The 66506-nt window shown below is 38.8% G+C and overlaps 4 protein-coding genes and 1 long non-coding RNA gene across 8 annotated transcripts; 4 read left to right on the top strand and 1 right to left on the bottom strand.

The window, feature by feature from the left end:
* Positions 1 to 18738: 18738 nt before the first annotated feature.
* On the top strand, positions 18739 to 25332 carry PCDHB2 (protocadherin beta 2). 2 transcript variants are annotated; one of them, XM_055285916.1, is made up of 2 exons: positions 18739 to 18753; positions 20676 to 25332. In XM_055285916.1, exons 1-2 carry the CDS (start codon positions 18739 to 18741, stop codon positions 23046 to 23048), a joined length of 2388 nt encoding a protein of 795 aa, XP_055141891.1. In that variant the 3' UTR covers positions 23049 to 25332. The 2 variants fall into 2 exon arrangements, with proteins under 2 accessions (XP_055141891.1, XP_055141890.1); XM_055285915.1 differs by lacking the exon at positions 18739 to 18753 and having other exon boundaries at positions 20511 to 25332.
* Positions 25333 to 26334: 1002 nt separating this feature from the next.
* Positions 26335 to 31754, top strand: LOC129486264 (protocadherin beta-3). Its single transcript, XM_055285918.2, has one exon. The coding sequence runs from the start codon at positions 26484 to 26486 to the stop codon at positions 28872 to 28874; it is 2391 nt and encodes a 796-aa protein (XP_055141893.1). The 5' UTR covers positions 26335 to 26483; the 3' UTR covers positions 28875 to 31754.
* An 88-nt stretch (positions 31755 to 31842) lies between these two features.
* Positions 31843 to 34964, bottom strand: LOC129486277 (uncharacterized). The gene is made up of 3 exons (XR_008658911.2): positions 34714 to 34964; positions 34208 to 34408; positions 31843 to 33104 (listed from the first exon to the last, which is right to left on the bottom strand). It is a non-coding gene; the product is annotated as an uncharacterized lncRNA (long non-coding RNA).
* Positions 34965 to 40045: 5081 nt separating this feature from the next.
* Positions 40046 to 66093, top strand: LOC129486267 (protocadherin beta-4). Of its 3 annotated transcripts, none has more exons than XM_055285923.2 (2): positions 47570 to 49532; positions 63952 to 66093. In XM_055285923.2, exons 1-2 carry the CDS (start codon positions 47610 to 47612, stop codon positions 63955 to 63957), a joined length of 1929 nt encoding a protein of 642 aa, XP_055141898.1. In that variant the 5' UTR covers positions 47570 to 47609; the 3' UTR covers positions 63958 to 66093. The 3 variants fall into 3 exon arrangements, with proteins under 3 accessions (XP_055141896.1, XP_055141898.1, XP_055141897.1); XM_055285922.2 differs by lacking the exon at positions 63952 to 66093 and adding an exon at positions 50612 to 51110 and having other exon boundaries at positions 47570 to 49560; XM_055285921.2 differs by lacking the exon at positions 63952 to 66093 and having other exon boundaries at positions 40046 to 50435.
* Positions 60620 to 63745, top strand: PCDHB5 (protocadherin beta 5). Its single transcript, XM_055285924.2, has one exon. It carries the CDS (start codon positions 61063 to 61065, stop codon positions 63448 to 63450), a length of 2388 nt encoding a protein of 795 aa, XP_055141899.1. The 5' UTR covers positions 60620 to 61062; the 3' UTR covers positions 63451 to 63745.
* Positions 66094 to 66506: the final 413 nt, after the last annotated feature.

Genomic DNA, 66506 nt, shown 5'->3' with positions numbered 1-66506 from the left:
ACTAACATACATATGGACAGAGAGCACAGCTATGGGGAAAAGACAGCATTCCCTTAAATGGGTGCTGGGACAATTAACTATCTATATAAAAAATAAAATTTGGGTCCCTAATTCATACCATACAAAAGAATCAATTTTAGGCTATTTAGAAATCTGAAAGTGGGAAACGAAATGCAAACACTTAGAAGATAATACTGGACATCTATTCATGACTTTGGGGAAGAATGTTTTAAACAGGACACAAAAGCACAAACCAAGGAAAAGGCTGATAAATTTCACTATCATAAAAGTAAAAACTAGTCATCACAGAACACCATAAAAAGAGTGAAAAGAAAAGCCTCAGTTTGGAGAATGTAATTTGTACCATGTATAAACCACAAAGTTCTAGTATTCGAAGCCTATAAATGGTATCTACAAATCAATAATAAAAAGGCACACAACCTAATAAAAAGCATCAAAAGTCTTAAAGAGGAAATCCAAGTGGTGTGATTGATAAACATACGAAAGGTCTCAAATTCTTTAGTAACAGGAAAATGCATATTTAAACCAACATGAACTACGCACCCGGATTGGCAACTATTAAAATAACAAGGGTTACAGAGCACATGAAACAAAAGCAGCTCTCATGCACTGCTAGTTTTAAGTGTAAACTGGCTGAAAACAAAAATAAAAACACAGGAACACAGTCTGGCTTCATCTCATCAAGAAGAAGAAATGCAGATATAATACTGTAATTAAACTTCTAGATGGAGCACCTCTGAAACTGAGTAGATGTCAACAAGATGAAATATATAAGGATATCTGAGCCAGGTGCAGTGGCTCACGCCTATAAACACTGTGGGATGACAAGGCAGGAGGATTGCTTGAGGCCAGGAGTTCAAAACCAGCCTGGGCGATATAGGAAGACCCTGTCAGAAAGAAAAGAAAGAGAGGGAGGGAAGGAAGGAGGGAGGGAAGGAAGGAGGGAGGGAGGGAAGGAAGGAAGGAAAGAAGGAAAGAAGGAAGGAAGGAAGGAAGGAAGGAGGGAAGGAAGGAAGGAGGGAGGCAAGGAGAAAAAGAGGGAGAAAGAGAGAAAAGAAAAAAGAGAGAAGGAGAAGAAAAGAAAAGAAAAGAAAGAAAGGAAGGAAAGAAGGGAGGGTGGGAGGGAGGGAGGGACGGAGGGAGGGAGGGAAAATCCAGGCATAGCAGTTCATGCCTGTAGTCCTAGCTACTTAGGAGTCTGAGGTGGGAGGACTGCTTGAGCCCAAGAGGTCCAGGCTGCAGTGAGCTATGATTGCATTGCTGCACTCCAGCCTGGGCAAGAGCGAGACCTGGTCTCAAAATACATATATATTTTTTTAACTCTTTGTAAAGGGGATAATAATATATTTTCAGGAGCCTTGAATACATCAACATTTTATTTTCTAAAAGACCTGGAACAAGTAAAGCAGACATTAAAATTTCATAAAGCTGAACAGTGGTCAGGCTAGTCGTTGTTATATTATTTTCTCTATGTATTTTATGTTTTTTTAAAAAACTCTACCAACAAATAATCAGTTTTACGGACATTTTCTTGACTTGACTGAAATAAACAGGTTTTTTGACATTGCCTACAGGTTTCCCAACAGCCAGATCTCTTAGTCAAAATGCTTGCCTGTTAAAAAAAAAATAGTACTTTAAAATAAAACAAATTTAAGTTGGAAACTTTTAAATTGAGTAACTTTAAGTGATTTATGCATGGAACCTTTTATGCATGGCCAACAGAGCAACCATTGTAGGAACTATGGCTTTCTGCATTAATGTGAATTGATCATAGAGTGAATCACTCCTCACTCAATTTTAATTAAATCAAAAATTACATCAAAAATGCAAAGTTTTAAAATCCACCTTATAAGCAAAATAATTTAATTTTAAAACTATAATAAACCCTAGAACTCATCTATACTATATTGGATCTAGGGAACCTTTTCAGGTATTCACTGAGAATTCCTCTCCAGGGTTAAATAAATGTACTGATGTCACCTATTAACCTCAAACTGAAATTATACTGATTGATCTGAATTTAACTGCATCTCTTTGAATACACTGATCATGAGTTATTAGGGAATTCGTCCATTTGCTAAATCTTATCATTTCAATTTAAAGTACACACTAAGTGAACTTGCTCACATTTCACTAATTTCAATGAACTCTCTGGGATTACTGGACAGGAGAAAGAAGAAATCCTACAAAGGCTAATTCATTCCTTAAATTTCACACACAGGTCTTAGGAAATAATTGTATATTTTCTTCCAAAGGCCCACATAGAAAAAAATACATAAATCCAGCAGTCTATCAATAAATCCACTGAATTCACAGTAAACTACATAAACACATTGATATCTGTTAAGTTGCAAAATGCAATTTACATCATTTAAAAGTCACCCAGGATCTGAGTTTTTTTTTTTTTTTTTTTTTTTGAGACGGAGTCTCACTCTGTCGCCCAGGCTGGAGTGCAGTGGCGCAGTCTCGGCTCACTGCAAGCTCCGCCTCCCGGGTTCATGCCATTCTCCTGCCTCAGCCTCTCCGAGTAGCTGGGACTACAGGCGCCCGCCACCACGCCCGGCTAATTTTTTGTATTTTTAGTAGAGACGGGGTTTCACCGCGGTCTCGATCTCCTGACCTCGTGAGGATCTGAGTTTTAAGTATTAAATATTACTTGTAAAACATGCCATAGTGTTAATGTGTAGGATTCACTGATCTATATGTAAATGCAATATGCTTTCAGTACAAAATTTTGTGTGAATTTGATCCTAATTGCCATAGAGATTTGATTGATCTAATTATACATAAACTTGAAAGGAATTTGAAAATTTAGTCTTGAAAATAAAATCCACAAATATACATTCCCACCTCTAAACAGTCACTAAATACATGAGGAACCATAAAGGAACTTCTAACTTCCCTCTAAAATTAACTTTCCCTGAACTTGCTATTTATATAAACAAATAGAAAAATAAAATTTAATAAAAATAGAGAAAAAATGCCTTGCAAAACATCCAAATTTGAACTCAATGAAGTACTAGGACTTCAGTGACTTTTGGTTGAAGCCTTTGCACTACCAGTGAACACCATAAAAACACATTTTCTCTAGTGCGTATACAAATTGGAGTTTCCCTTCTTCCTGACATTTCAGTTAACACTGCACTTCTTTGACCTCAAAATAGTTTCAGAGTGAAATATCCCTTGGCCTTAGGAGAATATGAGAAAAGCCTGTTCCTAAACATCAAACTTAATTAGAATTCATTGCTCCCTTAGTAGATAAGCAGACTTCTTTTTTAATCAAATGAGCTCTCAGAGAACTCAATATAAAACCTCTTAACGTATTAGTCAATTGGACTTTCATTGACCTCTCAACATTTCTAAATTGGGCTTCCATTCACTCCCCTTTTTTTCCTAGAAAAATCATAAAAAATACCACTATTGTGAATTTCAAGATGGTATTTTTACAAACACAAGAAAGCTTCATAATACTTTAAGGCCAATGGGGTGGGTCAGCCTGTAATCCCAGCAGTTTGGGAGGCCTAGGTGGGTGGATCCCTTGAGAGCAGGAGTTGGGGAACAGAGCGAGACCATGTCTCAAATTAATAAAAAAAATTTTTTGGAACAACTAAGCGGTAATAGAAAACCCCAGAATACTCAAAAGGCACACAGTCACAAATCTGTTTAATTAGATTATGCTTCATAAGCCCTGCAAAATCTTAAAAACCTCTATTTTGCTTCCAAATAAAACCTTTATTCATCTCACATAAGATATGAAGGAAAAAATTCAACTGATCTTCAATTGAATATTTGTCAATCTTAAATTGTGACTTGACAAGGTGGCTTGAATCTTTTCTCTATATATTCGCATATTCAGTATGTGTGTCTTTATACAAGGGAAAACAGCAATAGAATTTGAATAAGTAACAGAATAAAGGAACAGAAGAAGAAATTATACTGAACAAAATGTCAACATGCTTAATTAAAAGTGCTGTTTTTGTCCAAATATACCTGGATTCTCTTCTGTGAATTTACATTTAAGTAATCAATACACACCAAGTATTATGCTAGTATCTGGAGAACCTGAAACGTATTTTACTTGACCAAATCTGAACCCTGATTATGTTTAATTAGGAGAGAGAAGTGGCACTGTCAGACAATACCTCATGTTAAAAAAAAAATCAGCTCTAGAAAAAAGATGATTCTGAATTTATTTTAAGTAGGTATTTATTTTTAAATTGCTATTACAATTTCTTGCTTTGGATGTCTTTTTAATATGGTCCTTTACAAAATCTACCTAGTGAATTGCACCTATTCAGAAATATTTAATCTTTTATCTTCAGTGTTAAAGTAATAATCTTTCTTACTCTACTATACTATTTTGCACTTAGTATTCAATAAATAAACTTGAATTAACTCCCACTTGTGTTGATTCATACAGTTCAATTGTAGCTATTTGTACTTGCTTCTTTATGGAAGACCATCTATATAAACAAATATATACATACAAATATTTTTGTAAATCAAACTCGCCCTACTTCCTAAAACACCTTCTGATTGTGATATTATAGGTGTATAGTTTAGGGGAAAATTATCTTGTTTTTATCTTAATAATCCAGTTTCCCTTTGTACATCGTTACATTCACTGGTGAGTTGCCAACTAAGCACTTTTTCTGTACTCAGTCACCTGACCTTACTCTATGCTGAAAATGGAGAATCAATGCAAAGTAGAAAACTGGGAGAAGCAGAGAGAATCCAAAAGAGAATGAAAAGCTGAGGAAAGAGTAGTTTGCTCTACCTACACAAACTACTTTCCATAATTATTACTCACAAAAATAATTTTCTGTACCAGTTCAGCAAGTAGACCTTCTTCAAAGTTTTCTGTTAAAACTTTCAATTAACCTGAACCAGCCTCAGGATAATTCTTTCTAGACGCTCCAGCCTGTCTGTTCAACCTCCCCAGATTTACTCTTACTTTTTTCTCCAACCTTTGCCTATGCAGACAAACGCACCAGTTCTCAACATCTGGTTTTTTACCTTGCTGCTCCATATCACATGAAACACACGTAATACTTCCACTTCAGAAGGCAGAATTATATACTTCCAGATGTAACTAGCACAATCAGTCCACGTATAGTTACTAACCTACCCTTGCAAAGTAACCTACAGAAATAAATTAACTGGGTTGTGTAATTTCCTAACTCGCAGTATTTTAATTCCATTCAGAAAACTGCCTCAAATTACACTTTATATATGGAAGGAGGGCTCTATTTTCAAATGTATGCATTTTAAAACGATCTTTATGCTATCTGAAGTTTAATCCCTATTCATGCCTTTTTTCTTAACATGATCAAAACGCTGTGATTCCAGCAAGCCAAAGAGCATTCAGATCAGCTGATGAATTGCACTGCAAAACAGTCGCAGCTATCCCATCCCCTGAATGTGCCAGAAATAGTAAAGAAATGTTCCAGCCGGGCGCGGTGCTCGTGCCTGTAATCCCAGCACTTTGGGAGGCCAAGGCGGGCGGATCACAAGGTCAAGAGATCGAGATCATTCTGGCCAACATGGTGAAACCCCGTCTCTACTAAAAATACAAAAATTAGCTGGGCATGGTGGCGCCTGCCTGTAGGTAGTCCCAGCTACTCGGGAGGCGGAAACAGGAGAATCATTTGAACCCAGGAGGCGGGGGATGCAGTGAGCCGAGATCGCGCCACTGCACTCCAGCCTGGCGACAGAGCTCGCAAGACTCCATCTCAAAAAAAAAAAAAAGAAAAAAAAAAGAAAGAAAAGAAGAATTAGAAGAAATGTTCCAGCCTAAAGAGGGGAAAAATCCTAATAAAATCTTTACAAATCCCTTTCCCTCCTTTTCATCCTCTTTCAGTTCGACTTTGCTTACACAAGAAACAGCTGCCTTCCCTTGAGGAAGTCGGAAGCCAAGCGCATTTCAAAACAGCTTCTGTAGCCGCAATTTTTCTCAGGTTCTTACAGAATGGATTTCAAAAGTTTTAATTAATTCAATAAAAAGATCATCTAAACTTAGGTATCAATTGGTCGCTCAGTTAGTGCAGCACGCAGGAAGACAAGAAACTCCGCTGACTCCGCTAAGACCGAGACTACCGGAAGTCGCTGTGGCTAGCACTTCCGGTACCGGCCCTAAAAGCGGTCCTACCAGAAGGAAGAGGAAGTGAGGCCAGTAGACTGCTCAGGATTCCTGGAGTCACTCCTTATAGCACCGGCTTTCTCTCCTGGATGTATAATTTAGGAGATGGGAATTCTTACAGCCTCCGAAATTACGCGTCGGTTCCAACAGATGTCTAACTGTGCGGACGAGGGTGACAGCCAGTGTTTTTTTGTTTTTTTTTGTTTGTTTGGGACAGGGTCTCGCTCTGTCGTCCAGGCTGGAGTGCAGTGGCACGATCTCGGCTCCCTGCAGCCTCCGCCTCCTGGGTTCAAGCGATTCTCCTGCCTCAGCCTCCCGAGTAGCTGAGATTAAAGGCGCCCGCCACCACGGACCGGCTAATTTTTGTATTTTTAGTAGAGACGGGGTTTCACCATGTTGGTCAGGCTGGTCTCGAACTCCCGACCTCAGGTGATCCACCCGCTCCGGCCTCCCAAAATGCTGGGATTACAGGCGTGAGCCACCACGCCCGGCCTCCAGGCTTCTTGATTGCCATTAGTTGCAGCAACTCTGAAATGAGAATAAAAACCTTTATGAATTTAATACATGCTAGCACTGTATTTCTTCCTTTAATTTGAAGGTGACTCAAAAAAGCTCTTTTCCTACTAGCGTAGAAAATTCACATTGCAAGGAGCTACTTCCCTCTTCTGGCCCCAAGTACTATTTCCCCCTTTAGGAAGTTAGGAACAAATTTGGTCCTCACTGAAAATCTGGATGGGGAATGTATATATTAAGACTTCAGTGTCGGCCGGGCGCAGTGGCTCACGCCTATAATCCCAGCACTTTGGAAGGCGGAGGTGGGTGGAACATGAGGTCAGGAGTTCAAGACCAGCCTGGCCAAGATGGTGAAACCCTGCCTCTACTAAAAATACAAAAATTAGCTGGGCGCGGTGGCAGGTGCCTGTAATCCCAACTACTTGGGAAACTAAGGCAGGAGAATCGCTTGAACTCGGGGAGCGGAGGTTGCAGTGAGCTGAGATCACACCACTGCACTCTAGCCTGGGTGGCAAAGTGAGACTCTGACTCAAAAAAAAAAAAAAAAAAAAAGACTTCAGTGTTTAGAGAAATCCACTATATTGCGCATGCTGTTCTGTCTGCATGAATTGCTGTTTCGCTCCTTCTTTGCCTATCTATCCTTGGCATTTATTCAGGGAAGCCTTTTTTGACTGCTCTGACTGGATAAAAATCTATTATTATAGACTTTTATAGGCTCTCATAGAGCCACCAGATCACTTATTTGTAGTATGTAGCCAAATTTCAGTCTTTCATCCATTTGTGGGATTATTTGATTAAAGTATTTTTTCCCCATCAGATCATGCTTCCTGAGGGTAAGGATAGTGTTTGGTTTTACTTACAGTTTGTATTCCTCAGAGATGATCTCAGTTTCTTGGAGTAGACCCTCAATACAATTTTGTTAAATAAATGGATGTTAGTAAACACTGAAATTTCTACAGGGAGACCAGAGACTATGAGTATAGATTACTGCAAAACCTAAATAGGTTGAAAATGAGTTACCGAAAGTTCAAATGAGAAGAGAATGAAAGTATCTACTGAATTTGGCATTATGGAAGTGAATTAATGAACACTTTTAGTGTCAAATTGTAAAAGTTTAAGGACAGACTGAGGAATTGAGGAAGTATTGTCAGTACGTGTATAAAATCTTTTCAAGAAGCTTGAATATTTAAGAAATTCATAGAAATGAGATGGTAGCTGAAAAGAAGTGTGGGACCCTGGTAAGTCTGTTTTTGTTTCATTTCGTTTTGTTTTGTTTTTTTGAGACAGTCTCACTCTGTTGCCCAGGCTGGAGTGCAGTGGTGTGATCTCAGCTAACTGCAACCTCTGCCTCCTGGGTTCAAGCAATTCTCATGCCTCAGCCTTCCGAGTAGCCAGGATTACAGGTGCGCCACCACGCCCGGCTGATTTTTTGTATTTTTAGTAGAGACAGGGTTTCACCTTGTTGCCCAGGCAAGTTTTGAACTCTTGAGCTTAGGCAGTTTGCCCACCTAAGCCTCCCAAAGTGCTGGGATTACAGGCGTGAGCCACCATGCCCAGCTTCTGGCAAGATTTTTAAGTTGGATGGTAAGATCAAATAATTTATTGAAAAGAGAGAGTTTGAATATGTAGGAATGAAAATAATTCATATTCAACAAGGGTGAAACTGTGAGTGAAATTCTCATAACTTATGATATGCTTAAAGGTTCTAGATTTTTGCATAAATAAGAAAGTGCTGCATGTTCCACTGAGGTAAGGGAGAAAGATAATAGAGTGTAGTGTAGGAGTCATTTAGACTTATATTTGTTTGTAGGAGTAAACCAGACAATGTAGAGAAGTTCTTGCTTTCATAGTATTACACTAATAACAGTAAACATTTATGAAGTACCATGATGTTCCATGCTCTAAGCTGAGCATTTCATAAGGGCTGTTTCTCTTTTCTTTTTTTTTTTTTTTTTTTTTTTTTTGCGATGGAATCTCGCTCTGCCACCAGGCTGGAGTGCAGTGGCGTGATCTCAGCTCACTGCAATCTCGGCCTCCTGGGTTCAAGTGATTCCCCCCTGCCTCAGCCTCCTGAGTAGCTGGGACTACAGGTGCACACCACCACACCTGGCTAATTTTTTGTATTTTAGTAGAGACGGTTTCACCATGTTGGCCAGGACGGTCTGAATCTCCTGATCTCATGATCTGCCCACTTCAGCCTCCCAAAGTGCTGGGATTACAGATGTGAGCCACCGCGCCTGGCCTGCACTGTTTCATTTAATTGTCATGACTTCATGAAGGAGATAACACCATTATATCCATAATTTTTTTCAGATGAGAAAGCAGAAGTTTGGAGAGATTAAATACTTTTCCTAATTTAATGTATGTGAAGAAGCAGAGCCAGGACTTGAATATGAATCTTAACATCATAAAGTCTTTTTTTTTTTTTCTGAGACAGAGTCTTGCTCTGTTCCCCAGGCTGAAGTGCAGTGGTGCGATCTCGGCTCACTGCAACCTCCACCTCCTGGGTTCAAGCAGTTCTCCTGCCTCAGCCTCCTGGGTAGCTGGGGTTATAGGCGCATGCCACCACACTTTGCTAATTTTGTATTTTTAGTAGAGACGGGGTTTCACCATGTTGGCCAGGCTGGTCTCAAACTCCTGATCTCAGGTGATCCACCCACCTTGGCCTCCTAAAGTGCTGAGATTACAGGTGTGAGACACTGTACCCAGCCAACATCATAAAGTCTTAATCATCACTTTAAATATTTCCTTAAGATATTGCTAATTCAAGCTGCAGGATTTTCCTTTAAACTGGGGATGTGAGCCAAGTTCAAATAGAAAAAAGAGGCTTATCCCTATCCTTTTTTTTTTTTTTGAGACGGAGTCTTGCTGTGTCGGCCAGGCTGGAGTGCAGTGGCGTGATCTCAGCTCACTGCAACCTCCACCTCCTGGGTTCAAGCAGTTCTCCTTCCTCAGCCTCCCAAGTAGCTGGGACTACAAGCATGTGCCACCATACGCGGCTGTTTTGTGTTTTTAGTAGAGATGGGATTTCACCATGTGGGCCAGGCTGGTTTCGAACTCCTGACCTCAAGTGATCTGTCCGCCTTGGCCTCCCAAAGTGCTGGGATTACAGGCGTGAGCCACCACGCCCGGCCCTATCCCTAGTCTTTTAGTTGTCATCCCTTGACACTTCATACAGGGCTCTGTGATGTTGACTGACTGACTGAAAGACTGCAACCCCCCCATGGGCCATGATGTTCATTCACATCATTTGAGAAAAATCTTATTTCCTGCAAAATCAGAAATACTTCATCTGCAGTAGAAAATCATTTCAGTGGGTTTGTGTTTAAGTTGGTACCATAAAATTAAACTTAGCTCAAACCTCACCTCCTCTGAGACTCTTCCTGATACCTCACTTCTGTTCTTACTTAAATATCCCTTTTTAGTACCTGGTAGTGCCTATGCAAATCACCCTGAGTCACCTTTTTAATATTCTGCGGTGTAGGCACCAGACTTTACTCAACTTTATATCCCCAATATCTTTTACAGTGCTTGAATATAATCTATGTGTAAAAAATACCTGCGAAGAATTAATCAGTTCAATGAATTCATGGCCAAATGACTGGCTTGATTGAAATGAAAGAAATCCAATTCGGTTCCTCTCAAAGGAAATCTCACAGCTGATATTATGCTAATAAACAACCATTGTTTTTGTTCACATTAAGTAAACTAAATATTGGAGAAGTAATTAAAACTCAAGAGGTGAGAATTCTGCCACTAGATGTGAATATGTACAGATTTTGACAGTTTCTGCAGGAAAGCGCTGTACAGCCCAGGTTTTCAGTTCGGACGCCTGGTGGCACTACAGGCTAAAAAGTAGGAGGAGGAGGAGCCCTGCATTTGCCTGCAGATTCCATCTTAGAAAAGACAAAATCTGAAAGGTGCTGGGAACAGATACGAGTTGGAAAACGTCCGCTGCGAGCTCAGATTTTAGAGCTTTCTTCAAACGAATGGGGACTACACAAATGTTTGGAAGTCTTACAGGACTTCCGAATACTTCATTTACTAAAGGCAATGCACTCAGAGGATATACAGGAAATTGTGCGAGAAAAAAATCTGGCAGAAAAGGCAGGTGGTGGGTTTTCATTTTCTTCCCGGGCGTAGCGCAGGCGGCCCAGGAAAAGGAAAACGGCTTTTTTACGGTCAGGGTTTCTGGAGATGGGCGCTGGCGGCGGAAAAGGGAGCGGCGGGAGGACAGACTGGAGCAGGATAGTTTCCAAAGAGACCAAATAACATTTTAGATCGACCCACAGAAGAGCCCTTGCTCTCAAGTAGAAAATCGGACCTATGGGAGCCTTGCATTTCCAAGTATTACCTGTATAAAAAAAAATTTTTTTTTTGTCTTTAGAGAAAAATCTGTGTCTGAGATGTAACCGTTTCCACCTTTGAAAATTCTTCTGAATGTTCCAGAATGTGCACCAGGAACATGTATGAGGTTTGGGTAAATTTTCCGTCATTGGAAACTACACACTCATTTTCAATTTCCATGTTCACAATAATGTGCTGTGCAATATCGGGGTAAGTAATTTGTCCATACGTGTGAAAAAAATCTCTGGACGAACCACAACCCAAGGTAAGTTTAACTCTCCCAGAGAAGAATGGTAGATATCTGAGACCTCCTAGGTCCAAGTCATGACAATCAATGACAATCTTTGAGATTCAGGTCTCACAGCAACCGGCTGAAGATTTAGTCTGAGTAAATAATTATGAATCGGCTCTCAGAATTCTCCAGGCTCTCTGAATTCTGCAACCTCTGGAGAGCATTTTAAATGCTAGCAGAACATTTTAAATACCACTGATACCCCATGCATCATAAGCATCCACTGCAAGAGAATTACCAGGAAATTTCAGTGCCACGTGGCAAATACTCAGGCAATTAAAAGCAGAAATAGTTTCAGAAAGTGTTTCTTCATGTGAAGGGCGGTGGAAGACAATGCCATTGAATGACGATTACATAGAATTGGTCATGTTGACACTTATCTGCCTCATCCTGGAGCACTTCTGGAAAGACTTCATCTGTTTAAGAACCATAATCTCAGCACCCTGAGATAAAAAAACAACAACAACAAAAACAAAACAAAACAAAACAAAAGCCTTGATCCTTCCTACCAGAGTTCTTTTCATTGGATATTTAAAATATTCCATAATCTGACAACCTAATAATGCATGCCAGAAAAGAGAGCTACACGCAACATCACTTTATTTCCAATGAAATTAGGTTCCAGGAAGCTCAAAACAAGACAGTAGGTAGAGACAGCTATCATCCTTGGCGTTCTTCCTTTTGGATTCTGGATAAAAGGTAGAGGAATAACAGCACCGTTCTGAATGTTTTGGTTATTTTATGGCTCTAATTTCCATCGTGTTTTTTTTCTGAAGCATAGCTAATTGTTCATTAACAGTTAACAGATATTGATGGCTTAGCTATTTTTATCTTTTTATCTATCTCACAAAGGTCTATTTAGAAGCTAGTAGTGTAGTTCCTCTTTATTGTTAAGCACAGAAAAGGAACGCATTTTTTTCTGCTCATGCCTAATGTCCTTTGATCTTTCTCAAAGGTAAATTATCCCTAAAACTTTGAGTAGACTGTCCTAGCAGATATTCTGAAGCTTGACAAGGAAACTCATCCCACTTCAATCCATAAAATGATAGTCTTCATAATTTCTCAAAGAAGGTCAAGCTATTTATTTTAAAGTCATCTTTTGCTTTTCTTGATATTTCGTAAATGATGGCTGACAAGTTGTGATAGTCTACTTTTCAGCAGGACTGGTCTCCATTTACTTAGTTTAAGGAACTATTTACTTGATTACTATTATTAATATATGGTTTTAACTTTTTATTTGAAATAGTCATTTGATGATTTTGGTGATATTGATGACCACGAAATCAAATGCAGATGTACAACTACAAGAAAAAAACTGTAAAAATAAATGTCTTTTTCATTATTTAAGACATAAATCAACTGAGTTGCTGTGTAGCTTATTTATGTCAATGTTAAATTTGTGTTTGTTAATTTTTACTAAGTTTTCTTATTAAACATCAAAATGATTAATTTTTGGCAATTAATATCATAGCATATCCAGTACATTAAATGTCATGTAAAATAGACTGACAAAACAATCTTATCTTTTTTTTCTTCATGTCAGTGTTTAATACTCTCCTGTATGGTTTAGAAAAATTAAGGAAGATACAACAGAATATGCCTCAAATAAGACCTATTTGTTGATATTTAATATATTTATGATAGTTGCTGAGAAAATGAAAACAGACATTATTCAATACACTGGATAATAATTACATAAATACAAAGTGTTTGGTGTTTTCATTTGCCTTTCTCAAATACTTTTTTTCTTCCTAGAGAGTTTAGTACACTAAGGGAGGGTGGTCCTATAATGGCACTGCAGGCTCATGGTGGTTAAAGCAGATTGCAAATACAGTGCTGTATGTTTCGTATTACATTACCCTGTCTGTGAAAGTTGTATTGGATGCCTAAGATTCTGGTGGTATAAGTAATAGAAACATTAGGGTGATCAGAGTTTGTGTAGGACCATATTTGCAGGAAGGTGTTAGAAGAAGGAATAATGTAATACTTAAAGCCCAGTCTAAAACAAAGTGTGATTCTGTTTTACTAAGCATGTACCATTCAGGATACTGAACTGCAGAGTTCTGTTCCAGAGGTGCTGGAGAGTGGTTCCTTCATTGCTAATTTCGCAGAGATTCTGGGCCTTAGGATGGGGAACTTGAGAGGTATGGGGAGTGAGAGGGTAATTCATGTTTCTATAGATTTAAAAAAACTGCATTTTCAAATCAAAAGACTCAGGAGTGGGTACTAAATAGAAACTGGATCCATCTGTGAGTCTCAAAGCACCTTGGAAAAATGTAACTCATTTGAGTTACTCATCTGCCTTGAGAAAGGTAACTTGGAAAAATGAGTTACATTTTTAAAAGGTGCCTTGGACTCACAGATATAGCCATTCACTAGTGTGTATTACTGGATATAGGAATGCTGCAAAAAATCAAGGAGAGCATCTTGTAGAGACCATATAGATGGCAGAACATGTAGACAGAGCAGTATTCATAAGTATATTTTGAATCCTAATTCCCATGTCTTCTCTTCTGTTTGTTTAGAGAATGGTGGCAGGGAATATCCTGAATGAGGATGGGCAATTTTCTCAATGGAAAGAAATGGATTGAGGTTAATTTAACTATCATGATATTGGATGGTGGGTCACCACATAGATCCAAATCTGCATTGGTCTTCACCAAAGTTGTGGGCTGTCAGTGATTTTACTCAGCTGTAATATACAGTAGTTCAGTACGGTAATCCCAGAAAAAAAAGTTTTTCCTCCCTGGCTATCACTTTTCCATCAGGAATTTGGATATAAGGTATAATGGAAAACTATCTTTAAGGTTTTACCGGGCTGCTGAAGACTTAATGAAAACTTTAATAAAGCATTTACATAGGTATAAAAGTACCAAAAGCAAACCCATCACTCAAACCCATAAATTCCAAGGCTATACTAATCTGCAGTGTGGATTCTGAGATCATCAATAATGAAAGACTGTAGAAAATGTAACTTCTTGATGTAAAAGACAGTCCACTCCTAATCATCATGTCATCATTTATGAACTGGGTCCCAAGGAGCCATATCTGCTTTTAGACCATATCTGCTGTTTCCTGTGTTTCAGATCCAGACCACAGAAAAAAATAGATATTTGGGCTTCATAATACCACCCTCCCTTCACCCTAAAGCCTTTAATAGAGGTAGAATAAAGACAAGTACAATTCTGTGATCACTGCCAGAGATCTGGAGTTACTGTAAGCTGAAAGAAACAATATAACCAGGTCTTCATTTTCACCAAACTGCCTCTACACTTATCAAGTATGAAAACACAGCCCTAGAGTGTGCATTTTAGCAGCACACTGCCATAGACAGAGACTTAGAAAAACACCCAAGTAACTTATTTGCTTCTGGTTTCCCAGGATGTGCAGTACTCCATGACAGTGGACACAAAGAATCTGTTTGTAAGGCCCATAAGAGTCAAGTTCGGTATGAGAGAAACAGACACTACTACAATGAGCTAGCAGCATGGCGTTGGTGTGGTTGGTAATATTTGATGGCAATGGAAATTCTCCTTTGTGTTATATTTAATGCAGAACGGATTATGTGATGTTCAAGGTGGTGGCAGTAGAAGGAGCCTAGGTCTGGAAGGTCTTCATGTCCTATCAGTTACTCAAAGACTTGAGTCTCCATCTGTATAGCATGTTAGCCCAATACTAGGAAGTATGCACACCAGGTTTGTGAGTGATGATAATCTAGCCAATCACAGACATCAGGTTATGGTCAAGGACACTGAGATGCCACCTCTGTATTCCAGATTCAGACAACAACTGCTGCTGGTCAGCTGTTTCTTTCAGCTCTACTGGCTACATCTTGACAGACCTCAGGAGTATGGGGTCTGTCACTTAGATTCCTCACTTAGCATATACTATGGTTTTAGTATTCCTTTGTTTTCTTGTTGGCCTGCTTCTTTTCACAGTAGATGTTCAAATAATTACTCTGATATGAAAATATATATTATAATTTTCAAGTATTTCCTTATATTTCTTTAGCATATCTAAATTGATTATTTATGCTTTGTATTTTGTAGTCAGAGTTTCAGGTTTCTTCCCCTCACCCCATATTCTTTGCCCTCTCTACACCTTTGAATTTCTTCATTATTTACCAATTTTCGATATTGTATTTAGCCATATTTTCTTTTTTTTTTTTTTTTTTTTTTTGAGATGGAGTCTCGCTCTGTTGCCCAGGCTGGAGTGCAGTGGTACCATCTCGGCTCACTGCAAACTCCACCTCCCGGGTTCATGCCATTCTCCTGCCTCAGCCTCCCGAGTATCTGGGACTCCAGGCACCCGCTGCTACGCCCAGCTAATTTTTTGTATATTGTGTTAGCTAGGATGGTCTCGATCTCCTGACCTCGTGATCCACCTGCCTTGGCCTCCCAAAGTGCTGGTATTACAGGCATGAGCCACTGCGCCCAGTCCATATTTTCTTTTAAAGTAAAATTTCAATAGTGATCTTAGTGAAAATTCAATCTTCTACCAGATTACCTAAACCTGACTTAAGTTTTAGCCTATTTTAATCATAAAAAAAGTCTGAGATTTTTGGAAGAGGTCATACCTCTGTCTCTCTCATCTCTGTTTCCATCTATATCTGTCTGTCTAGCTTTATCTGCAGTCCTGGTCAAGATTTTTATTTTCAAGGGGACAGATTGTCTTAATAGACTCTGATGGTTCTCCTTAAACAAAATCGGGCAAGATTCTTGTGCAGGTATCACTTCTAAAACCCTTTCTTGCTTATTTGTACCGTGGGAAGAGAATAAACAACACCATTTCCCCTTTTTGAGTTATATTTATTTCGTTTCATTTGCTTGTTTGTTGTTGTTGTTGTTGTTTGAGACAAGGTGTCGCTCTGTCACCCAAGCTGGAGTGCCGTGGTGTGATCTCGGCTTACTGCAACCTCTGCCTCCAGGGCACAAGTGATGCTACCACCCCAGCCCCCCATGTAGCTGGGACTATGGGTGTGAGCCACCACACCTGGCTGATTTTTTTTTTTTGGTAGACATGGGGTTTTGCCACATTGCTCAGGCTGGTCTCCAACTCTTGGACTCAAGCAATCCACCCATCTTGGACTCCTAAAGTGCTGGGATTACAGGTGTGAGCCACCACAGCTAGCTGACCTTTATTTTGAAATCGTGTTTGCTTGAGCTTCATGAAATGTCTTGATAGATTATGGGGAAACTTATTTGTATCCTCAATAAGGTAAAAGTAAATTAGTTGAATATGCTCCCAATTTTCACCCTAGATTAGGGTAATAAACTATGCCAGAACACTCCCTTCTCATCCTGGAATATTTCTCTCATATTTTCTGCAGAATCTTCATGTTAGATCACTGAAAACCCCTCCTTCTTCTGCCATCTTATGGCTGAGTAAGTAAAGCCAGCTTGTGGGCAGAAGGCATCGAAAGGCTGAAGATCCCTCTCTATCGAAAGAGGGATACTAGTGGAGATAATATCTCCATATCATTTGGCATTATCTTTGATAGGAAAATGGTCATGTAAATCCCTTTGACTACCCTTTCTCTTAATTCTTGTAATTTTCATCTCATGGCAGTCAAAAGATCAAATCACCCTTTAGTCCAAAAAAGAGAGAGGCAAGCTTAATTATGACAGATACTCGAACAATGTGTTCTTATTTATTTTTTGAATGGCTGCACTTTTGTAATAAGACTGTAATGACTTGCTTTCATTTTTTAGTATGTTTTTGAAAATATTTTTCTATTTCTGTATATGAAATTATTTGTGTAACATTTTAATATGTTAGATTTTATTGAAATGAATCTTCAAAATTATGAAAGTGACTCCTAGGATAATGTCTCTGCTTGTGCAGCATATGAAAAGTAAAGCAAAACCTAAGAAATTAAACCTACTGTAATAACATAATTTTTAAATTATGCAATAGATTCCCTCATTACAATATAAATAATTACTATATGTAAACATATTTCATTCAGACTTATAAATATGCTACAAATTCTAATCTAATATATATGATTCCTTATTAAAGGAGATTAAGAAAATAAGAGCATTTGTAAAGAAGGAAGGTGTATTCTCATCAAGGTTTAAGAAAATAAATGATTTAAAATAGCATAGCGGATATAATGCCTTTAAAGCTGGAAACGCATATACAAATATAAAATATTGGTTATATAATCTTTGAAAAAGATAAACTTGCTTTTATTTCTAGATGTGTTAATAGCATTGAAATGAAAGATGGGTAAAACCTTCTGAATTGTGAGGACACATGACAACATGAGAGGTTTTAAATTTTTTTTCACAATAAAACCTAATGTGTTCTTGGTTACTGTATCCTCTGAAATATCTTAGATATTAAATTTTCTATTCTCCAGCTTGTGAGAGGAGATTATGTTATTTTCTTCATATTACCTATTTTCCTCTCCTTTATGTTATCCCAAATTAACCATAACTGCTTTAGTTCAGAAAACCTGTCCAAAGGAAATAGCCATATACCTGGTTAAATGTAAAATTTCAAGTAACCTACCAGTTATAATCTGCCTGTATGATATAACTGATCTTCACTACATCTATTTCGGACCCTAATTAGGTTTTGCAGCTTATATAAAAAGCTGCTTTTAAAGACTTGGACCTTGGGTATTATTCACCTCAATGAATTTGTTTAATGCTCAATGTCAATGAATTAAAATATTTTGAATTATTATAACATCCATATAAAATTAATCATGAAAAGCAAAAAATAATATCAACAGGTAGAGATAGGCATTTGTTTTCTAAATGTTAAGAAAGGGAACCTGTGATAATCCTTTTTTTAGCCAGTTACAGAAGATAAATGAGAGCTTTTTAAAATATTATGCTATTGTTACATTTAATAAATCATCCAGTCCAGTTTTCTGAAAATACAGGGGATGGAAGAACAGGTTAAATGATACCACGAGGAAACAATCAAATTCGGAATGTAGGACATCCTACAAAACAACTAGTCTGGACACTTCAGAAATTTAATGTCAGTAAAGATTGGGGAGTATTCTAGAGTAAATAGATCTAACACCCAAATACAATTACCAAAGTTGGTTGAAAAAGTGTCTAAGACATTCCTTATAACAAATAGTTAAAAAAGTAAGTGCATTTGTCAAAGGAACTTGAGTGAGTGTGAATTCTTATCAAAATTGAGGAAAAGATAATGGAAAGACAGTGAAATTTAATTGGGACTGGATTTTAGATAACATTGTAGAATTTTTTTTAATTTTCTTAGGTATGATAGTAGCATTATGATTATATGAGATAATATTATAATTATGTGATACCTGCTGAAATATTTAGAGGTGAAATATGATGTCTGCAAGTTACTTTCATATGAGTCAGCAGAAAAGTGGGTATGTGTACAGAATAAGATAGAACAAATATGGTAAAATATAAACAATTGTTAAGTTTGGATGAAGGTTAGAGTTGTAGTTTATGTATAGTTCTTTTAACTGTTCTATATATTTAATTTTTTTCTTCATCCCCCTAATTTTTTAACCCAATGGATCTTTTAGAGACACATCTTAATATTTATTATTATTATTATTATTTTGAGATGGAGTCTCACTTTGTCACCAGGCTTGGAGTGCAATGGCGTGAACTTGGCTCACTGCAATCTCCACCTCCCAGGTTCAAGTGATTCTCCTACCTCAGCCTCCCAAATAGCCGGGATTACAGGCACCCATCACCATGCCTGGCTAATTTTTTTTGTATTTTTAGTAGAGATGGGGTTTCACCAGGTTGGCCAGGATGGTCTTGATCTCTTGACCACATGATCTGCCTGCCTCGGCCTCCCAAAGTAAAATTATTTTTTAAAGCAGCCTTAGATTTTACAGAAAATTGAGTAAATAGTACAAACAGTTCCCCTCACATACCGATTTTCTCCCACTCAAAGTTTCCCTGTTATCAAAATCTTGCATTACTGTGGTACATTTGTTACAGTTGATGAGCCAATACTGGTAAATTATTAACTAAATTTCATAGTTTAGTGTTCATTATTTGTGTTGTATAGTTCTCTAGATTTTGACAACGGCATAATGTCATGTATCTACCATTGTAGTATCATAAAGTACCGCATGTTTAACGTCTTCATTCCCCCTCCCTCTTCTTCCTAGCTATCACTTGTCTTTTAAATGTCTCTATAATTTGGTCCTTTTCAGAGTATCATGTAATTTGAATTATACGGTATCATTGCCTTTTCAGACTGGATTCTTTCACTAAGAAATATGCATTTAAGTTTCCTTCATGTCATTCTGTGGCTTGATAACTTATTTCTTTATATTAACATTAAAAAAAAACAAAGAGACAGAAAATTTAAAAAACCTAACAACAAACAATGACATATATACCTTGTTTGGAAGCAGATTGAAGAAACCATCACTGAAAAGACATTTCTAAAGATAACTGGGGAAACTGGAATATTTACTGGCTATTTAATATTATGAAATTGCTCTTTGCCAGATGTGGTAATTGAATTGAGGTTATGTTGAAAGTTCTCCTAGGCATTAGAAAGGAAAATAATATTGATACATTTACAATAAGAAAATATCTGGCTGCTCTTGGAGAGTTTCATGAGGCTCAGACACATCAAAGTTCAGGGAAATGTGAAGTGGGAGCAGTGCGAAGAAAGAAGTATGAGTAAGGAGACTATTTCAGTGCCCATTAAAATACTCTTATTTGGATTCTGTGCTTTTCCTGGGTCTCTGTTTTTCAGTTGGGTTTGAGTGTGATGATGGTAACCTAACCACCACTGAGTTGCACACATGCCCAAACTCTGAATAAAAATAGAACTTTCTTAGTCTAAGCCTTCTTTCTGAAGCATGCTAGGACTGAGATCACTCCCTTCCAGGTTCTGAAATTTATTTTTTCCAGTTTGAAAAAAAAAAAACGCTTGGATTTGTGAGGGAAGTGAAGATTTATTTATTCTTGCCCTGGCTCTATGGGTGCAATGAAGAGCCTTTCGAAACGCCAATAAAACTTCGGTACATTGAGAGACACTACTTGAAAATACTCAATTTCGATTGCCATCAGCCTGAAAGAAAGCACTGGGATTTTCTTAGTTTAGGAGAAAATAAATACTCGGAAGAGACGCGGGGTGGCGCTGCAGCCTTAGAAGTAGCAGAACAAAGCACCCAGCCGACGTTCCTTTACCCAGATACTCAGCTAAAGAAGCAGCAAGCAGGAAGAGGAGGCTTTCTAAGGCGGTCGCTCTGGGAAATCCGGGCCCTAGGATTGTCCACTCATCCCAGTGTCAGCGAGATACGGGGAGATAGAATCAGCGACAACGTGAGCCACAGCTGGAGCAGGTTTGGTGCGAGACCAGAAGGCAATGGAGGCCGGAGAGGGGAAGGAGCGCGTTCCGAAACAAAGGCAAGTCCTGATATTCTTTGTTTTGCTGGGCATAGCTCAGGCTAGTTCCCAGCCTAGGCACTATTCAGTGGCCGAGGAAACGGAGAGTGGCTCCTTTGTGGCCAATTTGTTAAAAGACCTGGGGCTGGAGATAGGAGAACTTGCTGTGAGGGGGGCCAGGGTCGTTTCCAAAGGAAAAAAAATGCATTTGCAGTTCGATAGGCAGACCGGGGATTTGTTGTTAAATGAGAAATTGGACCGGGAGGAGCTGTGCGGCCCCGCAGAGCCCTGTGTCCTACCTTTCCAGGTGTTACTAGAAAATCCCTTGCAGTTTTTTCAGGCGGAGCTACGGATTAGGGACATAAATGATCATTCCCCAGTTTTCCTAGACAAAGAAATACTTTTGAAAATTCCAGAAAGTATCACTCCTGGAACTACTTTCTTAATAGAACGTGCCCAGGACCTGGATGTAGGAACCAACAGTCTCCAAAATTACACAATCAGTCCCAATTTTCACTTCCATCTTAATTTACAAGACAGTCTCGATGGCATATTACCACAGCTGGTGCTGAACAGAGCCCTGGATCGCGAGGAGCAGCCTGAGATCAGGTTAACTCTCACAGCGCTAGATGGCGGGACTCCACCCAGGTCCGGCACGGCGCTGGTACGGATTGAAGTTGTGGACATCAATGACAACGTCCCAGAGTTTGCAAAGCTGCGCTATGAGGTGCAGATCCCGGAGGACAGCCCCGTTGGATCCCAGGTTGCCATCGTCTCTGCCAAGGATTTAGACATTGGAACTAATGGAGAAATATCTTATGCATTTTCCCAAGCATCTGAAGACATTCGCAAAACGTTTCGATTAAGTGCAAAATCGGGAGAACTCCTTTTAAGACAGAAACTGGATTTCGAATCCATCCAGACGTACACAGTAAATATTCAGGCGACAGATGGTGGGGGCCTATCTGGAACTTGTGTGGTATTTGTCCAAGTGATGGATTTGAATGACAATCCTCCGGAACTGACTGTGTCGACACTTATCAATCAGATCCCAGAAAACTTGCAGGACACCCTCATTGCTGTATTCAGCGTTTCAGATCCTGACTCCGGAGACAACGGAAGGATGGTGTGCTCCATCCAAGATGATCTTCCTTTTTTCTTGAAACCTTCTGTTGAGAACTTTTACACTCTGGTGATAAGCACGGCCCTGGACCGGGAGACCAGATCCGAATACAACATCACCATCACCGTCACCGACTTGGGGACACCCAGGCTGAAAACCGAGCACAACATAACCGTGCTGGTCTCCGACGTCAATGACAACGCCCCCGCCTTCACCCAAACCTCCTACACCCTCTTCGTCCGCGAGAACAACAGCCCCGCCCTGCACATCGGCAGTGTCAAGGCCACAGACAGAGACTCAGGCACCAACGCCCAGGTCACCTACTCGCTGCTGCCGCCCCAGGACCTGCACCTGCCCCTCGCCTCCCTGGTCTCCATCAACGCGGACAACGGCCACCTGTTCGCTCTCCAGTCGCTGGACTACGAGGCTCTGCAGGCGTTCGAGTTCCACGTGGGCGCCACAGACCGCGGCTCCCCGGCGCTGAGCAGCGAGGCGCTGGTGCGCGTGCTGGTGCTGGACGCCAACGACAACTCGCCCTTCGTGCTGTACCCGCTGCAGAACAGCTCCGCGCCCTGCACCGAGCTGGTGCCCCGGGGGGCCGAGCCGGGCTACCTGGTGTCCAAGGTGGTGGCGGTGGACGGCGACTCGGGCCAGAACGCCTGGCTGTCGTACCAGCTGCTCAAGGCCACGGAGCCCGGGCTGTTCGGCGTGTGGGCGCACAATGGCGAGGTGCGCACCGCCAGGCTGCTGAGCGAGCGCGACGCGGCCAAGCACAGGCTGGTGGTGCTGGTCAAGGACAATGGCGAGCCTCCGCGCTCGGCCACCGCCACGCTGCACGTGCTCCTGGTGGACGGCTTCTCCCAGCCCTACCTGCCGCTCCCGGAAGCGGCCCCGGCCCAGGCCCAGGCCGACTCGCTCACCGTCTACCTGGTGGTGGCGTTGGCCTCGGTGTCGTCTCTCTTCCTCTTCTCGATGCTCCTGTTCGTGGCGGTGCGGCTGTGCAGGAGGAGCAGGGCTGCCTCGGTGGGTCGCTGCTCGGTGCCCGAGGGCCCCTTTCCAGGGCATCTGGTGGACGTGAGCGGCACCGAGACCCTATCCCAGAGCTACCAGTACGAGGTGTGTCTGACTGGAGGCTCCGAGACAAATGACTTCAAGTTCCTGAAGCCAATTATCCCCAACTTCGTTGCTCAGGGTGCAGAGAGGGTTAGCGAGGCAAATCCCAGTTTCAGGAAGAGCTTTGAATTCAGTTAAATGTTAATAAGGATCTACTGAGGCTAGTCTCATTTAATTTGTGGAAAGTCCTTTTTTACTGCTTTGCCCATTGGAGGTGTCTCCTTTTATTAGAAAGTAACCGTCTTACTCCAATTCTATGCATGTTACTGGTATTTATAAATGTATGAGTTTTTTTGCGGTATAATGAATATAAACTTTCTTTGTATTCTAATTGTTGGTTAGTTTCATTGCAATTTAATTGCATTTAAAGTGTAAAAGTAAATTTTGTATTTTCAGAAGTCTTTAAGTTAGAGCATCTTTTCCAGACCTCACAGTCCATGGTCCTAGATAATTTTGAAGTCCTACATTTGAAAATATTTGTTATCATTACATAAGTTATATTTTCCAGCCCAGAATATTTGTGTTTTTCATATCCTCTTAGGCTAGTGTAAATTCTATCCTGTGAATTCACATTGGCTAACTCTTTAAATAGGTATATTTATGAATCATATAGCAAGCACCATCCTCGTTTTTCAATATATGTACTTTTTTTTTTGAGATGGAGTTTTGCACTTGTTGCTCAGGCTGTAGTGGAGTGCAATGGCGCAATCTCGGCTCGCCGCAACCTCTGCCTCCCGGGTTCAAGCGATTCTCCTGCCTCAGCCTCCCAAGTAGCTGGGATTACAGGTATGCATCATTATGCCCGGCTAATTTTGTATTTTTAGTAGAGACAGGGTTTCTCCATATTGGTCAGGCTGGTCTTGAACTCCTGACCTTAGGTGATCTGCCCACCTCAGGCTCCCAAAGTGCTGGGATTACAGGCGTGAGCCACCGCCCCCCCAGCCCAATATATATACTTCTTTCAAGTGTTAACATATGAAAAGTATTAGTCTTTAGAGATTGTAAGAATTTTAACTGTTAGATTCTAGAAGGCATTAACATCATAAGTGCTGTAATAAATTTTTGTCAAAAGTCAATCATTAATATTCTAAAATGTAGATAAATAATACATGTCTAGCAATTTTCAAAGGCATGCTAATTCATCATGCTTTCTCTTTCAAATAGTTTTTTAAGAGCCCTCTGCTTATTCCAGTCCCCCCCTTTAAAATCTTTTTAAATTATTAATAACCTTTTAACTTTGAGCAATTCATTAAAATCCAAAAAATTTGAGGGAGTACATGTCTTTGTCCTTGACCTTTAGAAACCTCAAATATAGCTTGGTATTGCTGTTTTTAAAATTTTCTGGAGCATTTAGGATTCGCTTAGAAATAAGCCTTTAGGGAGAAAAATGTATCTAGCACCACTCTATTTTTTTGCACTGACTACTTCTATTTTTCCACCTTTCATTTCCCTAGACTTTTCAATGCCTTTTTATAAAGGTGCTTGAGTTCTGTTTCTCAACAGCTCTCTCATTAATTGCATGATTCACACAGTCACTGGAACATTATAGGTTCTTAATAAAATTTTTGAATGATTGAAAGAGAGAAAAGTATTTTACCTGTGATATATTGATATTTAAATAAACTAGAACACTTAAAGGAAAACATTTTGCTGGAATCAAATACTCTTTGATGTACAATGAATTATAATTTTGGTATTAATTGAATTGGTTACCTTTGTTCAAACATGCAGTTACCATTCTGTTGTCGCTTCCTTCAACATATTTTTCCTTTTTCTCTTAATGCTTAAATTGAGCCTCCTTTCCTGTCCACTGGCTTAAGGAATACAGATGGTTTTTAATTCTATTACTTAAATTTCCTTCCATAGTTCCCTAAATGACTCACCCAACTGTTTTCATTTCTTGCAGTTTACTTTCTGATCTATACATTAAAACAAATCTTAATTCTTAATGTTACTCAGTCTACATACTTTTATGTCATTTTTACATACATTTGAATGAGCTATCCTATTAAAATTTTAATATCAACTTTGAGGTCTTGTTTTGAGATTAGCAGTGGTGCAGAGCGCTGTGTTGGTATCAAAAGTCCCTGATCAACCAACTCATTACCTGTAGGATTTTGGATGAGTCACAAAGTTTCTCTTCTTCTACCCCAAATGATAGCAGGTATTTGAATAGCTTGCAGTTATACTCAATATAAAGACATAAAAGTGAAATTGCTGTTATTTTTAGTATCACTAGTGTTAAGAGCAAACATTCTTGATAATTGTGTAGAAGTACAAAAGAGGCCACATTGAATACATATTTGCACTCTTTTATTTCTCTACCAACAACCTTGCAATGGCTTCCTTTTGTTCTTAGAATAAAATCGAAGCACCCATTATTTGGCCTTGGTTTACCTTTCAGCCTTACTTTCCACTTACTCTTGAGACTTAAGTTTTGTATTCACTGTCCTTCATTCATTATCTCTTAATAGCTATGCTTTGCTCTCTCAGAGCCTTCACACATTCTACAGTCTTAGCCTGGCACACTTCTCCTATTTCATGTTTCAGATTAAATGATGCACCTTGGGGGAAACTTTCTTAATCACTCTCCATTAAGTTAGGTCCCCGTATTGCATACTTTGAGTGCACTCAGTACCTTTTCTATGTAGCACTTTTCACACTGTTTAAACATCTGTTTAAAGACTGTACACCCACTAGATGGAAAATTGTTATAAGATATACAGACATTGTCTTGTTACCACCACTTGCCTAACTTCTACAAACTGAACAATTATCTGTGGAAATAAACTAATACAGATCAAATGAATAATTGTAAATTTGCTCTGAAATAAGAAGAGAAAGCACTTTAAGTGTTCCTTGAGCGTGATAATGTGGAAGAAATTATGCATTTGTAGCCCTCTGGATCCACCTCTGACATGATATATTTTCTTTTTTACCACCTTGCAGGAGGTGTCTTTTCCTTGTATTTTTCTGGTATATGCAATTCGGGCTCATTTCACAAAGTTTGGGAAAAAAAACATAAATAGGATAGTGAAGCATGCTATCATCTAGAGCAAAAATCTTTTGAAGTTTGTGTGTAATTACTACAAAAGGGGAGGGGTAAACTAGTATGTGTACACTTCCGTTAAATCATGTAAATGAGGACTCTACCAGGAAGAATCGCTGCACTTAGATAAAAGCGCATTTTATTTCCTAGATTGCATTTATTTAACTTATATAACATGAGAAACTCCTCCAGTAGGGTCAACTAGGGTTGATAAGAATAATCGATAAAGCAAAATAAAAACACCTTCTCCAAGATTTTGAAACTGCAAGCGAACGCATGGTGGCGCTGTTGACTAAGAAGGCGAATTAAACCACAGGCATTGTGCATGCTCGGTGACGCACGGATCCAGTGTGGTAAACCAGGGGTTGAGAGCACAGGCAGATTTTTGAGCCAGCAAGCCTGAGCCTCTGGAAAGGCTTATTCACTAGGCCGTCTGCAAAGGTTGTGGGGCAAAAGACTATTTCCCAGCGCTGTCTGAGGTTCAGCTTGGCGACATTCCCTGGAAGAGCGTGACGGAAAGTGCAATGGAGGCGGGAGGAGAGCGATTTCTTAGACAAAGGCAAGTCCTGCTTCTCTTTGTTTTTCTGGGAGGGTCTCTGGCTGGGTCCGAGTCAAGACGCTATTCTGTGGCTGAGGAAAAAGAGAGGGGCTTTTTAATAGCCAACCTAGCAAAGGATCTAGGGCTAAGGGTAGAGGAACTGGCCGCGAGGGGGGCCCAAGTTGTGTCCAAAGGGAACAAACAGCATTTTCAGCTCAGTCATCAGACAGGTGATTTGCTCCTGAATGAGAAATTGGACCGGGAGGAGCTATGCGGCCCCACAGAACCATGCATACTGCATTTTCAGATATTACTGCAAAACCCTTTGCAGTTTGTTACAAACGACCTCCATATCATAGATGTAAATGACCATTCTCCGGTATTCTTTGAAAATGAAATGCATCTGAAAATCCTAGAAAGCACTCTGCCAGGAACAGTAATTCCTTTGGGAAATGCTGAGGACCTGGATGTGGGAAGAAACAGCCTCCAAAACTACACTATCACTCCGAATTCCCACTTCCACGTACTCACTCGCAGTCGTAGGGACGGAAGGAAGTACCCGGAACTAGTACTGGATAAAGCGCTCGATCGGGAGGAGCAGCCGGAACTCAGCTTAACGCTCACCGCGCTGGACGGCGGCGCTCCCCCTCGGTCTGGGACAGCCCAGATAAACATCCAGGTCTTAGATATAAACGATAATGCACCAGAATTTGCACAGCCGCTCTATGAGGCTGCAGTTCTAGAGAATGCCCCCGTTAACTCTGTCATTGTCACTGTCTCGGCTTCTGACTTAGATACAGGAAGTTTTGGGACAATATCATATGCATTTTTTCATGCTTCTGAAGAAATTCGCAAAACTTTTCAGCTAAATCCAATTACTGGTGATATGCAACTAGTCAAATATTTGAATTTTGAAGCAATTAATAGTTATGAAGTCGACATCGAGGCCAAGGATGGCGGAGGCCTATCCGGAAAGTCTACAGTCATAGTCCAGGTGGTTGATGTCAACGACAACCCACCGGAACTGACCTTGTCTTCAGTAAACAGCCCTATCCCTGAGAACTCGGGAGAGACTGTACTGGCTGTTTTCAGTGTTTCTGATCTAGACTCTGGAGACAACGGAAGAGTGATGTGTTCCATTGAGAACAATCTCCCCTTCGTCCTGAAACCATCTGTAGAGAATTTTTACACCTTAGTGTCAGAAGGCGCGCTGGACAGAGAGACCAGATCCGAATACAACATCACCATCACCGTCACTGACTTGGGGACACCCAGGCTGAAAACCGAGTACAACATAACCGTGCTTGTCTCCGACGTCAATGACAACGCCCCCGCCTTCACTCAAATCTCCTACACCCTGTTCGTCCGCGAGAACAACAGCCCCGCCCTGCACATCGGCAGTGTCAGGGCCACAGACAGAGACTCAGGCACCAACGCCCAGGTCACCTACTCGCTGTTGCCGCCCCAGGACCCGCACCTGCCCCTCGCCTCCCTGGTCTCCATCAACGCGGACAACGGCCACCTGTTCGCCCTCAGGTCGCTGGACTACGAGGCCCTGCAGGCATTCGAGTTCCGAGTGGGCGCCACAGACCACGGTTCCCCGGCGCTGAGCAGCGAGGCGCTGGTGCGCGTGCTGGTGCTGGACGCCAACGACAACTCGCCCTTCGTGCTGTACCCGCTGCAGAACGGCTCCGCGCCCTGCACCGAGCTGGTGCCCCGGGCGGCCGAGCCGGGCTACCTGGTGACCAAGGTGGTGGCGGTGGACAGCGACTCGGGCCAGAACGCCTGGCTGTCGTACCAGCTGCTCAAGGCCACGGAGCCCGGGCTGTTCGGCGTGTGGGCGCACAATGGCGAGGTGCGCACCGCCAGGCTGCTGAGCGAGCGCGACGCGGCCAAGCACAGGCTGGTGGTGCTGGTCAAGGACAATGGCGAGCCTCCGCGCTCGGCCACCGCCACGCTGCACGTGCTCCTGGTGGACGGCTTCTCCCAGCCCTACCTGCCTCTCCCTGAGACGGCCCCGGCCCAGGCCCAGGCCGACTCGCTCACCGTCTACCTGGTGGTGGCGTTGGCCTCGGTGTCGTCGCTCTTCCTCTTCTCGATGCTCCTGTTCGTGGCGGTGCGGCTGTGCAGGAGGAGCAGGGCGGCCTCAGTGGGTCGCTGCTCGGTGCCCGAGGGCCCCTTTCCAGGGCATCTGGTGGACGTGAGCGGCACCGGGACCCTGTCCCAGAGCTACCAATACGAGGTGTGTCTGACTGGAGGCTCCGGGACAAATGAGTTCAAGTTCCTGAAGCCAATTGTCCCCAACTTCGTTGCTCAGGGTGCAGAGAGAGTTAGCGAGGCAAATCCCAGTTTCAGGAAGAGCTTTGAATTCAGTTAAGTGTTAATAATGATCTACTGAGCCTCGTTTTAGTTAATCTGTGGAAAGTCCTTTTTTACTGCTTTGCTCATTGGGGAGGTCTCTTTTGGTCTGGTTCAAGGCAAGTAGGAAGAATAGAGCAAAATTTCAAATCCAGGGATGCTTAGGTTTCATTAACAGAACTGGAAAGTAGTTGTTTGGCTCTGAATGTTTTGTATTTCAATCAAGAATCCTTAGTCGATAGAACATTTTGTTTATATATTGATTCTACTTTTTCTGTAGTTAATCCTTGCATATTCTCCTTTCATCCTGGCTTGCCAACGCAGTCTTAATTCCGCCTTTTTTTTTCTAATGGGGAGCAAAAAGAAATTCATTATCTTTTAATAGTGATTTCAAATAGCTTATTAAAATAAGCCCTTTCAAATTTTACATTATAAGGCAATGTAGAGAGAGTTCCAAACCACCAATTTTATAATTTCCCTTGTTGAATATATTCATATAATGTGTTTTATAATATGCCCAAAGCAGCTTCGTCTATGGTTAACAAAGTTTCAGAGATAGACAGGAATGTGTTTTCTTTAATAAATAGTAATATATCATCTTTTTAAGGATATAGTACTCAAATGAAAGTAATTTAGTTCATTTTCTGTGTTGACATTTGCAATTAACATTTCAATATTTTATGTGCTTATATTGGCCAAAATATGGACACAAATATAGACTAATATGGGTAATTACCCTTTGGTTTATCTAAAGTGTGTTCGTGATGACTGAGGAAAAAAATTAAACCTATGCCATTGTAAAAACTGACTGTTCTTTTCCATTTGACACAAAAACGTTGTTTAGTAAGGCGTCTGGTGGAATGACAACTATTTGTTTCATAAATTCTGAGATGTAAGTGTTAGGAATCTGAGAGACAATTTTTAATTTCAAGAAAATACATGGGTATATGATATCTAAATGCTTCATGGTAAAAGTGGTGTCCTATCCAGTCCTATTTTATTATTAATACCTACTTGCCACTTGTATGGTGATATAGGAGAAAGATATTTTATTTTTTTCCTGTCTTGGTTCCCTCCTTCGGATTTTAACCTGACATGATTTAGGATTATATATGGTCTTTCTGGGATAGAAACTGTCCATCCATATCAGCATCCTACCTCCTACAATGTAATTAAAAGAAGATGTACAAGAATAGAAAGTTCTAAAAAGGAGCGGGCAATATCATTGTGAAACTCTAGCTACAACTAAGAATAAAATCCGGAAGCAACCAAAACATCGAATCTTATGGTTATCTTGAGTAAAATCAAAAAACTTATTTTAAGCGACAAAATATTTAGCTCCTAATTAGGGAAATGTATTAGGAAAAAATCAATTTTCTTCTTACAAGTGTTTCCTCATCCACAGAACATCCATATAACTTTCTAGGAATTAAATACTCATGACTAGAGAAAAGAGAATTTCTCAAAGATTTAAAAAATTCCCCAAAAAGCAAGAGCTTAAGATTGACATGCTTTCAAACATGTTAAAGTGTAGTTATTATCACATTTAAATAGTGTAATTTTATGTAACAGCATCAAATGCATAAATACTTTTTTTAAAACATTTTTGAGACAGGGTCTTGCTCTGTTGCCCAGGCTGGAGTGCAGTGGTACAATCATGGCTCACTGCAGTCTCAATCTCCTGGGCTCAAGGGATCTGACCACCTCAGCCTCCAGAGTAGCTGGGACCATAGGTGTGTGCCACCACACCCAGCTATTTAACAACAAAAAAAATTTATTTGTAGAAATAGGGTTTCCCCATGTGGCCCAGGCTGGTCTGGAACTCCTGTGCTCAAGGGATCCTCCTGCCTCCACTTCCCAAAGTGCTAGGATTACAGGTATGAACCATCATGCCCAGCCAAATGTGTGAATCTTTAATAGTCAGAGGAAAATTAATATAATATTTCCTTTCACTTCAAGTGCTTTATAGAGATGTTTGAATCTGGCTGTTTTGGTCAGATATTTTTCTTCTTTGCATACGTAGCTGATTTTCCATGAATATCAGGAGAAGGCATAGAATTCTGATCAAGATTTCTCTCTCTTTGATTACCTTAGTCCCAGATGGTATCAGAGCCAGGGAAGTATTCAACTGTGGAAAATATAGAGGGCAGTTCTTTTGGGGACTAATATGGTATATGATTGGAGACTAAAGTTCAAAAGGCAATATGCTGAGTCATTTAGACACTGAAGATAGAAGAACAGATACCATTTGTAATTTAGTTTTTAGATGTACTGGACTTATACATTGTTGAGAAAATGAATAGAATTTAGCAAAGCCAGAAAAGATAATCTATACTAAATTTGAAGATGGGAAACAATCACATCTTACTCTTGGTTCAAAGCTGCTTCTCTTTCAGGGCAGTTAGAAACTTTTACCCTTTTATTTGAAGACAACTTCCAAAAACATATTCATCTGGATATTTCATTAAATACAGAACAGAGAGAGTACCATATGTACAGTACTAACTAGTGTTGCCACGTTTTGGAATTCCACAAACTAAAAGCCTGGCACAAGGTAAAAGGGATGACTTTATATATTATTAATAATTTTCTAGTAATTTTTCTTCTAGGCAGGCTAATTCATTATTGTAAAATATTTACAAATCCATCTCACCAGTATTCCAATTGTCAAAAAGTAAGAGAAGGAAAAATTTTACTCTCTTCCCTCATTCTAGAATATATAAAATGACCTTACTAGACTCTAAGCAACTTGAAGGTAGAGTCTGTTTCTGGTTTATTCATAGTATTATTTCCAGCAAATAGCACAATGCCTCATTCATAGTAGATGCTCAGTTTATATGTGTTAAATAAATAAATTTTAAATTATTTGGGAAATAAAATAATGTTGTAAGGACTTACAAACTTGTTTATTTGGGCCTGATCTACACATTGAATTTTAAAAGATCTGTATTCAGAAAGGGGTGGAGTATGAAGAATAATTCCCTATAGAGCCAATTTTTTATTTAATGTCTCCCTTTGCATCTTGAGACTTGTGGAAACTTGGAGAACTGTAAAATTATGTATTAATCTCCAAGTTGGTTCCAAATTGAGCTTATTTATATCTTTGATTTCAGGGACAAAGAAGAAATTAAATATAAGACTTTTTGTACATCAAATTAACTTCCTGAAATTGGTATTTAAATTCTCTGGCCTCTAATTGGTACTTCTATTGAACTTGGGTTAGTCTTAATGATATCAAGATTAAATAAAATTTGCAAGATCCCAAAGGCTTAAAAATTTTTTTAATAGCCAATCATTCATTTATTTTCAAAACATAATTCTTGATCACGGGCACACTCCCTTCTTCTCTCTACAAATACATTAGTTCGGAAATAACTTAAATATTTCCTGGACATTCACAATCTAGTTTTTAGCACTGAAAATCAAAGGGATACAAATGAATTTTAAATTTTTATGTGGGGGGTTGTTATAAGACTAAGCTATATTCAAATATCAATCGTTAAAACTAGTGAGGCCACTCACTATACCACCATACTTTTCATAAATCTTTGATGAATAAATTCTACTTCCTTACAAAAGAAGACTCTGTTTAAAAAAAGTACCAGCTTTTCTATATATCCCCCTACTTTATTCTGGAAACGTCTTTTGCTTCTTAAAGTAATTGTTAGATTTTTTTAAGCCAGAAATCTGTTAGCCCTAATTATGAATTATTTTAATGTCAAATATGCATATGGTTAATCAATGCATATGGATAATTTCTTCATCATAGATTCAAAATTTTAAACTTATTTTCCTTCTATTCTTTAGGCATTCAACACGTTGATGAAAAGTACAATGTCAGTCTACTTCTCATTCTTTTATCCGTAAACTTCTTTACTCTTTTAGATTTTTAAATTTATTCTTGCTGTTCTGATATATATGGTAGGCCCCAACCTGAGATTCACATAACGTACTGCATGTTTTTTCTTTGAGAAATTACAATTTTGTTTTGAAAACTTTCATTTGGCAAGTTTTCACAACTATTTGCTCTTGTTTCAAAATTGCTATTTCCTTCTTTGTTGTTTGAGTCTTTTACGTTTAAGTTCTTGCCATATTGTTTCGAATTTCTATTTCTTATAGTAGATAAAACAATTCTTTTATTTGTTGAGTCTCTTTTTCATGGTGTTAATCTTCATTTGCTTGGTGATATTTTATTGAGAACTTATCTCTTATTGGAAGCTTCTTTCACAGTAGTACTTGTTTTGACAACCTTGGGGAAGGGAAGAAGAAGAGGGGTCTCAAGGTGATTTCAGCCCTGGCCTCTGCAAACCCAAGCCTTAATTTAAAAGCTTAGCTCAACTTTGCCACACCGAGGTAAAAGTTCTGGACCAAGCACTAAAAATATGTTTGAGCTGGGACCCATGCTCTTTTGGGTGATATTGTTCTGCATTTGCTCAATGAGGCAAAAATCTCAGGGAATGTCACTGCTTCTTGGTTGTCATGGTTTCTGCTAAGGCTATAGACATGGAAGCTAATGGAGAAATTTATAGACATGGAAGCTAATGGAGAAATTTAAAATGTTTCAATCTACAGAATAAACAAGTTGATTTTTAGGAAAACTGAACTGTAACTGAAGCAATTGACACAAGGGGACTATATGGGAAACATCATTGTCTTGATTCAAGTTACAACATTCATGGTAATGCTCAGAAAGATAATAACATAATCCAAGATTCCACTGAAATAGTGGTTGCTATTTTTTTTGTTAGAAAATAGCTTGGGACTCTGGTGATAATGCAAAATGGGCTTGCTCCTTCCAAGACAATCTCCTCATGAAACCATTTGTCAAAAATTAGTGTTCTAGGGCTGGGCACAGTGGCTCATGCCTTTAATCCCAGCACTTAGGGAGGCCGAGACAGGAGGATTGCTTGAGCACAGGAGCTCAACAACAGCCTGGGAAACATAATGAGACTCTGTCTCTACAAAAAATTTTAAAAATTGGCTGGGGGTGGTGGCATGCACCTGAGGTCCTAACTACTGAAGAGGATGAGGTGGGAGGATCCTTGAGCCCAGGAAGTTGAGGCTGCAGCAAGCCATGATCATACTCTAGCCTGGGTAATACAGACAGATTCTATCTCAAAAAATAAAATTATTTTGGTAACAGAGAAGTCAGGGCTCTGTACTATCTCTTACTAGGGTGGAATCTAACATGCAGAAATACAGCACAGCATAATCACACTGTTCTTCAACACTGTCAACAATTCCCTGACCCAAACCTCATGTACCTTATTAGTTCACAATAAAAAAAAAAAGTCCTACTCAGAATGCTGATAGTATCACTGCCAAAAACAGAGACTATCTAGGGACTAATACCTAAGTCACTTTCCCACAGCTGCCCAAGGACATATTCCTCAGCCCTCTCTTGGTATCCATCAGCATGGACAATGGAACCTGTGTGCTTTGATGTCCCTGGTTTTTGAGATTCTTGAAGAGTTTGAGTTCTAAATGTGTCTGGAGCTTTCTGGAGTTGAGCATCAAGATGTGGAGATCCTGGATGACACACAACTATAATAGCTAGAAAACAAAGAAAATTGATTATAAAGCAATTCTATATTGTGTACTGAGCTGTCCAGGTAGAAAAAAAGTGGTAACCCAGTGATGACTTGGGCTAGAACTCATGACTATTTTATTGGTGATTCGAGGCCTCAGAGCCCTGGATGTTAGCATGCAGGCCCACAACCTGGAAGTACAGAGTATGTGAAGCACATCTAGGCTTCTAAGAGGCAACCACAACCAGGCATAAGCTGGTGCTGTTATTAAGGACAAGTGGAAGCCACCTTTATTTGCCATGATCATCCTACACCTGGTCTAGGACCTACCCCAGTTTTCTCTTCCATTCCTTTAACCACCCATAAAAGGATTTCCATTTTCTTGATCACTGATTTGACTCAGGCTTCTTTCTCTTTCAATTCTCTCAGTTCCTGTGCTACTCAGATGTGGAGGGTGAAATGGGAAACTTCAGTGCATTGCTGCTCAAAAGAAGGCCTCTTCCTGAGCATTTTGGAAGTATCAACACCACTGGGATTTAGTTCTAGAGCTTTCAGTGTGAGACATTTCTGGAATATCAGAAACAAATATCAAATTTCTGAAGCCAATTGTCTCTAATTAATGTGAGCTATCTATGAGGAAAGACTTTTAAAAGAAATTTAATTTCTACAACAATGTGGGATTTATTTTTTAAAAATTGTATCCTCTAAATTGTATCTTTCTGAGATTTTTTTGTTTGAATTTCTTTATCTCTGAGGAAATGAATTTTTTCATCCCAAATGTTTCAATTCTGTTTAATTTAAAGTAGGTAACTGGCGGTGTTGAAGTTTCATTGTCTATGTTTGTTATTATGAAAAAGGGTATTGTATACTTTACTGCAACTTTAAAAAAGAATATATTCTGAACATCAGTGAAAATGGTAGAGAATGGACCTCCGAAAAATCTCTTCTCCAGGAAAGCAATGAGGAAACTGAGAAAAATTTTCAAAATCTAGTGTTTCAGAGTTCTGAAATTTAAACAAAGATGTGCAGCAACTTAGGGAGAATTTATTTAGGAAAAAAGGTCTGACTCTAGGTTAAAAATAGTGGTTTTTGTGGTGTTTTAACTGGCCTATTTCCATCCCCATCTCTCTAGCTTCTTAGTAGCCTTTAAAATTAACAATTTACTATCACAATGAAAATTAGCAGCTTGGCAGCCACCAGAAGGAACAGAACAGCACCACAAAGAATTGTCATTATTTGATCTGTTTGGTGGCTCCCTGGAGGACTCCACTTGCAAGGCTGTCTTTGATTGCCCTGAATCACAGCTTGTCTAGTACAAAAAGTCTGGGTGACAGAGCACAACCCTGTCTCAAAAAACAAACAAACAAACAGGGCCGGGTGCGGTGGCTCACGCCTGTAATCCCAGCACTTTGGGAGGCCAAGACGGGCGGATCACAAGGTCAGGAGATCGACACCATCCTGGCTAACATGGTGAAACCCCGTCTCTACTAAAAATACAAAAAAATTAGCCAGGCGTGGTGGCGGGTGCCTGTAGTCCCAGCTACTCGGGAGGCTGAGGCAGGAGAATGGCGTGAACCTGGGAAGTGGAGCTTTCAGTGAGCCGAGATTGCGCCACTGCACTCCAGCCTGGGTGACAGTGGGAGACTCCATCTCAAAAAAAAAAAAGAAAAGAAAAAGAAAAAAAACAGAAAGAAAAAGAAGGAAGGAAGGAAGGGAGAGAAAGAAAGAAAAAAGAAAGAAAAAAATAGATCAACTGAAATTATCCAGTCTTAGGAATAAAAATATTTTTAAAAATGAAAATGAACCTGTGGGACACCATGTGGACACCATGAAGCCTACTAAATACACATACCTGAAGTCCCAGACGGAGAGAAAGGAGACAAAATAACAGAAAGAATAGCTGAAATAGTGGCCAAAAATTTCTCAAATTTGATGAAAAATATTAACCTTCACATTCAAGGAGCCCAGCAAACTCCAACCAGGATAAAGTCAAAGAGATTCATGCCTTGATACATCATGATCAAACTGTCAAAAGCTAAAGACAAGAAGAGAACCTCAAAAACAGCAAGAGAGAAGCAACTCATCACATACCTTATCCTCAAAAATATTATCCTCAATATGACTAACACTGATTTCTTACAGAAATAATGGAGGCCAAAGGGGAGTGGGATGGCACATTCAAAGTGCTAAAAGGGACTATCTTTTTTTTTTATATATATACTTTAAGTTTAGGGTACATGTGCACAACGTGCAGGTTAGTTACATATGTATACATGGGCCATGTTGGTGGGCTGAACCCAGCAACTCGTCATTTAGTAGAGATGGGGTTTCACTGTGGTCTTGATCTCCTGACCTCGTGATCCGCCCGCCTCGGCCTCCCAAAGTGCTGGGATATACATTAGGTATATCTCCTTATGCTATCCCTCCCCGCTCCCACCACCCCACAACAGGCCCTGGTGTGTGATGTTCCCCTTCCTGTGACCATGTGTTCTCATTATTCAATTCCCACCTATGAGTGAGAACATGCGGTGTTTGGTTTTTTGTCCTTGCAATAGTTTGCTGGGAATGATGGTTTCCAGCTTCGTCATTTTTTCTTTTTTTTTTTTTTTTTTGACACGGAGTCTCGCTCTGTCTCCCAGGCTGGAGTGTGTGGCGCAATCTCGGCTCACTGCAAGCTCCGCCTCCCGGGTTCACGCCATTCTCCTGCCTCAGCCTCTCCAAGTAGCTGGGACTACAGGCGCCCGCCACCACGCCCGGCTAATTTTTTTGTATTTTTAGTAGAGATGGGGTTTCACTGTGGTCTCGATCTCCTGACCTCGTGATCCGCCTGCCTCGGCCTCCCAAAGTGCTGGGATTACAAGCGTGAGCCACCGCGCCCGGCCAGCTTCATTATTTTTTATGGCTGCATAGTATTCCATGGTGTATATGTGCCACATTTTCTTAATCCAGTCTATCATTGTTGGACATTTGGCTTGGTTCCAAGTGTTTGCTATTGTGAATAGTGCTGCAATAAACATGTGTGTGCATGTGTCTTTATAGCAGCATGATTTATAATCCCTTGGGTATATACCCAGTAATGGGATGGCTGGGTCAAATGGTATTTCTAGTTCTAGATCCCTGAGGAGTCGCCACACTGACTTCCGCAATGGTTGAACTAGTTTACAGTCCCACCAACAGTGTAAAAGTGTTCCTATTTCTCCACATCCTCTCCAGCACCTGTTGTTTCCTGACTTTTTAATGATCGCCATTCTAACTGGTATAAGATGGTATCTCATTGTGGTTTTGATTTGCATTTCTCTGATGGCCAGTGATGATGAGCATTTTTTCATGTGTCTTTTGGCTGCATAAATGTCTTCTTTTGAGAAGTGTCTGTTCATATCCTTCACCCACTTTTCGATGGGTTTTTTTTTCTTGTAAATTTGTTGGAGTACCTTGTAGATTCTGGATATTAGCCCTTTGTCAGATGAGTAGACTGCAAAAATTTTCTCCCATTCTGTATGTTGCCTGTTCACTCTGATAGTTAAGTTTCTTTTGCTGTGCAGAAGCTCTTTAGTTTAATTAGATCCCATTTGTCAATTTTGGCTTTCGTTGCCATTGCTTTTGGCGTTTTAGACATGAAGTCCTTGCCCATGCCTATGTCCTGAATGGTATTGCCTAGGTTTTCTTCTAGGGTTTTTATGGTTTTAGGTCTAACATTTAAGTCTTTAATCCATCTTGAATTAATTTTTGTATAAGGTGTAAGGAAGGGATCCAGTTTCAGCTTTCTACATATGGCTAGCCAGTTTTCCCAGCACCATTTATTAAATAGGGAATCGTTTCCCCATTTCTTGTTTTTGTCAGGTTTGTCAAAGATCAGATGGTTGTAGCTAAGTGGCATTATTTCTGAGGGCTCTGTTCTGTTCCATTGGTCTATATCTCTGTTTTGGTACCAGTACCATGCTGTTTTGGTTACTGTAGCCTTGTAGCATAGTTTGAAGTCAGGTAGCGTGATGCCTCCAGCTTTGTTCTTTTTGCTTAGGATTGACTTGGCAATGCGGGCTCTTTTTTGCTTCCATATGAACTTTAAAGTAGTTTTTTCCAATTCTGTGAAGAAACTCATTGGTAGCTTGATGGGGATGGCATTGAATCTGTAAATCACCTTGGGCAGTATGGCCATTTTCATGATATTGATTTTTCCTACTCATGAGCATGAAATGTTCTTCCATTTGTTTATATCCTCTTTTATTTCATTGAGCAGTGGTTTGTAGTTCTCCTTGAAGAGGTCCTTCACGTCCCTTGTAAGTTGGATTCCTAAGTATTTTATTCTCTTTGAAGCAATTGTGAATGGGAATTCACTCATGATTTGGCTCTCTGTTTGTCTGTTATTGGTGTATAAGAATGCTTGTGATTTTTGCACATAGATTTTGTATCCTGAGACTTTGCTGAAGTTGCCTATCAGCTTAAGGAGATTTTGGGCTGAGACGATGGGGTTTTCTAGATATACAATCATGTCATCTGCTAACAGGGACAATTTGACTTCCTCTTTTCCTAATTGAATACCCTTTATTTCCTTCTCCTGCCTGATTGCCCTGGCCAGAACTTCCAACACTATGTTGAATGGGAGTGGTGAGAAAGGGCATCCCTGTCTTGTGCCAGTTTTCAAAGGGAATGCTTCCAGTTTTTCCCATTCAGTATGATATTGGCTGTGGGTTTGTCATAGATAGCTCTTATTATTTTGAGATACGTCCCATCAATACCTAATTTATTGAGAGTTTTTAGCATGAAGGGTTGTTGAATTTTGTCAAAGGCCTTTTCTACATCTATTGAGATAATCATATGGTTTTTGTCATTGGTTCTGTTTATATGTTGGATTACATTTATTGATTTGCGTATGTTGAACCAGCCTTGCATCCCAGGGATGAAGCCCACTTGATCATGGTGGATAAGCTTTTTGATGTGCTGCTGAATTCGGTTTGCCAGTATTTTATTGAGGATTTTTGCATCGATGTTCATCAGGGATATTGGTCTAAAATTCTCTTGTTTTGTTGTGTCTCTGCCAGGCTTTGGTATCAGGATGATGCTGGCCTCATAAAATGAGTTAGGGAGGATTCCCTCTTTTTCTGTTGACTGGAATAATTTCAGAAGGAATGGTACCAGCTCCTCCTTGTACCTGTGGTAGAATTCGGCTGTGAATCCATCTGGTCCTGGACTTTTTTTGGTTGGTAAGGTATTAGTTATTGCCTCAATTTCAGAGCCTGTTATTGATCTATTCAGAGATTCAACTTCTTCCTGGTTTAGTCTTGGGGAGGGTGTATGTGTCGAGGAATTTCTTCTAGATTTTCTAGTTTATTTGCGTAGAGTTGTTTTATAGTATTCTCTGATGGTAGTTTGTATTTCTGTGGGATCGGTGGTGATATCCTCTTTATCATTTTTTATTGCGTCTATTTGATTCTTCTCTCTTTTCTTCTTTGTTAGTCTTGCTAGCGGTCTATCAATTTTGTTGATCTTTTCAAAAAACCGGCTCCTGGATTCATTGATTTTTTGAAGGTTTTTTTGTGTCTCTACTTCCTTCAGTTCTGCTCTGATTTTAGTTATTTCTTGCCTTCTGCTAGCTTTTGAATGTGTTTGCTCTTGCTTCTCTAGTTCTTTTAATTGTGATGTTAGGGTGTCAATTTTAGATCTTTCCTGCTTTCTCTTGTGGGCATTTAGTGCTATAAATTTCCCTCTACACACTGCTTTGAATGTGTCTTAAAGGGACTATCAACCAGTAATTCTATATCCACCAAAAGTATCTTTCAAAAATGAAAGAGAAATCAAGACATTACCAAAAAACAATAAGTGACTAATTACATTAGTAGCAAACCTACTCTACAAAGAAATATTAAAGGTAGTCATTTGGGCTAAAATAAAAGGGCACCAATAAGTAACTTTAATCCACATGAAAAAATAAAAGCCTCAAAAAGGGAAAGTAACTTATAGGCATATATATATGTAGGGAACTATAAGTGTGTTTTTATTTGTAAATTTTTTATTGAAAAGAACACTGCATAAAGCAATAATAATAAATCTATGTTCATAGGTATATAATTTGTAAAGATGTAATTTGTATGACAGTGTAACACAAAGGAGGGGAGAGATAACATAGCTATATAGAAACAAAATTCTATATACTATTCAAATTTAATTGATATTAATCTGAACTAGATTGGTAAAAGATGTTCACTTTAATAATCAGGGAAACCACCAAGAAAATAACTAAAAAAGGTAAAAAAAATGACAAGTCAATTAAAATGGTACCCAAGAAAATATGTGTTTAACACAAAAGAGAGCAATGAGGAAATAAAATAATAAGACGTAGAAAACAAAGCAAATTGCCAGTATAAATCTACCTTATCAGCAATTATGTTAAATGTGAATGAATTACACACTCCAATTAAAAAGCAGAAGTTGGCAGAATGGATTTTTAGAAATGATCCAACTATAGGCTGTCTACCAAGGGAAACTTTAGATTCAAAGACACACATACGTTGAAAGTAAAAAGATGGAAAAAGATATACTATGTAGATAGTAACCAAAAGAGCTAGAATGCCTACATTAATATCAAGCAAAATATACTATAAAACAAACACAAAAGTTACTAAAAATAAAAAGTTGAGGAGGGGAATTTTATAATAGTAAAAGGGTCAATCCATTATGAAAACATAATAATCATAAACATACATGCACCTAATAATGGAAACCCAAAATAAATGGAGCAAAAAGAGACACAAATGAAGAGTTAGACAATTTGACAATAATAGCTGAAGACTTTAATACCACAATTTTCAATAAATGATAAAACAATGAAACAGTATCAACATGAGACAAGAAGACTTGAATAACCTTATAAACCAACAGTACTTAACAGAACACTCCATCTAACAACAGCAGAATACACATTATTTTCAAGTGCATATGAAACATTCTCCAGGATAGACTATATTTTAGGCCATAAAACAAGTCTTAATGAATTTGAGAGTTAAAATCATATAAAGTATGTTTTCCAGCTACAATGAAATGAAATTAGAAAGCAGTGGCAGAAGAAAATTTGGGAAATTCACAAATATGTGGAAATTAAACATTTAAAAAAAACAATGAATCAAAGAAGAAATAACAAAGGACATTAAAAAATACTCTGAAATGAATAAAACTGAAAATGCAACATACCAAAACTTATGGGATACAATAAAAGTTGTGCTAGGAGGGAAAATAATAGTTGAAATACCTATATATTTTTAAAAGATCTCAAATCAGTAACCCAGACTTCCACCTTAAGAAGCTAGAAAAAGGAGAGCATACTAAAGCCAATACAAGCTGAAGAAAGGAAATTATTAGAGTGGAAATAAAACAGAATAGAAAAACAATGGAGAAAATAAACTAAAAGTTGGTGCTTTGAAAAGATCAATAAAATTGGCAAAGCTTTAGCTAGGCTGACGATGAAAAAAGAGGACTCAAATTACTAAAATTAAAAAAAAGGAGGGAAAAGTATGACCCATTTCACAGGTCTTAAGGGAATGCTATAAACAATTTTAAGCCAACAAATTAGAAAACCTAGATGAAATGGAAAAAAAAACCCTAGATTAAATGGAAAACACAAACTACCAAAATTGACTAAGGAGAAATAGAAAATGTGAATAGACCTGTAATTGCCAAAAGTGACTAAGGAGAAATACTAGGTTGGTGCAAGAGTAGCTGTGGTTTTGCCATCACTTTCAATGGCAAAAAACGCAATTAGTTTTACACCAACCTAACAAAAAACCTGAATAGATCTGTAATAAGAGATTGAACCAATAATCAAAAACTTTCCACAAAGAAAAGCCCAGGACCAGATGGCTTCACTGGTCAGTTCTACCAAATGTTTAAAGAAGAATTAACACCAGTACGTAATATACTCATTCAAAAAATAGAGGAGCAGGGACCACTTCTCAACTCTATTCTATAGAGGCCAGTATTAACATGATGACAAAACCAGACAGTGATAACACAAGGGAAAAAATACATACCAATTTCTCTTATGGATATAGACGCAAACATTCTCAACAAAATTTTAGCAAACTGACTCTAGTATCACATAAAAATGATTACATACCATGGCCAAGTGGGATTTATCTCAGGAATGCAAGGTTGGTTTGGCATGTTAAAATCAAACAATGAGCCAGTTGCAGTTGTTCATATGTGTAATCCCAGCATTTTGGAAGGCCAAGGTGAGAGGAATGCTTGAGGCCAGGAGTTCAAGACCAGGATGATCAACATAACAAGACCCCATCTCTACAAATTTTTTTTTAATTAGCTGAATGTGGTGGCTTGCACCTGTAATCCCAGCTACTCAGGAGGCCAAGGCATGAAGATTGCTTGAGCCCAGGAGCTCGAGGCTGCAGTGAGCTATGATTGTGTCACTGCACTCCAGCTTGTGTGACCTTGTCTCAAGAAAAAAGAATTTAAAAACAGATTTGAGTATACCTAGTCCTAAAGTTAAAAATGTTAAATTCATACTATTTTGAATAGTCTATTTTAAAAATGAAAGAGTATTTTGAAAACTTCACCATGACTTGAGGATGGTTTTGTTCTTACTTTGAAAGGGGAGAATAGAGGAAAATTAAACATTAATTTTTGAGAGAAAGAGATAAATTTGACTATTATTTCTTTAAATCATATTTCCAATAGCACTATTTCAAAATGTTAAGCTCTCAATAATAAATAGTTAATATCAATTGTTTGTGGAATTTATTAGAAATTCTTATAAAAGGAATGATCTCCTGGAATGTTCTATTAAATAGGTACAATAGATACATCAGCTGACCATTTGAATGAAATAGGTGTAAAGCAAACAATAGTGCTCAGTGGTGAAAGCAAAGTAAATTTTACATTAGCTAACTTTCCAAACTTAAACCTGTAAGATATTTTTAAAGTCACACTCACTGAAATGTAAATGTAGGAAGGAGATACTTGAACAATTAGAGTTTGACTTGAGAAATTTGTGATGGAATCTAAGATGATTTCTAATAATTTTTTCTAGAATAAAAATAGTATTTATAAGTTTAATATATCAAAATACTCAAATATGTGATATATAACTTACAATATATCTTTAAAATCAGAAAGTGTGGGCTTTTCAACTTTGTTCCTTTTTTCCCAAGATTGTATTTTGGGTACCTTGCATTTTCATGTGAATTTTAGGGTCACTTTACCAATTTCTGCAAAAAAGCCGACTGAAATTTTGATAGGGATTACACTAAATCTGTAGAGCAATTTGGAGCGTACCAATATTTTAACAATCTTAAGTCTTCCAATCCATGAACACGTTTCATTTACTTAGATCTTCTTTAATTTCTTTCAATGATGTTTTGTAGTGCTCAGTGTTCAGTTCTCCCACTTCTTTTGTTAAATTTATTCCTAAGCATTTTGTTCCTTCTGATATCTATTATAAATTGCATTGCTTTCTTGATTTCATTTTTGGTTTGTTCAATGCTACTGTATAGAAATACAATTGATTTCTGTATAGTGATCTTGTATCCTGCAACCTTGCTGAACTCATTTATTTATTTTAGTAGTTTTTTTTTTTTTTTTTTTTTGAGAAAGAGTCTCACTCTGTCACCCAGGCCGGAGTGCAGTGGCACAATCATGGCTCACTGAAGCCTCAATCTCCCAGGCTCAAGCAATCCTCCCACCTCAGCCTCCCAAGTAGCTGGGACTACAGGTGCATCCCACCACCTCTGTATAATTTTTTTTTTTTTTGTAGAGACAGGATCTTGCTATGTTGCTCAGGCTGGTCTCCAACTCCTGAGCTCAAGTGATCCTCCTGCTTGGCCTCCAAAAGTGCTGGGATTACAGGCATGAGCTGCCATGCCCAGCCTCAAATTTCTTTAAAATGATTTTTATCTTTCTTCAGTGATAAGGTTCTTGCCTATATTTTATCAGAGAGCAACTAGTTTCCTGCGTATCCCTCTATTTTATCTTTCTTGTATATTTAAAATGAAAAAAAATTAAATATCATGCTTCAGATCTGGCAACCAATTATGTAAATAGTCATATGAATCCTTCAGAATGGATAATACAGCTTTTCTGACTGGTATGAAATAGTTTTCAGATGCTCATTCTTTATATCATTAGCGTATCTTATATCATTAGCTTATCCTCCATTCAGGTATAACAGATCTTTTTTTCTGATAAATATGGCAGTTTAGGGAAATAAACTGTGGCATAATATGCTAGGCCATTCTTCTAGGCCACGCTTCTTGATTGTAACCTTAAACCCTTTATCAGAACCTAAACAACTTTTCAAAAGATCTATACATATTTTTATCCAATGTTTAAGGCTATGAATAATTCATTATGTCACTCTTCATTTTTTTCACCTGATTAATGATCTCGACAAAAATGTTGAGTATTAGTTTTCCTTCCAGTGTGTAAGTTGTATAAACATCTCTCTTTACTGGTAACTAGCTATCTCTAAAGGGAGACAAGTAATTTTTAAGTTTCTAATAATAATTGAAAACTTGAATATAAATATATTTCACCTATGATAACCATGTACCCAAGGCTAGGCTGAAGTTGGGATCTAAATTATCTGAAAAGTTGTTCACCTCTCCAGCTCTGCTTAGGCATATAAAAGAATGGTTTCTGGAGTCACATAGTAACAGTTTAAATCCTGGCTCTGCCGTTTCACATGCTGTACGACTTTGGACAGGTTATTTAAACTCTGTGTGCCACAATTCTTCGTCTTTAAAATGTGGCTAATAAGACTGCCCACCTCATAGGGCTTGTTGGGGTGATAAAATGAGTCAATATATGCAAAATGCTTAGAAAAATATCTGGTGTATAGTGGATATATATGTTAATGTTATTGAGATTTCATTTACTTTTGGATTGCAAAAGGAACTGAAAAGATGCAATTCTTACTCTATGTCAACATGTAGGAATAAGTAAACAAAATATGGTTTGAATTTTGTCCTGAATGCATTAACTTGAATCTAACTAAAACCTGGTTATTATATTAGAAACAATTTTCTCTTTGGTTTGCCCAGGAGATTTGTTTTCCAGTTATGTCTAAAATAATACTCTTTCTTTTTATTCTTTTCAGTATATATTTTTATTGTTTTTCATTTAATAGTGATGCATAGTGTATCTTTTCTGATTTACTTTAAATGTGAAAGAAAATTCTAAGATGTTAATATTATTATTACTGCCATTGAGATATCCCTTATAGGAATTAATTAATAGAAATAGAATCAAAGTAAGTTTAGTTATATAATGCTTAGCATGTATTATATTCTCAAAATTCTGTATTCAGTTTCAGACATGTTCATGGCTGAATATATGATCTGACAATAATCTGCTTATATAGATAAAAACATCATTTGAGTGGATTAATTTATTAATTCAACTGGTATTTACTAAATAAAATCCATTTATCTTTCAAAAATAATTTTTACAAATACTTTCTATCACTATCAGAATCTGAAATCTCAGATTTCATGCTTTAAAAAGAATTCATTTAACATGAATTATAAATTATAATTACTTATATGAATTGGATAATTAAATAAAACATCAAGATATTTAAGGCGAGAAAATCTTATATGTGGCAAGATAAGTGGTGCTCCATTCAATGTATTAATTGCAACCAATAAATTGGTTAACTGTGTCTCAGTGGTACCATTCTTTCTTATTGTTTGAGAGTAATCACAGTAGCTACACACTGTGGTGGGATCCATTTTATACACAAGTCTCTTTACTTCACCATATCTGAGTGGAGACAGCCTAAGTCACCCTTTGGTCACAGAATAAAATATTTTAAATCAGTGCTTCTTGTTTTCCCCAAAATTAGCTGGTCAAGGAATATGATATCTGGGATACAAAAGGTGAGTGTGGTAACAGGCAAACTCATTGTAAAATATAGATTACATCTATCTTGCTAAATAAGTTCAGCTTAAAGCCTTTATCTTCACAAAATTCTGTGACTGTTACTCACTTTTGTCTTGGCACTATCCTCATAATAGTCACATAAAATAATCAAGTCCTGTCACCCTCTGAGCTTCAGTTTCAGTTTCCTTATCTTTTATTTCCTCTTTAGTTCTAAGAATCTGTGATTTTAATACTATTTGCCTTACTCCTAGGTTCAATGTAGGTTCGCACTGTAAATTACTTGATACAAAACAAGATACCTGTTTATTCACCTGTATTAGTATTTGCACATTAAAGTAGGAAAATAGAACCTTTCGTTTCAAAGGTAGTCCCCCTTTAGACCATGTATAGAGAACATCTTAAACTTTTGCATCATCACAAAGTCCTCACATTCTTAGAAAAGAACATATATAAATACTAAGAATTGAATTGAAAGTGTATAAAAAATTGTGTCCTGTGGTTGGATTATGTAAAGAAGAAATGGAGTTCTTTGAAGTTTCACTGATAAGCGTGTGGGGAGACTGAGATATCTTCTTGGTTTGTGCTCATGATTATTCTGGTTCGTGCACTGTAATGAAATAACCTTTTAAATTATGCAGTTTAATGTAATAACAAAGTTTGTAAAAATTCTATACTCTTAAAAATGGCTTTCATTTTAAAACTTCCCAAATACGCAGTCTTGAAGTTGTTAATTTCTCAATCAAGACGCAGGGTGGCGCTGCAGGCTAAGTTGTGAATAAAGAGTCCTAAAAAGCTCGCGTATTCTTTTGTGTCGCTAGACGCAATAAAAAACACAAGGAAGAAGCGTTGCAAGCAGTGCAGGTTTACCAACGGCTTGGGGCAGCGATATACTAAACACATTTAATATTAAAAGCAACTGTGTGACGATTCCTCCAAGCAAGAAATTAGAATTGAATGTCTCAAGTCTCGTTGCGGTTGCTGAAAGGATTGGATATAAGGACCTGGACTCCAACATGAAGAAGCTAGGGAGAATTCATCCAAACAGGCAAGTGTTGGCCTTTATTTTGATGGTGTTCTTGTCTCAGGTTCGCCCCGAGCCTATTCGTTATTCTGTGTTGGAGGAAATAGAGAGCGGCTCCTTTGTAGCCCATCTGGCCAAGGATCTGGGCCTGGGAATTGGGGAACTGGCCGCCCGGTCAGCCCGGGTGGTGTCTGACGATGACAAGCAGCGTTTGCAGCTGGATCGTCAGACTGGAGATTTGCTTCTGAGGGAGAAACTAGACCGGGAAGAGCTCTGTGGTCCTGTTGAACCGTGTGTACTGCATTTCCAAGTGTTCCTGGAAATGCCGGTGCAATTTTTTCAAGGAGAATTATTGATCCAGGACATAAATGATCACTCTCCAGTATTCCCTGAAAGGGAAGTGCTCTTGAAAATACTAGAAAATAGCCAGCCGGGGACTCTATTTCCGTTGCTAATAGCTGAGGATTTGGATGTGGGCAGCAATGGTCTTCAAAAATACACAATCAGCCCCAATTCTCATTTTCACATTCTCACTAGAAATCATAGTGAGGGCAAGAAATACCCAGATTTGGTGCAGGACAAACCACTGGATCGAGAGGAGCAGCCTGAGTTCAGCTTGACCCTCGTGGCGCTGGATGGTGGGTCTCCACCTAAGTCTGGCACAGTCATGGTTCGAATCCTGATCATGGACATCAATGACAATGCTCCTGAGTTTGTGCACACTCCATATGGGGTGCAGGTCCTGGAAAACAGCCCCCTAGACTCTCCAATTATTAGGGTCTTAGCTAGAGATGTAGATGCTGGAAACTTCGGGAGTGTTTCTTATGGCTTATTCCAAGCATCAGATGAAATTAAACAAACTTTCTCAATAAATGAATTCACGGGAGAAATACTATTGAAAAAACAATTGGATTTCGAAAAAATTAAATCTTACCATGTAGAAATTGAGGCCACAGATGGAGGAGGCCTTTCTGGGAAAGGCACTGTAGTCATAGAGGTGGTGGATGTGAATGACAATCCCCCAGAACTTATCGTATCTTCACTCACCAGCTCCATCCCAGAAAATGCTCCTGAGACGGTAGTCTCTATCTTCCGAATTCGAGATAGAGATTCCGGAGAAAATGGAAAGATGATTTGCTCTATTCCAGATAATCTACCGTTTATTCTAAAACCAACTTTGAAGAATTTTTACACCCTGGTAACAGAGAGACCACTGGACAGAGAGACCAGCGCTGAGTACAACATCACCATCACCGTCACTGATTTGGGGACACCCAGGCTGAAAACCCAGCAGACCATAACCGTGCAGGTCTCCGACGTCAATGACAACGCCCCCGCCTTCACCCAAACCTCCTACACCCTGTTCATCCGCGAGAACAACAGCCCCGCCCTGCACATCGGCAGTGTCAAGGCCACAGACAGAGACTCAGGCACCAACGCCCAGGTCACCTACTCGCTGCTGCCGCCCCAGGACCTGCACCTGCCCCTCGCCTCCCTGGTCTCCATCAACGCCGACAACGGCCACCTGTTCGCCCTCAGGTCGCTGGACTACGAGGCCCTGCAGGCGTTCGAGTTCCACGTGGGCGCCACAGACCGCGGCTCCCCGGCGCTGAGCAGCGAGGCGCTGGTGCGCGTGCTGGTGCTGGACGCCAACGACAACTCGCCCTTTGTGCTGTACCCGCTGCAGAACGGCTCCGCGCCCTGCACCGAGCTGGTGCCCCGGGCGGCCGAGCCGGGCTACCTGGTGACCAAGGTGGTGGCGGTGGACGGCGACTCGGGCCAGAACGCCTGGCTGTCGTACCAGCTGCTCAAGGCCACGGAGCCCGGGCTGTTCGGCGTGTGGGCGCACAATGGCGAGGTGCGCACCGCCAGGCTGCTGAGCGAGCGCGACGCGGCCAAGCACAGGCTGGTGGTGCTGGTCAAAGACAATGGCGAGCCTCCGCGCTCGGCCACCGCCACGCTGCACGTGCTCCTGGTGGACGGCTTCTCCCAGCCCTACTTGCCGCTCCCGGAGGCGGCCCCGGCCCGGGCCCAGGCCGACTCGCTCACCGTCTACCTGGTGGTGGCGTTGGCCTCGGTGTCGTCTCTCTTCCTCCTCTCGGTGCTCCTGTTCGTGGCGGTGCGGCTGTGCAGGAGGAGCAGGGCGGCCTCGGTGGGTCGCTGCTCGGTGCCCGAGGGCCCCTTTCCAGGGCATCTGGTGGACGTGAGCGGCACCGGGACCCTGTCCCAGAGCTACCAGTATCAGGTGTGTCTGACAGGAGACTCTGGGACTGGTGAGTTCAAGTTCCTCAAGCCAATATTTCCTAATCTCTTGGTTCAGGACACCGGGAGGGAAGTTAAGGAAAACCCCAAGTTCAGAAATAGCTTGGTATTCAGTTAAGTGTTGTATTTAGTTTAGTGAACCGCTCATTAGTTTTGTCAAACTTCCCATTGCAATGCCTTTATTTTAAAAAATTGTCTACTTATCTAAATATTTATACCACAATTTCAAACCTACGCATGTCCCTGATAAAGTTAAATTTGTCCCCTTTTTATTGTTATTAATTGCACTTAACATTTTTAGTTATACTGGATATTGAGTATGGATTTTCTCTATATTTGATCTATTGGTGATTAATCTTTTTGTAACCATAAATTACTCAATTAGGATAAAAACAAATTATATTTTAATGAAATTCTTAAATTAACATCTTTTTAATGGAACATTTAAGTGAATATATGAACTCTTGAATTTCTAAATATTTGTTGTGCCTGTCTTTACCATGTAACTTAATGTTTGCAAGGCCAGAGTGTTTGAAATTTTTCTATTTAACTTTAGAATTACCTTTTCCTTTCTGGTTGACTATACTAGGCTAAGCCCTCTAAATAGCCATGAGCATAAAATTTAGTATACTCATTTTTCACAAATTGTATATAAACATGCACTTCATTACATTAGTAATACACTAAAATTGTGGTCCTTTTCCTCTTGTGACCACCACATGTCTAGTGATTATTTTGTTTATTTGGTTGCTACTTACCTAGCACATTGTAATGTTCCATGAATGCTGATATTAAATTTTGTAAAAATAACTTATTTATAAATAATTTTTAAAGAGAAAAATCTCATATAATTTGTCATAACCTTTCAATAAATAAAACTGTTAAATCACGGCCTGATATCGTCTTAAAAAAAAAATCTCAGAATCTGAAATAAGCCCTAAATTTCTCCCCAAAATCAAGACTCTTGAGATCATCATAGGTCTCCTTGTGCTCCCTTTCACTCCCTATAAATAGAAATCCAAGTATACTTTAATATGTATATATTTTTTGGTTTTCCTACAGCTTCTCCCCATCTTTCAAAAGAATCAAGAAATTTCTTCTGCACCTTGGCTATTCTGTTTAAATCTGATAATCAGTTGATCTCAGGTTTTTCACTGTACATTACTTTGCAGATATGGACAGTCTTTACAAAAATAATTTTTAAATGCTTAATTATTTTTATTTGTTCTTTAAGGTAACTTTCAGTTATTTTGAATTAATTTAACTTCTCAATTATGCCAAAGTTGCACTTGCATGAAATAAGTATTATTTTGTCCTTGTATAGACTGGAACAGTAATAAATTTATCTGAATTAAAATTGTTTTATGCTGTGATCAGTAAGCCCAGTAAGCTAGGTAAAGTTGTATGGCTATAGGACACCTCTATTTTACTTTTGGCAGAATATGAGCAACTGAAGAACTTGCTTTATAATCTAACATTTATTTTTAAATCTCAAGTATCCTACTGAAGTTAAATTACTTGCATTTTTCCTTGAATTACTCTTTTTTTCTAAACGTGTAATGAACTAAAAAGGAAAATTGACTTAAGTTATTCTTGAAACATATTTTTTAGCGTTTATTCAATTTAAAAATCAAAGTGAAGAAGATATAAAGTGAGAACAGAATATAACATACAAATATGTAAGACATAAATATGGTAGTCAACTTTAATGTCTTCTTCCATTTATTATTAGCTATTTAAATAAAATAGCTTTGAGGCCGGCCGTGGTGGCTCATGCCTATAATCCCAGCACTTTGGGAGGCAGGCGGATCGCCTGAGGCCAGGAATTCAAGACCAGCCTGGGCAAAATGGCGAAATCCCTCCCTCTTAAAAAAACACAAAAATTAGCTGGGCATGGTGGTGCACACCTGTAATCCCAGCTACAGGAGTTGCTGAAGCAGGAGAATTGCTTGAACCTGGGAGTTACAGGTTGTGGTGAGCCATACCTCCAGCCACAGAGATCACACCACTGCACTCCAGCCTGGGTGACAGAGTGAGACTCTGTCTCAAAAAAATTTAAAAAAAAATGAAATAGCTTTTATTTATGATGACAAGTAAGAAATCTGGTTGAAGCTTTCACCAACTATATATTGACATGATGAAAGTCCAAAATCATTTTTTTTGTTGTTTATGCAGGGTAAGTCCAATTTGCATAATCACCCAAACGAGACTGTTCAAATAAACACCCCAAACCGACATCCTCCTTGGAGGCATTCATAAAGCATGACTTATTCCTTACCAGCTAGGGGCTACTACCAGACTTTGGTGTAGTATAGATCAACATTTAAAAATTCAATTATTAGAATTTAGTTGTAAACATGATCCAAATAACTTTCACAGCATGCATACCTTATGAAAATAGGCCAGTTCTATTGTCACAGAACAAAATTAGAGAATGGAGGCCAAGAATCTTGATAATAACTCCCATCCCAACAGGTATTTTCTCAAATTAATCTATTATATATGCATCTTTTACAGTTTCTCTGCTACTGTTATTTTTAGTCACAGCATATAGTGAATTTAACACACGCTGTTTTGGAGACAGAAATTCTGAAGGCAATGTAGCCCATCTCAATTTAGAATCCCCTCTCCTTGGCTGGGTGTGGTGGCTCATGCCTGTAATCCCAGCACTTTGGGAGGCCAAGCAGGGAGGATCACTTGAGGCCAGGAGTTTGAGACCAGCCTGGGCAATATAGTGAGATCCCTGTTTCAACAACCACAACAAAAAATTAGCTGGTCATGGTGGCACACATCTGTAGTCCCAGCTATTTCGGAGGCTGAGGCAGGAAGATCGCCTGAGCCTGAGTTTGAGGCTGTAGTGAGCTATGATCATGCCACTGCACTCCAGCCTGGGAGACCCAGCAAGACCCTGTCTCAAAACAAAACAAAACAAAACAAAACAAAACAAAACAAAACAAAACAGAACAAAATGATCCCCTCTTCTTTTACTATCAAAAGTTACAAAATATATTTTAAATAGTCTAAGGTTAAAACTTATGCATATATTTGGTGAAACTCTGCTTCCAGAGTAGATGGATTATCTAGCAGCAGAAAGCAACTCTAAAAATTGGTTAAAATGTAAAATTATCTGTTTGAAGTAACTGAAAACAGATAATATAGTAAGATCTGAATGGGCCATGATTCCTGAGAAGGAAAATTCTTGGAGGTGAAAACTGACTCCTGACAGGAGTTTTACCCTGAGGAAATATGCTAAGTATGAGAACAAACAAAAAGCTTTTGTCAGACGCAGGGTAACTTCAATAGCCCTTAGCGTCGACTGGAAGATTCAAGTTCATGGCCAAATTTTCCCCTCAGGACACTTATCAAACTCAGGGAAGCCCAGGGAAAAAGACTAAAAACCTAATTGGAAAATTTCTGAAAAGCAAAGTGAAGTTTTAATAGTCTTGCTATAGAAACATTAGAGTTTAGGACCTGCCATGGGAAGGGGCTATGGAGAATATACGAAGTTCTCAGCTGAAAATTCTAGAGAGCCAGGTGCTTATCAGAACTGCAAAGAAACTTGACAAAGCCCAGTGCCTCTTTCAGTTGAGATCATTTGTTTAGACAGAACTCTATCAAGTTAACAGAGGAAAAGGTGAACTCTTGTTGGAGGAAGATAATATCTTAACCTTGGATAGCTTTTTATATAAATATTCAGCATTCAATAAAAAATTCCTAGGTACACACACCAAAAACTGGGTAACATGAATAAAACCAAGAGAAAAAAACAGACAATAAAAATTACCCATAAATGATTCAGATATTAAAATTAACTGAATGATATTAAAATAAGTAAGTCTAATATGTTAAAAATAAAGAACAATAGAGAAAATAAAGAGATAATTTAACTGGAGAATTGAACTTTAAAAGTGAAAGTTAATTCTAGAACTGAAAAATTGTATTATCTGAAATTAAAGCTATTTAAATGGTTTAATGTCATAGTCATAAAAGAATACAGGATTAGTGGATGCAAGACAATTCAATATTAACATCCAAATATAAGCACAGAGAATAAAATAATAAAATATACAGAAAAGAACATTAGTGATATGTGGAACGTAATTTTTAAAAACTCTAACATACTGAAAGAGAGAACAAGAATGAGGCAGTATTTGAAGAGATAATGACAAGGAATTTTCCAAAATTGGTGAAAATCTTCAATCCTTCAAGATATTCAAGAAATAAATAATAGGCTAAATAAAAACAAAGCCTACTTAGGCATATCATAGGAAAGCTTCTCAAGACCAAAGTCAAAGAGATAATTTTAAAACCAACCATATAAGAAATAATACATTCTTGTTAAAGGAGCATCAGTAAAATGGAGAGTTGACTTTTCAACATAAATCAGGAAATCAAAAGACAAAGGAATGATATCTTTAAAGTCCTGAAAGAAAATTACTATTAGGTTAGAATTCTATTGCTAGCAAACATATCCTTCAAAAATGAATGCAATTTTCAGACAAAAATGAAGGGAATTAACGACAGTCACATCTGCACTAAAAGAAATACTTTTTTTTTTTTTTTTTTTTTGAGACAGAGTCTCACTCTGTTGCCCAGGCTGGAGTGCAGTGCACAATCTTGGCTCACTGAAATCTCCACCTCCTGGGTTCAAGCTATTCTCCCCATCTCAGCCTCCTGAGTAGCGGGGATTACAGACATGTGCCTACACGCCTGGCTAATTTTTGTATTTTTAGTAGAGACAGGGTTTTACTATGTTAGCCAGTCTGGTCTCGAACTCCTGACCTCAAGGGATCCGCCTGCCTTGGCCTCTGAAGGTGTTGGGATTACAGGCGTGAGCTACTGCATCTGGCCAAGAAATACTTTTAATGAAATGCATTAGGTAGAAGGAAAACAATCCAAAAGAAATCACAGAATTGCAGGAATAAATGAAGAGCAATAAGAAAGGTCAATGTAAATGAATGTTGATTGAATATTGATTATACAAGGCAACAATATTAATACTAGTTTCTGAAGGATTTAAATTATATATAAACTTTAAATTTATAACAACAATAATGTAAACGCCAAAGGTATAAATAGAGTTAAAAAGTGTTAAGGCTGTAAGCATTATCATGGAAGTAGTAAAATTAATAATGTGCGTTAGATTCTTGTATATTGAAGATGCATGCTGTAATTTCTTGGATAACCCTCAAAGTAATAAAACACTAATTTAAGGAAGAAAAATTAAAAATATTTGAATAACCCAAAAGAAAAATTAAACTTTAGTGACAAATAGAAAAATAATTAGATGGTAAGTATAAATGGAAAGATGTCAGATATTGTATTAATTTTATTTGGATTAAATAATCCAATTAAACAACAAAAATTGTCAGACTAGATTAAAGAAAAACTCAACTCTGTGCTATCAAATAAGTGTGTGTGTGAACACAAAAAGAGTGAAGGTTTAAAAGAATTAGATAAGGTATACAGTAATATAAACACTAGCCAAAATAAATCTAGGTAGCTGTACTTACATAAGACAAAAGAGACTTTAAGGAAAGATACATTACTAGAGATAAAGAGAAGTTTTTCATAATAATAAAGAGGTAAATATACCAGAAATATGTTAATTTTAAAACTGAATACATCCCAATTAGATAACTACAAAATATATAAAGTTGATAGAATACAAATACAAAGTAGACAAACCCAATTACACTGGGAGATTGAATACAACTCTCTCAATTCCTATTAGAATAAGAAGAAAAAACACACATATACAAAAAATATTGAAGATCCGAACCACACGAACATCATATTCAAATAAACTGAAATATATAGCACACTGGAGCATACACATTCTTCTTACATGTATGTGGGATATATAAAAATTGTTCATGTTCTTTGTCATGAATGAAGCCTCAAATATTTAAAAAAGAATTGAGGCCGGGCACAGTGGCTAACACCTGTAATCCCAGAAGTTCAGGAGGCAGAGACGGGCGGATCACAAGGTCAGGAGTTTGAGAACAGCCTGGCCAACATGGTGAAAACCAGTCTCTACTAAAAATACAAAAATCAGCAGGGTATGGTGGCGGGCACCTGTAATCCCAGCTACATGGGAGGCTGAGGCAGGAAAATTGCTTGAAATCGGGAGGCAGAGGTTTCAGTGAGCTGAGATCGTTCCACTGCACTCCAGCCTGGGCGACCGAGCAAACTCCGTCTCAGGGGAAAAAAAAATTGAAATGACCCAGAGTATGTTCTTTGACCACAATGGAATTAAGCCAGAAATAAAAATATAATAAGAAATCTCCAAATTTTTAAAATTAAATTGTGTAATCCACAAGTCAAAAAGAAATCACAACAGAAATTTCCAAATATTTTGAACAGGGAAAAATTAAGACCTGGCATATCAAATCAGTACTTAAGAGGGAAATTTAAAATCTTAAATGCACATGTTAGAAAAGAAAGGCTAAAAATCAATAATCTAAGCTTTCATCTCAAGAAGCTAGAAAAAGAACAGCAAATCAAATGCAAATAAAGATGGAAGACAATTGTATACACACACACATAGGCAGAAACAAAATAAATGACAAATATACAACAGAGGAAATCAGTGAAGCGAAAAGTTGGTTTCTACAATGATTAAAATTTAAGACTCTTTCGACTAATCAAGAAAAAAAGAGGGAAGGCCAGGCATGGTGGCTCATGCCTGTAATCCCAGCACTTTGGGAGGCCGAGGCGGGTGAATCACGAGGTCAGGAGATCGAGACCATCGTGGTTAACATGGTGAAACCCTGTCTCTACTAAAAATACAAAAAATTAGCTGGGCATGGTGGCGGGCGCCTGTAGTCCCAGCTACTGGGGAGGCTGAGGCAGGAGAATGGCGTGAAGCCAAGAGGCGGAGCTTGCAGTGAGCCACTGCACTCCAGCCTGGGCCACAGAGTAAGACTCAGACTCAAAAAAAGAAATAAAAATTAAAATAAATAAATAAATAAATAAATAAATAGGGAAAACACCAACTGCCAATATCAGGATTAAAAAAACACAACTATCAACCTACAGACATTTAAAAAATAAAAAGGAAATATTATGAACAATTTTATGCCAATAAACTTGACAATTTATGTAAAACAGAAACCATCCTTTAAAAACACAATTTTCCAAAACTGAAACAGGATGAAATTAAGATCTGATTAGTCATATCTATTATATTAATTAAAGTTGTTCATTAAAAACCTTCCTACTCTAATTCACAGCAGTGAATTCTCCCAGATACTTATGTCAAAATTATCACTAATATGTACAAACTCCTTCAGAGAGTAGAAAAATAGACAACATTTTCCAAATCATTTGGGTGCCAGCATAAATCTGAATATGTTATAACATTCAAACCTGAATGGATATTATAAGAAAAGAAAATTACAAACTATTCTTTTTTATTAATGTGTATGGAAAATTCATTTTAAAAAATATTAGCAAATAAAATTTTAAAATGTATAAAAGAGAAATAATAATTGGAAAAAACGGAGTTTATTTTAGGAATACAGAGGCAGTTTAATATTTGAAAATTGATCATTGCAATTTACCATATTAAAAGATAAAGAAAAAAACATGATTATTTCAATGGATACAGAAAAAAGTCATGTGATAAAATTCAACACACAGTAGTGGTAAAATTATTGGCAAACTAAAATCAAAGGGAACTTTCAGAGTGACTTTAAAAACCTACAGGAAACATCATTAACGATAAATTTTCTAAAATTTTCCCCTGGAGATCAAGAATGAAACAAGGATGCTTGTCTTTTCTTCTCCAATTTAGTATTCTATGACAGGTCCTAAACAGCGGAATAAAGCAAAGAAGGAATAAAAGGCACTATGTTTCGAAGGGAAGAAATAAAAATGTCTTTTTAAGTAGACATGATTGTATATATTGAAAGCCATGAAGAATCTACAGGCTACTGAAATTAACAAATGAAGTTAACAATGCCACTGGATACAAGGTCAACATACAAACACGAGTTCTATTTCTATATAGCAACAAAAAAAGTGAAAAATTTAATTATGCACAATAATTTCAAAAATAGCAGCTATTTATAAACAAATCTATTTGAATATGTATAAGACTTCTACATTGAAAACTAAAATATGCTAAAAATTATGGGAATATACAATGTTCACTAATTGGAAGACTCAATGTTGGGAATATGTCAGTTCTCTCTTAGTCAATCTATAGATTCAATAAAATCTTAAAAAAAATTTCAGCAGCTTTCTTTGTGAAAATTAATGAGCCGAACATTAAGTTTATTTGAAAATACAAAAACAGTAATAACCAAAGGAACCTTGACGAAAAGAAACCAAACTAGAGATACCACACCAAAGTCATGATCCATAGAAGAAACAGTTAATAAGCTGGACTTTGTTAAAATTAAAACTTTCTGCTCTGCAAAAGCTAGTATGAAGAGAATGAAAAGACAAGGCATAAACTAGGAGAAAATATTTGCAAAAGGCATATCTGATAAAGGACTGTTATTCAAAATATACAAAGAACGACTAAAACTCAGCAACAAGAACCCAATTTAAAAACAAGCCAAAGACCTTAACAGACACCTCACCAAAGAAGGTATACAGGCGGCAAATAAACATATGAAAAGATGCTCCATATCATATGTTAACAGGGAAATGCAAATTAAAATAACAGTGAAATATGACTACATACCTATTAGAATGACCAAACTCCAGGACACTTATAGTGCCAAATGCTGGTAATGAGAGCAACAGGAGCTCTCATTCATTGCTGGTGGGAATGCAAAATGGTACAGACACTTTGGAAGACAGTTTGGCAGTTTGATACAAAACAAAATATACTCTTACCATGCTATCCAGCACTCATGTTCCTTAGTATTTGCCCAAAGGAGTTGAAAATTTATGTTCACACAAAAACTTGCACAGGGACGTTTATAGCAGTTTCATTCATAATTGCCAAAACTTGGAAGCAACCAAGATGTTGTTTAGTTGGTGAATAGATAAACAAGCTGCAATTCATTCAACCCATAGAATACTATTCAGCATCAAAAAGAAACAAGCTAACAACCCGTGAAAAGACATTGAGGAAATCTAAATGGATATTACTAAGTGAAAGAAGCCAATCTGAAAAGACTACATACTGTGTGATTTCGACTACACAGTGCTCTAGAAAAAGCAAAACTGTGGAGACAGTAAAAAGAAAATCCATTTGGATTGGGTTCTAGGGGAGAGAGGGAGGTATAAATAAGTGGAGCACAGGGGATTTTTAGGGCAGTGAAACTACTTTGTATGATACTATAAAAGTGAATACACATAATTTTAAATTTGTCCAAAGCCATAGAATATACAGCACCAAGAATGAGCCCTAATGTAAACTATGGACTCCAGGTTATAATGACGTGCCAATGTAGATTCATCAGCTGTAGCAAATAAACCACTCTGGTGGAGGATGTTGATAATGGGTGAGGCTGTGCTTGTGTGGGGACAGGGCATATATGAAATCTCTGTACTTTACTCTCATTTTTGCTGTGAACCTAAAACCATTCTAAAAATTAAAGTCTACTTTTAAAAAACTGGAGAACTTACTTCTCAGATAACAAAACTCATGATAAAGCTATAATAATTAACACAATGAGTTATTGTAGGATAAACAAGATTGAATAAAACATCTTCAGAGCTATGGTTACCTAATTTATAACAAAGATGACTTTTCAAAAACAATGGAAAATGGATTGTCTTTTAAATAGATGGTGCCAAGGTTTAAAGCATTCAGATACTTATATTTTAAAACTTTTGACTCCAACCTCATTCACTTGAAAAGTTAATTTCAGGTTGATTATAGCTCTAACTATGAAAAGTGGAATAATTAGTCTTTCAAAATACATCATACAAGAATATTTTCATGACCTTGGAGTATGTGAACACTAAAATATAACACAAAAAAATGCTAATCATACATGAAAATTATTGACAAATCTGACTAAAGGTAAGAAATTTTATTCATCAAAGACACATAATAGACTTGAAATAAAAACCATAGAGTGGGAAAAGATATTTGCAATACATATATCTGAAAAAGGACTTATAACCAGAATATATGAGAAACTTCTGCAGATCAATAAGCAGACAGGCAAATGCCTCGCCCCAAAAAAGTAAAAAGGTTTGCATAAGCCCTTCACAAGATTGTATCCTAATGGTTGATAAACATGAAAATGTGCTCAAATTGTTTAATCACCAGGGAAAATGCTAACTAAAATTACAATATGATATCACCACACACTAACCAGAGTGGTTTAAAATGGAAAAGATAGCATCAAATGTTGACAAGAATGTGGAGCAACTGGAACTCTCATACTTTGCTGGTATTAGTACAACTACTTGAGAAAACTTTCCCATTATCTGCTAACGCAAAATATATGTGCACATCTTAATGCATAGCAATCCAACTCCTTTGAATATATTCAACATAAACACATATATGTGGTCACCAAAAGACTAGTACAAGGATGTTTATACCAGTACTACCCAAAATAGCTGAAACCTGGAAAACAGTGTTCATCAACTGGAGAATGAATAAATAAATCATAGTATATTCACACAACAGAATAATATAAAGCAATGAGAATAAAACAAATAAGAACAAGATGCCACAGATCAATTTGACAAACATAATATTGAGAAGAAGCCAGACACACGAGAGTAACAACCTATAACTCCATTTGTATAAAGTTCAAAAAAAAAGGCTATGACAACAGAAGTCAGGACAGTGCTTATCTTTTGGGGAGAGGGTGGTAACCAGACAATAGCAGGTGGGGGCTTGGGTTGGGGTAGTATTTTTAATCTAGGTTCTACTTATAGGAGTGTGTTCACTTTGCGAAAATTCATTGAGTTGTACACCTATGATTTGTGCCATTTTCTGGGTGTTATTGGTGTTTACTTCAAAGTGAAAGTAATTTTTCTTAAACTTTAAATTTTTATAGATATTCCTGATCACTTATTTAATATAATCAAATAAGAAACACCAAATAAAGTATATTTGTGTACTCAACGGTATTTTATGGAGATTAATATATAATTTTAGTTTTTTTCTCAAAAGTATTTTCTCACTGCAGATTAACTCCACAACATTTATTTAGAACTTTCAGTAACTAACAGCTGGAGATACCATCGGGAGAGCTTATGTGACAAAAGGGTATGGATACACGTCAGTTAGAATTTAGGATGAAATGGCAAATACTATATGCAATAGTAAATTAGGACGCCTGGTGGCGCTGCAGGCCAAGAGTGTGGATAGTGGGCTCTGCGGATAACTCCGGCGCCATTAAGCTGGGGAATCCAAACTCTAAAAGAAGGATGCATTTTAGGTAAGATCTAGTGGCTAGATCTTAAGGGTGGGCTTCGTTCTTGTGGAAATCAGTCAAGAAAGATCGGATTCGCGGTTATCTTTGCAAATCATCTGGGTGGATTGTGTACGGAGTTAAAGAAACCGCCTTCTGGACCGGGTCTGAACAATGGAGACTGCGCTAGCAAAAACGTCACAGAAAAGGCAAGTTATGTTTCTTGCTATATTGTTGCTTTTGTGGGAGGCTGGCTCTGAGGCAGTTAGATATTCCATACCAGAAGAAACAGAAAGTGGCTATTCTGTGGCCAACCTGGCAAAAGACCTGGGTCTTGGGGTGGGGGAACTGGCCACTCGGGGCGCGCGAATCCATTACAAAGGAAACAAAGAACTCTTGCAGCTTGATATAAAGACCGGCAATTTGCTTCTATATGAAAAACTAGACCGGGAGGTGATGTGCGGGGCGACAGAACCCTGTATATTGCATTTCCAAGTCTTACTAGAAAACCCAGTGCAGTTTTTTCAAACTGATCTTCAGCTCACAGATATAAATGACCATTCCCCAGAGTTCCCAGAGAGGGAAATGCTCCTAAAAATCCCAGAGAGCACCCAGCCAGGGACTGTGTTTCCTTTAAAAATAGCCCAGGACTTTGACATAGGTAGCAACACTGTTCAGAACTACACAATCAGCCCAAATTCCCACTTTCATGTTGCTATGCGTAATCGCGGAGATGGCAGAAAATACCCAGAGCTGGTGCTGGACAAAGCGCTGGACCGGGAGGAGCGGCCTGAGCTCAGCTTAACACTCACTGCAGTGGATGGTGGGGCTCCGCCCAGGTCCGGGACCACCACAGTTCGCATTGTCGTCTTGGATAATAATGACAACGCCCCTGAATTTTTACAATCACTCTATGAGGTACAGGTGCCCGAGAACAGCCCCCTTAACTCTTTAGTTGTCGTTGTCTCCGCCCGAGATTTAGATGCAGGAGCGTATGGGAGTGTAGCCTATGTTCTATTCCAAGGCGATGAAGTTACTCAACCATTTGTAATAGACGAAAAAACAGGAGAAATTCGCCTGAAAAGGGCATTGGATTTCGAGGCAACTCCATATTATAACGTGGAAATTGTAGCCACAGATGGTGGGGGCCTTTCAGGAAAATGCACTGTGGCTATAGAAGTGGTGGATGTGAATGACAACGCCCCTGAACTCACCATGTCTACGCTCTCCAGCCCTACCCCAGAAAATGCCCTGGAAACTGTAGTTGCTGTTTTCAGTGTTTCTGATCCAGACTCCGGGGACAACGGTAGGATGATTTGCTCCATCCAGAATGATCTCCCCTTTCTTTTGAAGCCCACATTAAAAAACTTTTACACCCTAGTGACACAGAGAACACTGGACAGAGAGAGCCAAGCCGAGTACAACATCACCATCACTGTCACCGACTTGGGGACACCCAGGCTGAAAACCGAGCACAACGTAACCGTCCTGGTCTCCGACGTCAATGACAACGCCCCCGCCTTCACCCAAACCTCCTACACCCTGTTCGTCCGCGAGAACAACAACCCCGCCCTGCACATCGGCAGTGTCAGCGCCACAGACAGAGACTCAGGCACCAACGCCCAGGTCACCTACTCGCTGCTGCTGCCCCAGGACCCGCACCTGCCCCTCCCCTCCCTGGTCTCCATCAACGCGGACAACGGCCACCTGTTCGCCCTCAGGTCGCTGGACTACGAGGCCCTGCAGGCTTTCGAGTTTCGCGTGGGCGCCACAGACCGCGGGTCCCCGGCGCTGAGCAGCGAGGCGCTGGTGCGCGTGCTGGTGCTGGACGCCAACGACAACTCGCCCTTCGTGCTGTACCCGCTGCAGAACGGCTCCGCGCCCTGCACCGAGCTGGTGCCCCGGGGGGCCGAGCCGGGCTACCTGGTGACCAAGGTGGTGGCGGTGGACAGCGACTCGGGCCAGAACGCCTGGCTGTCGTACCAGCTGCTCAAGGCCACGGAGCCCGGGCTGTTCGGCGTGTGGGCGCACAATGGCGAGGTGCGCACCGCCAGGCTGCTGAGCGAGCGCGACGCGGCCAAGCACAGGCTGGTGGTGCTGGTCAAGGACAATGGCGAGCCTCCGCGCTCGGCCACCGCCACGCTGCACGTGCTCCTGGTGGACGGCTTCTCCCAGCCCTACCTGCCGCTCCCGGAGGCGGCCCCGGCCCAGGCGCAGGCCGACTCGCTCACCGTCTACCTGGTGGTGGCGTTGGCCTCGGTGTCGTCGCTCTTCCTCTTCTCGATGCTCCTGTTCGTGGCGGTGCGGCTGTGCAGGAGGAGCAAGGCGGCCTCGGTGGGTCGCTGCTCGGTGCCCGAGGGCCCCTTTCCAGGACATCTAGTGGACGTGAGCGGCACCGGGACCCTGTCCCAGAACTACCAGTACGAGGTGCGTTTGACCGGAGACTCAGGGGCCGGCGAGTTCAAGTTCCTGAAGCCGATTATTCCTAACCTTTTGCCCCAGGGCGCTGGTGAAGAAATAGGGAAACCTGCTGCCTTCAGGAATAGCTTTGGATTGAATTAGAGATCTCGTTATGACGCGTTGTTTTCTGCCATTTATCCCAAACTTTTTCAGATCTAGAATTCGAGAGTGTCATGGACAAAAATTTCACCTTGAGATTTAGCTTTTATTTTCCTTTTTAATGGATTTGTCTTTTGAACTTTATGCTGTCCAAGTGTTGAAAACTCAATTTAATTTCATTGCATTTATTTACGTAGGGTCATTCCAAATCCATGCATGCTGTTGATTTTCCTGAGATTTTTTTCTCTTCTTGGTGGTATTTGTTGTGATAAACCACCTTAATAAAATCAAGTATTAATTTTATTTTCTATATATTCTGCCCATTCTACTTCATCACACTCTTAGGTATTATATATTTGATGCTAAAATGCAAAAATTAAAAATGTTTCACATCATCGTATTTTAATTGTTTAAAACAAAGACAAATACATACATATGTTAACAAATGAAATATGTGAAAAAATATGTAAAAGGCAACAATCTTCTATTTACTCTTTTTTGCAGCCCTGAGTCCTATTAGCAAATTTTTAAAAACAGTTTAATTGAATTACTTACATGAAGAAAAGTGAACAAATCCTTTATGTTCAACTCAATATATATTCACAAAGTAACATATTTAGTACCAGCGGCTTGAAGAGAAAATGAAACATCACTGGCACCCCAGGTGCCACACAAATTACTCCTTACAATCACTACTACCCCAAGTATAGCAAATATGCTGACTTCCAATACCATAGTTTAATTTTGCCTCTTCTGAATTCATATAAACGGAGTAATAGAGTATGAACTGCTTGTGTCTGGCTTTTTTCACTCAGCATTATGTTTATGAAATTTATCCATAATACACCTTTTAAGTTTAGTCCTTTCGTTCTCATTGCTGTATAATATTCCACTGTATGAATATACCACAATTTACTATCTATCTTTTAGATCAGTATTTGGGATGGGGCAAAGTTTGGCTGTTATGAATTATACTGCTATAAACATTCTTTTAACATGCTTTTGGCAACTTGTATATGCAGTTTTGTTGGCTATATGCCTAGGAGTGGAATTGTTGCCCATCTTGTAAGTACATGTTTACTTTTAGCAGACATTTCCCAATAGTCTTCCAGTGGTTGTACTAATTTACATTGCTATCCCCGGTGTCCAGATGTACAAATTTTTCCACATTTCTGCCAACAAACTGGTATTGTCTGTTTTTCATTTTATCCCATTGGCAAGCACTTTATACATTTTTTAAAGCTCTTCTTATATTTACTTTCTTATCAGTAAGGAATATGTTTGTAATCATTATGAGCTGAACTATGTTCCCATATCCCCCTCAAATTCATATGTTGAAACCCTAACTCCCACTACCTCAGAATGTGACTATGTTTAAAGATAGGCCCTTAAAAAGAGGTAATCACATTAAAATGGGTCATTAGGGCAGAACTTAATCCAATATAACTGCTATACTTATAAGATGAGGAGATTAGAACATAGAGAAAGAGATGTCAGACATGTGAACACACAGAGGGATGATTATGTGAAGACACTAGAAAAAGATAGCCATCTGCAAGCCGAAGAGAGAGGCCTCCAAATGAAACCAACCCTGCCAGCACTTTGATCCTGGACTTCTAGATTCCAGAACTGGGAGGAAAGAAATGTCTGTTGTTTAAGCCACCCAGTCTGTGGTATTTGTTACAGCAGCCCTCGCAGACTAATGTAGTAACTTTCATAAACTTTAGACAATTAATTTCCTATCATGATTGCTGAGTAACTAGCACACTTAAAACAACTTCAATCTTTTGTTTTACAGATGTAGCTATATTACTATTTTTGGGAACTTCTCTGATCAAACTGAAACCTTTCTTTATTGTTCCAGTAATAACAGTTTCATTAGATTTTTGTATGAAGAAAAGAATAGCATTCTTATTCTTCCTTTTATATCTGTTTCTCTCTTAACACTTTCCAAGCTCTCTCAGTTGAACTTCTATTTTGCATTTTACATCGTTACAACCATAGCTAAGAATTCCTTGTCTTGTCTATAGATATATTTTAGAATATTTAAAATTTACTTTAAATGATTATATAAATTATGAATGCCCTGCAGTCCCAAATCACCAAGAACGCACCGTATCAGAACAAAGTTGGGTTTATTGACTTGTTGCAATGAAGGAGACTGCACACAATAGGAAACAGCGGTCACTTTAGTAACAGGGTCTTACAGAGGAGTTATAGGATTTGGTCTTCTGTTAGGTGGTTTTAACAGAGGTTCAAGAAGTACAGGTCAGCTCTGGATTGGATGCTTTCAGAAAATTGGGTAATTCTATATTATTTTAATGAATTTCACTTAGGAAGTGGGAAAAACACTGAAATTAAATCTGTAATTGGTAAATAAGCAGCATTCACTCATACTAGCAAGGAAAAAGAGCTCTTTTGTCTTTTTCTTTTTTGTTTTAGACATTCTCTCCTCAAGCAGGAAGTCTGGCTCCATCAGGGTTATAAGGTTATTTTCTGGTCTTGGTGTTATATGAAATTGTTCACATTCAATAGGAGGAGATTATGGCCAACCTGTGAGTGTCAGAAGAGTTCCAGGTTGTTGGGCTGATTCTCTTCTCAAAATATTGCTCATTGCAGAGCCATATTACTTACTGAAACCTCTAAGTAGTCTGGGATTACTTACAGATCTAAGTAATCTTAGAGCTGAGATTACTTCATTTCTACTATTGTTTTCTTAATAGTATATCCCTAAGTTTAATCTTGTTATTTCCATCTGAGATTTGTGCTTGTCTGTTATTAAATATTCTTCATAAAAATTAAAAAAAACAAAAAACAAACAAAAAAATTGAATATTCTTTGTTATTTTTCTGTTTCTTATATTTCTCTTTTATTTTACATTTTTAGCTTTTCTTCTATGTCCTGATGTCTCTCACTTTATGTTTTAGTGATAGGGACTATCTTTCCTGCTCTTTGGATCCAATGTTGTGCTTCCTGTACCACTGAAAACAGTATGTTCCTAAAATCAAGACCAAATAGATTCATCATTTTAGACTCCATTAGTTGGCTTTACCATATTT

This window comes from Symphalangus syndactylus, chromosome 7 (assembly GCF_028878055.3).
Source record: "Symphalangus syndactylus isolate Jambi chromosome 7, NHGRI_mSymSyn1-v2.1_pri, whole genome shotgun sequence".
Lineage (NCBI taxonomy): Eukaryota > Metazoa > Chordata > Mammalia > Primates > Hylobatidae > Symphalangus > Symphalangus syndactylus.
This window is presented reverse-complemented; position numbering and strand designations above follow the sequence as displayed.

Bases quoted from the DNA above. Each gene is read 5' to 3' on its own strand.
- LOC129486267 (XM_055285921.2), top strand. From the start codon at position 47,280: ATGAAGAAGCTAGGGAGAATTCATCCAAACAGGCAAGTGTTGGCCTTT.
- PCDHB5 (XM_055285924.2), top strand. From the start codon at position 61,063: ATGGAGACTGCGCTAGCAAAAACGTCACAGAAAAGGCAAGTTATGTTT.
- LOC129486264 (XM_055285918.2), top strand. From the start codon at position 26,484: ATGGAGGCGGGAGGAGAGCGATTTCTTAGACAAAGGCAAGTCCTGCTT.
- PCDHB2 (XM_055285915.1), top strand. From the start codon at position 20,655: ATGGAGGCCGGAGAGGGGAAGGAGCGCGTTCCGAAACAAAGGCAAGTC.